This window comes from Primulina tabacum, chromosome 6 (genome assembly GCF_025594145.1).
Source record: "Primulina tabacum isolate GXHZ01 chromosome 6, ASM2559414v2, whole genome shotgun sequence".
Lineage (NCBI taxonomy): Eukaryota > Viridiplantae > Streptophyta > Magnoliopsida > Lamiales > Gesneriaceae > Primulina > Primulina tabacum.
The window spans coordinates 43,124,574-43,194,755 of NC_134555.1; the positions used below are offsets into that span (position 1 = coordinate 43,124,574).

Below are 70,182 nucleotides of genomic sequence, written 5' to 3' on the forward strand. Positions count from 1 at the left end.
GTGAGACAGATATCTTATTTGGATCAACCATGAAAAAATATTATTCTTTATGTTAAGAGTATTATTTTTTATTGTGAATATCGGTAGGATTGACCCGTCTCACATATAAAGATTCATGAGACCGTCTCACAAAAGACATACTCAAAATTGAGAGATTTTAAATTTTGACTTCATTCCTGTAGCACAAGCTGTATATTTTAGTGATTTTTTTTTAACATTTTCAATTATAGAAGTATTTTTCCAAACCCCTTTTCTTACTTTTTATAACTATGGCAAAGAATTTCAATAAATAAGATGTTTATAAAATTGATGGGCCATTTTAACGTATTTTGAAATCTTAATTACGCGTATATGAATACTTGTATATTTTGTTTCCTATTGATATTTCCTTGGATAGCGTGGTTTCCTTAAGACACCTCGAATGAAACATCCACATAAACTGGAAATAGCCAAACGAAGAAGTTTGAAGATATAGAAAGATTTTTGAGGATCAAGAAATGGGAAAACCACATGTAATTGCCATACCATATCCAGCACAAGGCCGTGTCATTCCCCTGATGGAGGTTGCCCAATGTTAAGCTGAAAATGGTGTCAAAGTCACCTTTGTAAACACTGAGTTCAATCACGAGAGAGCCGTGAAGGCTTTGCCCGAGCCCGAGGCAGGAAACATACATGAACTGATGAATTTGGTTCCAATCCCAGATGGCTTAGAACCTTTTGATGACAGAAGTGATCTTGGGAAGTTGGCGGGCACAATGTCCAAAACAATGCCTGGAAACTTGGAGATTCTGGCAAAAAAAAAAAAAATCATGCACGAAATACAAAGTGATGAAATAACTTGTGTTCTTGCAGATTATCACATGGGATGGGCACTGAGAGTTGCGGAAAAACTGGGATTCAAGAAAGCTTTGTTCTTGCTGGCATCGGTTGCCACGATGGCCTTAACATCATAGATAGTGATGTTGAGTCTCATTTCGTTTAAATTGCGAATTTAAGTGATATTTGATAGCATATTAACATGTGAAATCATTTGCTAAAAGGAAGACATTTTATAGAACAAATGATTCGGCTGCCACCAAGCATGCCAGAACAGAGCACCATGAATCTGCCATGGGCAATGGTTCTTGATTTAGCCACACAGAAAATCATTTTTCAAGCAATATTGGAAAACAACGAATCTACGAAACTCGATGAGTGGCTAATTTGTAACACGTTTAATGAGTGAGAGCCAGTGGCTCTCTCCTTCATTCCAAGATGTTGCCCTATAGGTCCTCTAATTTCGAGCAACCGTCTTGGAAAACAGGCAGGTTACTTTTGGCCTGAAGATTCATCCTGCCTCCAGTGGCTAGATCAACAACCGCCCCATTCTGTAGTTTTCGTTGCATTTGGTAGTTTTACAGTTTTTGATCAAACCCAATTCAAAAAACTGGCCCCAGCACTTGAACTCAGTAACAGGTCATTTCTATGGCTTGTAAGGCAAGACATAACTCAAGATATTTGTACAGCATACCCGGATGGGTTTGAAGAAAAGAGTAAAGAATCTTGGAAAAATGGTGAGTTGGGCACCTCAACAGAAGGTCTCATCGCACCCTTCTGTTGCATGTTTCCTCGGTAATTGTGGAAGGAATTCGACCATTGAAGGTCTAAGCAATGGAATCCCTTTCTTGTGCTAGCCCTACTTTGCAGACCAGTTCCTTAATGAGAGCTACATTTGTGATATTTGGAAAGTTGGACTAGGCTTCAATAAAGATGAAAATGGAATAATTAAACAGGATGAAATTAAGCATAAGGTGGAACAACTCCTGACTGATGAAGGATACAAAGCAAGGGGATTGGAACTTCATGCAAAGGTGATAGCTAGTGTCGCCAAAGGAGGGTACTCCCAAAAGAATTTCAACAAGTTTGTTGAATGGATCTAGGAAAAATAAGATTATCCTTTACGAAATCAGAGCATAGATTGAAGCATTGATGTTAATTAATTGATACTAGTGCGAAATCTTTACCTGTCATTTTGTAGTTTTTGTATCTGCAACAGTAATTTTGAGTATCCCAACTGTTTCTATGTGCATATTTATGCCAAGATCTGAATATATGAACTCGACTAACATACGAGGTAAATAAAATCGAGATAATGGGGATGACAATAAATAATTTCATATCTTAACATATTTTGTTATGTTGTATGTTTAAGCCAGAGATCGAAAAACATATGCTTGAAATTGATATCCAGGATCAACGAATGTAAGTTAGTCGAATAACAGACAATAAACACCGTATCAAATCTCGAGCTCATGAAAAGCAACACAATTGATATTTTATATTTTGACAATATGTATCCATTACAATTAGTTTGAGCTCAATAAAACCATAATTATTCAGAAGATGGTAATTGCTGAAATACCCTACAAATGTTTATAAAAATCAATTACTGAAGCGAGCACTTGTGACATGTGTACGAACTCGACTTGATTTGCTACTCGAGTTGGATATTTTCTACAAAGATTCAAAGGAAGACCAAGTCTTATTCAAACATTACGTACTATGAATAGGAAATAAGGGACAAAAACATTCACCAATAACTGCAAAACTCTGTCCCTGCCACGCCACAACATGGCATGTGGACGCCATTACAAGGTGGGGGCAGGGGCTGTCTGTTTCATTCAGATATCATGTGAAAAATTACTACTGTCTAAATTCACGGAGCAGTTTATTTTTTTGGAAAAATTCTTAATTTGATCGGCGCATGCTCTCTACAGGGAGCTGCTGCTGCTGTCAAATTGTCGTGCAGGCTGGGAAAGTGATGGTTTTGTCATGAATTATGGGACTGAATTTTCGAGAAATTCATGCGCCGAGTTGACTCGTCTTGTTTCAATAACAAGAAAGCTGAACCTACAAATTTTGTTTACGATAGAATTCATAAATTAGCCATGAAAAATGGCACTCTCTTTTATGCAGTCGAAAGTTAACATGGAGTTCTAGCAATGTACAGATTGTTTTCCAAAAAGAAAACGCAAAGATATAGATAAAGAAAGTTCGTTTGTTAAACAATGAAGTGAACTGAAACTAAATTTAGTCCTAAAAAAGAGGGAAAGCCGGCAAATTCTAACAAAATCGCAAAGAAACCCGTTCCAGCCAAGAAACTAAAATGGTTGTTAAGATTTCAGAATGCCAAATTCTAACCAAGAAATGGCTCCGGGTTTAGAACACCAAATACCATCCAGAAAACTATAATGCTTTTATGGGGACTAATCACATTCTGGAATCATGCACACAAAGACGGGCAAAATCAGATTACCCATCCAAGGAAACACACAAGTCAACCACCAAAATTTGAGCTTTTAATGATAAAAGGCGGAAAAGATGCTAAATTTACCCTTTTTAATGTATGATTAGCGCGAATGCAAACTAATCACATATAAATAAGTGGTACTAGACAAGAAAAGCGAAAACAAAATCAAAATTACAGACTTCTTCTTTTTCTCTTTTCTTTTGGATATTGATGATGATGGCGGAACGCCACGTACTATAGAGCATTTCGATTTTCTTCAGACTGAGATGACCCGTAACAATCGATCAAATTCTGCAGAACAAAAATCCGAGCTTTGAGAAGTACAATGTAGTCGGCTGTTTCTTGGAAAAGCTGGTCGGGCTTAATATCTGAGTTTTTGGAAGGGATCAGATTTTTAAGGGCCTCCAGTTTGTCGGAAACCGAAGCGCCGTCGCCAATGTTGGCGGTCCTACGGCGGCCTGCTTGAGGTTTACTCGGCGTTCTGTTCGAGTTTAATGATCTTCTCATCCTTCGCAAGGCGGACGGAGATGGGATTCTTGCCCTCGAACCCATTAATAAGGTGAAAATCGGAGGCGGCGGAGGCTGCGGGGATTGTAGGGAGAATGTAATACGGCGATTTCACGGCCTCGCGAGATAAGGAGGGGAATGGCGTTATGGTGGGGGGGTATAAGTAAAGAGTATGTACACTGATGCCACTATTATGAGCATAAATTACGAAAATGCCATTTAGACTAAAAATAATTTTTTATTCCGAGTCAATTTTTTTATATAAATTTATATGCCGTGAATTTCAATTGCAATAAAGAAGGGAAAGAACATATTTTGAGTAAAAACTTTTAAATATTAAATTTTATTTTTCAATTAATATTTTTTAAAAAAAATTGAAAGCGTCTATAAATAAAAGAAATCAAATATGTCCAAATCATGCCACGGTGATGATAATTTTTCTATAAATTCATTGTCTTTAAATATGGAAATTCAATGGTTTTCATTATTGCTATTTTTTTATTATGAAATATAATATGAATAATTTTCTTGTGAGACGGTTTCACGAATCTTTATCTGTGAGACGGATCAACCCTACTGATATTCACCATAAAAAGTAATACGTTTAGCATAAAAAATAATCTTTTTTTATGGATAACACAAATAAGATATATGTCTCACAAAATACGACCCTGTGAGCCCGTCTTACACAAATTTTTGTGCATTAAATATTATGTGACAAAAACTTCAATCTATTTTGAAAATAACCACGTGCCACATCATTTAATTTTTCATTCGTTACTTTTTCCAAAAAAAATAATAATAATAATAATTAACTGACATCTTCAATTTGTACACGCATTAGAGATATTTTCATGCATGGAAGGGTGTTTTCGTAAATTCAAATCATCTCAGTTGAAAATAAAGGTCGATAGCGGGAAAATGGTACAGCTTGCGAGCAATACGAAATCTACGCATAGAAAGCCTGCAATGGCACATGTGAACCCGGGGACCCTTCGAGCTTTTTGACTTAAATACCCCTCAACAATAATAATATATTATCAAATCTCATTCAACAATTGATTCTTGACATCTAAATTGTTCCTATTTTCTCTCACAGTACTATTAATTTAAAAGCTTTTGTACTTCGATTGTGCTGAATAACAAGGGGTGTTTTAGTCATTTCACACGGGATCGATATCGTTTCGTGGTATGCGCGGGTTGTATGTATGTGTGTACATGCATGTACGTACGGCGTACGTATGTATGTATATGTGTGTGTAGTATGTATTAAGGATGCATGTGAATGTTGGTTATGGGGCCAAAATGGAAGGGAGAATGAGTAATGTGTAACATGGGGAGTGCACATGGCGGAGGATTGATTGCATGTGAAGAAAGAAAAGGCGAGACCGACAGTGAAGCAGAATCGATTGTAGTCCATGTTCACCACATTCCATGCATCACCCCCCCCCCCCCCCCCCCCCCCCTCTTTTGCCCCACCTCCACCTTATTTTCCTACACCTACCCACATATACATACATACGAGGTATCACTTATATTTGATAATCTAAACACTGTCGTAGGCATTTTTACAACAGTTGTAAATGGCAGTATTGTTGAAAGTATGTTCTACGACAACGGTTTTTAACTTTTGTACTAGAAAAAATACGGAGAGGATCAACATATCATAATAGCAATTTAGTGTGTGTGGAGAATTATTTTAATACACTATATAAAAAAATAATGTGGGATAAAAGAATTATATGTAATAAAGTCGACAAAATTTGTTGGCATGCCGAGACAAACCAACAAAAGTAACTTCACAATCATGTTTAATTTGTTAGAAAATTATTTTATTTTATTTATTTTATTTTTAAAAAAAAGTATATTAAATGAGTCAAAAACTAGGTGGAGGGTAATAATAGGGTAAACAAACAATGAGATGGCATGGAGTATTAGTAGAGCATGATTCCGTCGATATGTTTTGAGTCACAACACCGTATTAATCGATACATCGGAGTTACATACATAGAGTAAGGGTTCATCATCGCCACCGGAACTCGACTCGTTCGACATGAAAACATTGGGCTGAGTGACTATGAAACTTTAGGGTCCCTCGAAGCTAACATGATTGTAAATATGTTTATACATATATAGGATGATTTCAAGTATAGGGTAGACATGTTAGAATATTGCATGTGTCCTTTGGATGATGTGTGTTTCTTGAATATATTTATTATCTAAACAAATGTATTAATGTACAAATACCATATTAAATTTTTCATTAAAAAAATAAAATAATAAACTAAATTTTTATTATTAAAAAAAAATAAACTGATTGGCTGGCGACGTGCATGCGTGGAAAATAACGATGTGAAATGACAATCTTTTTTTGGGGGTCACATACAAAAGAACGCTATCGTTTTGAACTGCATAAGCATCAAACCATGTGCTTTGAATTTTGCTTTATTCCTTTTGTTTTTCATATGGCCCCCACAACCTTGCTGTATTTGCATTTTTCCCTCTCAAAAATTTCCCTTTGAGTCCTTGATTTTACTATTCGATGAAGTGCTTCTTCATTCTTTTGCGCAATTTCTTCCATTGTTATTTCAAGGGCAAGAAATTCACATATATATTGATGTATGTAATAATCATTCTTAAGATGAATTTTTTTTATTACTAAGGGAAATATTTAGGATTGTAAGGTAAGTTAATTTTCGACGAATTTCCTTTGTGATTTTATGGATGTCTGATTTATATGCACGTATAAAATTGAAGTCGTAAAAATTTATACTGACCTAAATTAATCCTCTAAAACAAGTTAGATAATTATATAAATGAAGGATAATTTAGCGTTATTTGATATTATAATATCATTCTATTATCCTTGTAACAAAATGGACATGATAATATGAAAGAATAGGTCTCTTGTGAGACGATCTCACGAATCTTTATCTGTGAGACGGGTCAATCCTACCGATATTCACAATAAAAAGTAATACTCTTAGCATAAAAAGTAATATTTTTTCATGGATAACCCAAATAAGAGATATGACTCACAAAATACGACCTGTGAGACCATCTCACACAAGTTTTTGCCAATATGAAAACGTTGGGTTATGTCATTAAATTTTCAGTTGATATATTTGAGATATAATGAAATCTGTGAGGATATTCTGGTATTTTAAAAATAAAAAAATTAATTAAGATGATAAACATCTTATTTTGACGTCTCATAAGTTTTTAATTTATTTACAAATTTAGTCAAACGCCTTCTAAATTAAATACATATCTACTATGAAGGATCGTGCGTGTGTGATTTAGAAAACTTGTTTTGACAATAATCGGCTGGGATAAGCACGTGCAACATTTTACGAGGCATGAAATAATTTACCAAATTTAGTTGAACAAGATTATCGGGTGACCATAAAATACCTTAATTTGTTTTAACATATAATTTATCTGTATGCCTGTCAGGGTGAGACTCTTTTCTGTGTAAGCTATATTAAAACTTATTACAATTGCAGGTTTAGTGATAACATTTTGTGTCATAAAAAAAATATACGCATTTATCCAAATCTTTTATATTATACTTCATTTCATGTTGTGCTTATAAAAAATAGTAAATTTCTTGTGAGACGGTCTTACGAATCTTTATCTATGAGACCGATCAACCCCACTCATATTCACAATAAAAAGTAATATTTTTAGCATGAAAAAGTAATATTTATCATAGATGACTCAAATAAGATATCCATCTCACAAAATACAACCCGTAAGATGTACCATGCAAGTTTTTGTCTATAAGTAAATAGCTAGAGTCTTTAAAATAGAAACAGATAATAATAGATGACACATCACTTTCAAAGAACACGTAAATGGCCATTTTGGTCATGAAACTTAGGCTACTTTTGGTTTTGATCTAACAAGTAGTCAGAAAACTGAAGTAATAATCTAACTTTTTCTTTCTGACTATTTTGGTACTATTGTCATTGAACTTGCCAATAATTAGTAATAATTATGCATTTATATTAATTTTACAATAAATTACTACATAAGTAAATCAAATAAAATATTATTATGCTATTTTTTATTTTTATTTTTTAAAAATGTTATGCAATAAATAGCTTCTTGTGCACTCTTCAATAGTAATATTTTTATTTTGGCTTCAGTCACTTCCTCATAAGAACTAATTCCACACAAATATTCAAATACATTTTAAATAAAAAAGAATAATAGAATGTGTTTCTGTCACTTGTACTCGTTTGGAGAGAGTAGCCTGATCCTATTGTGGTACAACAGAAACCGAACAAAGAAAGGGAAAAAAGTAAGAGCATTGTTTGAAAGAGAAAATGTTCAGAGTATAGCACGTTGAATGGTTGTTTATTCAACGCTAATGTTGTATCAAAATAACAATGATCCGTTACATGCGGAGGCAATCATTTAGTAACATTAGAACTGGAGAGTTCAACTCCCAGGAATAATTGGTTCCCCGGTGAAAGGATCGAATTTGTAAGGCTCACCAGTAAAAGGATCGAATCTTACTCGAGGGCGAGATGCTTGCCAGTCAGCACCCGGTGTAATGTCCGAACTCAAAATTAACCCATGTCTTCTTGCATTTGCTGTAGATGAACTGGGTGCTGCCTGAAATGAAGAAGGGAGTCTTTCATCTATTCTTGATCCAATTTGTCCATACGGCATAGATATGCTCGGGGGAACCTCATAGTGAGGACGATGACTTCTGTCTTCCATAGTTAATATTCTTGGAATCTGGAGGCTTTGAGATCCAGATGGGAGGGATCGGCTTGGTAAAGGAAAATCCAAGCCTTTCTCCTCCAATCGTCCTGCTGCTGCTCTGGTTGGTAAGGGAAAATCTAGGGTTTTCTCCTCCAATCGTCCTGTGCTTGGTGAGGGATAATCATACAATGATGATGTGTAACGTGGAGCATAAATATCAGACCTGTAAGAAATTAGCCACGACATTTTAGGCTTCTTGCACATATTGTTCATCTGCTCTCTGGAAAGACCTCAAAGAAATTATGCCAATGCCAAATTGAAGTTAAGAGACTAACCTGGACATTGTTGAATGCAATGGAAAAGAGCCAAGAGCTGGCGGAGACAGTCGGTGGGAGAAGCTTAAGAGGCCCAATTCTTTTGCAGAAGTTGCGCCGACTTTTGGCAAACTTGCCAAGCTCGGAGTCAATCCCACTATGTCAATTAGGTGCTAAATCGGGGAAAGAAATGATCAGTGCAGAGTAATGAAGAATGAACGTTCCATAAAAAGTATAATGAACCATATCTATTCAACAATGTCAGTTACATACTCTAGAAATCAGCGCGGCGAGATATGCACCCTTATGTTGGGTAGTCGGTCCTGTTAACATGAACTGTAAAGCAGCAATAACGAAAAATTAAAATTATGATACTCATAACCAAGGTGTGCATGTCACAAAAGCGTAAATAAAAGATTATGCCAGAACACTAAAGAGAATTTTTCAAGCCATCACCTGGTCAAGGATGGAAATAGCAGTAGACTCCGGTAATTTCTTGAGACTGTATAAAGTTTGTACATCAATCTGTCACGAACATCATCAATTACTAACTTGGAAAAATTGCTTCACGTGATAAACATGGGTGGACAAAAAGCATTTCACTGGACATGATTCATTTTCATTCTAGCAAGAAACGAGTTAGAATTCAATTGCCTTGAGTCCTTGACTAAAGCATAAAAAAACAAGCTTTTGTAAATTAACCAAAGGAACCAAAAACGAGCAACCAATATCAAATTAAATTTAAGCAAATTTCAATAGTTTTAAAATTTACGACGTCCTCCTCTTAAAACTCATTGGTCGCCCAAAAATGAGGGTATTTAAAAGGGAGGTGGCACTAGGCCCATTACATGCATAGAATGCACCTATAAATCCAAATAATTGCTTCTCTCAAATGAACTGGAAGAGGGGTTTATGCTAGACTTGATTAAGGAAGACAAGCTTTCAATCCAGTCGTAAGATGACCAAATTCTTCCCATGTAGATCAGCCAAAGAAAGGACAACTACGTCATTGCATCTAAAACTTAATTTCATTATCAATTTACACGTTTTGTTAGCAACTTCAAAACTCACATCAAATCGAGTCGCAAGCCCAAGCCGAAGGATTCGAAGTAAGCGCTCTTTAACAGCTAATGGCAATGCTATTACGGCATCCTCGTAAGGGTCAGGAGATAACAATTCCTGCTGAAAAAGGAAATTGTAATCAGGTAGTGAGCGCGATATAAAAATAAGGAGGCCTAAAATAACAAGTACTTGAAACTTCATTTCTATTTCCTTTTCAGATATCAGTTTGCTTAACATACTTAGCATGCACAGAGCATCAAGTAAAACATTTTGAACTAAAAAAGAAAAGATGGGAAGTGATTCTGCAACCTATAGATTCATTATTTTTCGTTAAGTCAACCACAAAACATGCGTCGAGTTTTACAGGCCAGGACCTCCTACTTTTTCACCTCCAGCTGTCCCTATGACGATATTTAGCCTCTGCTCATGAGTAATTATTGAAATTTTGGGACAGACGTTCAATGTTGGTCCCAGCATTTATCCAAACATATGTATCAATCTAAAAACGAGAGGAAAATCAGTAAAAAAAAAAGGTAACATCAATTGATGACTTTACATTTTGGACATGGGATTTAGGATTAATCAATGAAGCAACAGTAGCTTCCTCCTTGAAAACTTTGGAATGACCCTGGACAGGATTACTTTCTAAATCCTCATGCGCTCGTTTCTTGTTCTTGTCCATTGGTCTTGCAACTTCAACCTATTTGCAGAAAACAACTATCAGACATTAACAATGGTAAAGACTCCTTGATCTTATGATGACGCAAGTTCTCCAATTATGCTCTGTACTAGTCAATTATCAGGATTCAAACTTATTAATGCTTCAGTGGCAATTCCGAATACCTGAAGTCTGTGTATTGGACCTCCACCAGGTCCTTGAATTGCTTTCTCATTCAATTCTTTTATGGCTCTGTCAAGATCCTGCACCACAAAAGAGTGCTGATGGATTGGGAGCAACTACTAACAAGTCAGTGACGCTCACGAGCTAAACAAATTTGGTCAATAAATCTAAACCGTACAGCTGTATAGCAAGAAAAATAATTATACAAGGTGAATCCAAAATTAAAAATGTAGAATCAGAAAATAAGAAATCCTTCAGTCTCCCCATTTCAATTACCCAAGCACAAAGGATTTCTAGATATCTAGGTTTTTTTAAAACCTTAAGTAGCGGTTGTCAGTTCTCACCACAGGATACGAAATTCAGTGGTCACAAGGATCAAAATATTAGCGAATCAAAGAAACAGTGTCTGGCTTGGACAATTAATACTTTAAATTTGTGCATTTACTGGAATTTGGATATTAGCTCCGTTTGTCACCACACTTCATGAAATGAAATGACTGCATAGCTCCATGATGATGGATTTTTAGAGAGCTGAGAACATAAAATTATATTTTCGCAAAAATTTCTGAATCAAAAATAAAACGACTGCATAATTGCATACGGATAAACAAGTCAGTATTTGTTACCTGATCGAATAAACGGAGTCTGGCCTAGACATTTCATTTTCATTTATAAAGAAATCCATATATCTACTGGAATTTGGATATTTGATCATCTTTTAAAATGCCGTGCAATCATGATTTCTCTTAAAAAGGTGTTTGATCGAGCTTGTAAATTAGCCCTTTAAAACAATTTATAAGTTGATTAAGATCTCATTGTCTCTAAAATAATAGAGAAATATGGTGGAGACTAGGCCAAAACTTCCCAAAATAAGTCATAACAGAGGTTAGAATCTAAAGGGGAAGAAACCGAAAGGCCCAATCCAACTACAGAAGAAGTCCGGAGAAAGTGAAAACCAAACCCATCCATTTTGCAAAGTCCACGAAGGTTATAGTGGGATCACACATAGTGAGCCATTGCAGAAACAACAGAAGTCCAATTTCCACTACTTATCTTTTTCTCTGAATTGCATGTTCTTATGTAAGTTCTATAATGTTGCACGACTTTAAAAAGTTAAATTGTGAGATTCAATAACTATTTTTCTGATAGCTAGCAAATACAGCTACTTTTAAAAAAATATGATGTAAACTGAAGAGCGAGACTTCAGAAATTGAATAGCTCTTCAAGGAAAGCTAATAGCTAGTTAAAATTTCTTCGATCCATTAAATCACCCATTTTCTTTTTCAAACACAGGAGGGGGATTCACAAGAATGAATACAAAAGATTGGGTTAAAGACAGCTCAGGTAGTTGAATATCTATTCAATGGCTAACATCATGAAAAATAAGCCCTGCAGCCAATTTTTTTATTGCATACGTGCTATAATGCGCCTAAGCATGAAATTATCCAGAAAGTAGACTTCTCTGAACCGAAATTTTTATTTGAATACATGACAAAAATAACTATATTTCTTTTTTTCGTCTTACATCATCCAGAGTTTTAAGTCTTTTCATAACGGGATTGTGCCCAAACAAAGGAAGAAAAAATAAAAAGGTATTGAAAACAATATTTTTAACAAAGAGGACTTTAATTTCTAGATAGTTTCAATTTTCCAGTCAATAAAAGAAGCAATTTCACACAACCTAGCCAAAGTCGGAAAAAAGAAACCAATTTGATTTCACAAATACAGCACGTGATGGAAACGAATTAGCAGGGCTACCACATAAAGTACGATAACAATAAAAAACTGTATAAACCAACTCACCGATCTCTCAAAAAAATGAACAAACCCAACCGGAATGCTACCCTTTTTTGATACCACAACTTTCTCAACCTGAGAATGCGTCATCACAATAAAGAGGTAAAATGGAAATATAATTTCTTCAAAAAAAATGAAAATATAATCAAGGAACAGCTGCATGAGACACAAAATATGTGAAACCTTGCCAAAAGGCTCAAATGTTTGCTTCAAGAAATTCTCGTCCGCATTGATGGGAAGGTTTCTGACAAAAGCTATTCTTATCTGAAAATAAAAAGAAAAAACAAAAGATAAAGTGAGATAGTTCAAAGATTAAATACCAAAATACAGAAGACACTGATCATGAACCTTAGCAAGCTCTTTCGGATCAATTTCAGGATCTTCCTCAGCCCACTGAACTGCTGGGTGCAAATTACCCAGACGAAAATCTGGTTGGGAACCTACTCGTTGAGCACGTGCTGCAGCCTGTGATTGAGAATTTTCGAGGCGAGTTTAATTTGGATCTTATCAGCCTCCAATGACTATTTTCGAAGTAATTATTATTAAAGAACTGGTGCAGGATTACATATTGAAGGGAGGACAGTAGATTGAAACAAATGAAGTCAATGTGTGATGCTTGTGAGTAAATTTTAACATTGTTCAATTGAGATTAAGGGAGTTCTATACAAGAATAAATTTCATGAAGTTTAGAAGCCAAATTTCAGAGATGGTAGACTGATATGGTTAGGACTTAGGATCAGACAGGAATCAATAAGATAAGTTCAGATGGATTAAGTTACTATAGAACCAAGCTTCTTTTGGCGTTATAGAAACGTGGAAGTAGAAAATATGCTTTTAAACTTACAGTTATCCCTTCTTCTTTTCGTTTTCTGACAATGTATTGAAGATTGAAGTACTTGACAGTGCAAATTTAAGCTCGTTATTTTCTACAACTAAATGAAATATCATAATGCACTTATGAAGGAAAAACCTCTGTTTTTTTTATTTTTCATTGCCATGGTTCTGATTAGTACTTGCAGTAGACAAAGGCTTGCAACAAATCTCGACAATAAGATCATTATTCAGGTATCAGTAGTCACTAGAGCAGGAAAAGCCTCAAGAGAGGAATAATGAGAAAATTATTGATGTCGTCGAAGAGACTTACAAGATCAACAAAATTAATTTGGAATCCTAAGAAGAAGAAAACAACAGTGTCGACAATAACTCTATGAAACCGATCAACAGTTGACTTAAAAAAAATAGAATATATGAATCAAAATGCCAGTAGACAAATTTCAAGTGAGCAAGCACATTAGAAAAACATATGCTGTGCTTAACTCAAATTTCACGAGATAATGAGAACAAAACAAAAGATAATCCAATTACATAAAAAAATTAACATCAAACCAACTGAGGCCGTTAAAAACACCAAAGACGGAAAACTCAGCTGATCTCAAAAGGAAAATCAGAGAATAACGAATGAGAACAATAGTAGTTCTATCACCCTGTTAATCATAATGTAGTTTGGAGTAGCATTTAAACTTCTTTATCCACCCCAACTGATGAGGAAAAATGTTGTGCTTAACCAACATCACTTGTAAAAATAATGGTAAATTATGAAAATTTGAAAAATCAGGATTCTTCCCTAAGTTTGAAGGATGACAGCTGTAGCTGTTTGTTTATATGCAAAATTAACATTTTTTGAGAGCGTTAATATGATATAATTAGCCCGTTTAGAGTCAAAAGCCCAACATTCAAGATTGTTAATCATGTTATGTATTGCTCAATTGATCAGTTGTAACTCAATGATTGAACAATTCTCCAGATAAGAAGCCTGAGTTTTGAGCTCAGGGAGCACTGATCTGGGAGAGCTCTTTATCCCACATCTAGAGTTGTTTGATTAATTGAAGAATTATTTATATTGAAAGGAACCAGGCTTTCAGTTATAGATCATGGGAAGTCCTTGGGATGTGAGTGGAAGTTGGGGAGGAAGTGTATCATGAACGATGCTGAAAATAGCGGAGCACCATCTTTAGGAACCACACAAAAACCATAGGAAAATGTGTGGGCAGAGAACAGATTCAACCATAAACATGCAGCATATAAAAAAGCAAGCTACTTTAGTGTTATAGTTAAGTTCTCAATTTTTAACTCATCTTCCAAGCCTTGATCCAGTAAATTTCTTTTTCGGTTGTTCCTAACAACTAGTTGTCTAATTTTATGCATTCAAGCTCCATTTCTCTTCGACATTAAAGAAAACCAGGGAGAATATAACTCACAATCAAACCAGGGATTCAAGACAGCCAGTCCCTTAAACTTTCCATAACCGTTCAATTTAAAAGGTTGGGCAGATTTCAAATGATTCGTGCACCATCGACACGGGGTATGCCAACAAATCCAATTTAAGTGCCAGACACTATAACAATACAAGAAAACTCTTGCAAAATTTGACAAGAAATGGAGATGATCATTGAATTCAAATTATCGGCCAAGGAAAGGAGGAGAAACCAGGGGGATAAATCGAAATTATACAGTTTAGATGTAAGATCGATATAAAAGAGATGCAACAAAAAAAGATAAAATTTCAGATGTGCGTGAGTTTTTTGCAGTTAACACGCTATTTTTGTCCACTTGTAAGGAATTCAAACTTGTAACATATGTTTCCAGTTCCTTAATGAACTAGCTGTTTGTTCAAAATTTTAATTTAGTCATCAAATTGTTTGGGCCTCATTCTTCTTATCCGTTGTGGCAAGTAACTTTTGGATTTCTAATGACGAGATCAATAGTTGAATCTGGAACTGAGAACCAAAACCACGAGCCTCAGCTTTTATCCAACATTATTTCAGATTCAACAGGTCAGTCAAAATCATGGCAGTTGCTAACAAATAATTTGTCTGGGACTATATTTTAGGGAATCCAGGTTTGCAATCAATGTTCCCAGATACATAAGCAAAAAGAGTATTTTAATTTAGTTTAAGGCATCACTATTTTTGGGAATTCCTTTTCCAACAATGGAGGCACTATTTATTATGTATTTGGATTTACGATAGTGGAAGAAAATAATTTTTATTTAATTAAGGTATCAAATTTTGAGGAACATATTTTGCACCTATTGTGGAAAAGTATTTTATGTTTTTTATTCTTAGGATTTCCAGTAACAAATGGATCACTAGTTGATGCTGGAACTGAGAATCAAAACCACCAACCTGAGCTTTTATCCTGTATGATTTCAATACAACAGGAGAGTCAACTTAAATTCACACAATCTTTGGATAGTATGATCCCCCAAAATTCATCAACTACAAGAACAGATGTGAGAGTGAAAAACTTACAGCATGAGATGAGAATCTCACAAAGGCAAAACCACGATTTCGTGGCTTTTGACCTGGTTGAATGTCTTTAATGATAGGAAGGTCAACGGATACGACATCAGGGAAAACCTCCAGAATGAAAAATAATTACAGTTGGAGAAGGCAGTAAAGGATTGCAGCCATAAATCAAACCAAGTATTGAACCAAACAAGAAAATACCTGGAGCACAAGTTTTTCAAACTCATCAGCACTCCATGCTGTGAGAGGTAAAGAAATCTGAGTCAGGATTGGGAACCAACAACTATCATGCATGTTACAAGGGATGGAAACAAGTGAAATCTGAAGATCAGAAACTACAAGAAAGAGTGATTACAGGAAAACAATACCCAAAAAAAAGGGTTTCTAATGCTAAGATCTAAAAGTCAATTGGTGGACAAGAAATGCGGACAAGCAGAAATTCACAAACAGAAAGGAAAACAACAGCAATCAAACGGTTAAGTGACAAAATTTCTAGGAGACCCAATACTGTAGACACTATGCTAGGATTCAAAACATTAAACTTTCATAAAAAAACAAGTAACACTCATTTCATTAGTTTTGAGCGATGAAACAACTTTTCAAAAAGCTCAAAGTATCGTCACAAGGTAAAATAATAAACATAAGCCCCACAGTTATTATACAAATTCCCAATTTAGATTGTCTTTGACAGCACAAAAAAACTAGAGACAGGCTAACATTAAAGAAACGGTTACTGTGAATCCATACAATTCTTATCTGAAATTGTGAGTGACAAACCTTTATTGAGGTTTCCAAAGTATAAAGCATTGTGCTCAATTGATGGGAGCACACCAATGCTCTTTCCTTCAAGCTGAAAAATAAAAAATAAATAAATAAACAGAGAGAACCCCAAAGCAAACTGCATGTTTTATATTAATACATGTAAAGAAAGTATTTGAATTTGATTCCTTGCGTAGAAAAGATAATATTTCAAAAAGAGGCTCAATAGACCCGAATCAGTTGATGTTCAATAGGAGTCCAAGAGAAAAATTCAAGGATTTAGGAAACATTCACATTGTATCACATACAATCTTGTATCAGCTTCTACACATTCAAATGCCACATGGATGCGTTAATAGTAAAATTAGAGGCATTCTAGCTAATTGACCATCAATAAATGAGGGATTATTTCCCAGCCCCACCCCCTTCCCATAACCACCCCAATTAAACCTCACAGAAACTAAGTGCAAGAAGATACAGATCAAAGAGTCTGAGCTAGGGAAAAATATTGGGAGCTGATGAACTAGGGCCACACAAGTCATCCTTAATCATTTTCAAGCAACTTCAAGTATCTTAACACCATTCACAGGCGTGCCTTAAATAATCTCCCCAAGAGGAAACGTACATTAATTCAAATGCAAGAATCAGTGTCATTAACAAAGCAATAATTAATAATCTTGATGAGAAAACAAACTTTAATTTCAAGCTATATAAGTTCCCACTCATAATTCTCACCAAAGTTCCAGATTTTTCTCTCACAGCTCTACCTGCAGCTTCTTTTGTTGAAAAGCGCACAAAGCAAAATCCCTGCAAAATCCGAAGATAGCGACATACAGTGAAATAACTTCTTGGTCTTATTTCAGTACCTTTTCTTAGTTGGGTTGAAGAAAATGGCATGCAGCACTAAAATAAACATCTTCAGGGAAGCAAATAAATGTATAGCTGAGAGTGACCTTCAAATTGCCATTCTGATCCTTTATCAACCGAATTTCCACAATTTCACCGCAGACAGAAAATTCCTGTGAAATCAGAAGTTGGTCCAGAGAGAGTTCAGATAATGCAACTCGAACCTTATAGAGTTGTTTTTATCAGTTACAGAACATACAAGGAAGAAGATAACTAGATGGTTCTAAACTAAAAGTGGATATTATAGTTTCGATATTTAATAAAAAGAACCCTGTCCCTAGTTAACATGCATCAGCACAGACAGATTCTCTGCTAAGAAATTATGCATAATTTGAATGAAAATTCACATGCTGATGCAAATTTATCCTAGCTCTTGTTCAATATAAAATAGCCTCTTTCAATAATGTGAGTCATGGAAAAGCTGCAAGTTCTACTAGAACTAGACACTCACACCATGTTGTCAACTTGGTTTCATAAAAATAGGGACTTTTATGATGTCAAACATTAAATGATTTTGTCGACTTAGCAGGTTTGAAAGGCCAACTTTAACGCAATGAATTTCCTTTCTACATGTGACTCAGATATTTAAACCAAAGACAAAATCACAATTCTTAATTACTTTAGCAAATCTAAATGATCTGTTAGATAATTTTGGGTCAACAAATCATTGCCAATTACAGACCTGTTCCCCCTCCACGGTAAGCCATCACCTATCGCTTAAATTTAGATAAAAGGGAAGCAGCTAAGATAGACAATCGAGTACCGAAAAGATTGTCCGCCAATATAAATTCAACATTTTCCCTGACTTTATTACTCTACCTAACATCCATATTTTGTGCTTTTACATCTTTTAGGTTACATAAGAATACAAACTAGCAATCTTCTGTATCTAATTGTTCAAGATGAAGTAGAAATCAGACCTGGCGGATTTTGTCTTCAGAAATGGTACGGGGCAAACCACCAACGAAAACTTCAGTTCCTTTTATTGCATGCTCTTCTCACATGAAAACGTTGTATGTTACCAGGTGAACGTTGTATGTTACCAGGCGAAAACAAAATATGTGCAATATATCTAACAAGCTATTTCTAGAAAATTTATAAATAATGGTGGATCTAGAGAGAATAATCATCAATCATACGACCAATTTTCAACAACTCATACAACTATAATATACTTAATTGCTTCAAAATAGAATGTTGTATGTTACCATACTAAAAGATTTTGATGGGGAGGAAACTTACTATGATCAATCTCGGATGGCTGTGTCATCTGCAGTTGAGTTGAGAGAAAAGAGATAGCTAGTTAATTATGATAAACCAATAACTGGAATCTTCAAACAAACAATCATATCAGATTCTCCCGACTTGGCCACGATATAGGATTAGGAATTTGAGCCACATCATCTTCCTTAACCCAAAAAAATTGAAATGCTTGAAAAATGCCGCTTTCTACCGCCCATTAACAATGGCAAAAGCCATTTAAATTAAAAAAAAACGAAATTATTAAACTAACCTCTAGGAAAAAAAACCGTTTCGCTGCACATATACGAGGGAAACTAACTACGAGAGGAGGAAGAAGCCTCCAGTGGTGCATTTGAAAGTTTGATATTAAGTTCAAAAATAATTTGAGTAGCGCAGTCAATCTTTCGAGTTAAAGCGTTGTTATCTCAGTCTCGAGTAACAATCTTGATCTCAAACTTGACAGTTTTATTTATTTTCTAATTTTTAAAAATATATTTTTTATAAATTTCAAGTGCTTTTTTAAATTAATATTAATATTTAGTAATCAGACTCAAGCTTAAGCAACATTTTTCGTTTGTCAGTCTAGTTCAAGTAACGCCTTGAGTAGGGTGTTACTCTAGCTCAACTACACCCATTTCCTAGAGTTTTTTTATCTCGTAGGATTCTTTGTTCGGGAAAGCCATAACTATACTAGATGTCTAGATCTGGATGAACTAATCAATGAACTGGAAGTCCTTTACCATCAACTTTTTTTTTCCAGAAATGTCTAAAGTGATTCACCCATCGATCTGTATCTTCAGCTCAGGACTTGAATTTTGATTTCATTTTTCTTATTGGCAAACGGTCTGTGGAGTGCCTGACACGCGTCAAGTGCTTTGCCAATGGAGAAATTGTCAGCAAATTCCCCCTCCAGCCAAATATTCTCTCCTTTTCCGTCTTCCAAATAGAACAGTTAAAAATCCCCCATCTTAAAATGTTCAATTTAAACAGTTTAATTCTTCACATTCTTTTTATGGTCAAATGAAAAATTGGCTCAACTCCTGTTGAACTACGACATCAAATAATTATATTTATGTGAAACCAATATATACCGAGAGGGAAACTGAATTCACTCAAGCAAATCGAATCAAGTACAAGTAGAAACCCTCAAAGTAAAAGCAATCTCTATCCTTGTGGAAAATTCTAATAGTTCCAAACTTCATGAGATTAGCGTATATATTTAAACAAATACAACATTGCTACAACAGATCAGGAATTCTAATAGTTCCAAACTTCTTGAGATTAGCGTATATATTTAAACAAATACAACATTCGCTACAACAGATCAGGAATTTGAGTAGTCAAATGAATTTATTGCCAAGTCACATGAATTTACGTATAAACGAGAAAATACCTGTGCTGTCGAGGAATTAAAATTCGCTGGACGCAGGCAATGGTACCAATTGGAAACCCTAGATGCAAATTGTGAATTATGTTGATTTTGGCATTTTTATGATTTTTTCTTATTTATTTCTGATTGGATTATTTTAAATAATTAATGTTATAAAAGGCGCGATTAGGTGCGGGTTGTCACTCACCATTCCTCTCGTCTAGAGACGGCTTAGTTGACGTTTAAGCGGCTCAAAATATTTTCATAAAAAATAATGAATATATTTTATTATAATTTGTTCAATATAAAGATGTTAAAACGGATCAATCTGATTCATTCCAACCCGTTACAACTCATATCAAACTGTTCATAAATTGATATGTTAGATAAGATTAGGTTTCTTGTTAGACGGTCTCACGAATTTTTATCTGTGAGACATGTCAACCCTATCGATATTCACAAAAAAAATTAATACTCTTAGCATAAAAATTAATATTTTTACATGGATGACTCAAGTAAGAGATCTGTCTCATAAAATACGATTCGTGAGACCGTCTCACACAAATTTTTGTCGATTTTTATCGTTAGTAGATAAACATCAGTTCAACCCTAGCTACTCTGGGCTAAGGTTAAGCTGGTATCCACGAAAATTTTAAAAATAAAAACAAAAAAAAATCGTAATTTTGAATTTTGAATTTTGATAATGCATATATCATCCATTATATAATATATTTAACTAAATAGTACAACGAGAAATCTAAAATGCATAAAGTTTCGAAGTACATAAAATTTTACAAAATCTAAAAAGTAAATGATATAAATATAAAATTCTTCAAAATCTATCAACCGTCATTTTTTCATCTTTTCTTATTTCTTATGTTATTTTTCTTCGTCAACGATCTCCATGAAATTTGATCGTTCACAAGAAAAAGTTGGTTTAGTACTTATATCGTCTTTTATATCTTCATTTAAAATACACAAATATAAAGATAGTTAAAAATTAAAATTGCATTGGTTCAGTGGATTTAAAATTTATGTTAGATATACTTTGATATAGATAATGAATAAATTTTTATTTTTTTAATATAACGACGGACCAACCAAAGTCAATACGTCTCTAACATGTAACTCAAACGATTTAACCTATTTTGACTCATTTCCAAATTGGTTGTTAAAAGCTCAATCCAACCCACATTTTTTATTACGATGAATTAGATCGGTCCGACGAACATAACTCGTTTTGACATATCTAGTTAAAAAAAAATCGATTAGTTACAATACGCAAAAAAAATTATAAAGAAATCGAATGGACCATGGAGTATAACTTTCTAAAAACTTGCTTTAAATATATGGAATAAAATTAACTGTGAATTTTTAACTTTTACAAGGATACAAGGTATCAAATCTAACCCGTATCATTTTCTAAAAACAAATAAAATGAGTGGTTCTTATTATATTCTTAACCTGATGTACGTGCATTTTGCTAAAAGTAAGAGAACTTAATCAAGATTTCTTGAAATGTATTAATCTAAACTTATTTCCATTTTTGGTGGGCTATTTTACGATGAAACGAACCTTTGTAGTTCGTCAGAATGTGCCTAAAACTGTAATTTGGATTCCAAAACTCAATGGATGATATAATTTTTATCAGATACATAAATCCTGCCATTATTTCATTAAGTGTTGTTTTTTTATATTTATTTAATTTAATATATACACGAACACGAGGCATCTTGAAAGAAAGAAATGGAAAAATAACATAAATTCTAAAAACACGATTCGAAACATTCAAATTTTTCGTTACACACGGAGTAAATAATTTTCCTGATCAGCTGATTAAATATTTGGCCTCAAATGACTTCATGAATCTGAAACCTTTGTTTGGTTTCTATATATTCTTTATCATGTTTTCCTTGATGATCCTTCTCATTATCTTCCCCGAAGGCGATTTCGGGATAGAGTCCACAAACTGAAGCACCCTCACTCGTTTGTAGCCGGCCACATTGGATGAAACGTAGTTCATTATATCCTCTTCACTTTCTTTTGCTTTCGAGTTTAATACGACAGATGCAGCTGGTATCTCTCCGGATTCTTCGTCAGGTAACCTGAATCAGAATCATTTTGTAATGGTCAATGTATCCGTTTCTAGACAGTAATTTAAAGATTCTGATGATATTACCCCACTACAGCAGCATCTTCAACTGAAGGGTGTGTTAGAAGGATGGCCTCTAATTCAGCTGGAGCAACCTGCCAAGTCATTTGCAAAAAAGCGTTGGTCAGAAGATTTTCATGTTTTTCAATGCTGCCAGCCTAGCCTGCCTTTGAAATTTTTTGTTGAGAAGTGTGGTATATTTTCGCCGAGCTCATAATTGGCACAATGATCCGAACATGACGTTTGACTGACACTATTTAAAATATTACAGTTATACCTGGAAACCTTTGTATTTGACCAATTCTTTGATTCGATCCACAAGGAAAACGTCCCCATCGTCGTCGATGTAGCCTATATCTCCAGTATGAAGCCACCCGTCTTTGTCAATGGTGAGAGTGGTTTCATATTCATTCTTGTAGTATCCTGAAATTATTTTTCCATATATTGTCAAGTTACAGTACAAGAAACTATAAAAGTTATGTATTATCGGTCCTTTTGATTGGTTAGTTCACCTTTCATTACGCACTGGCTTCGCACACAGATTTCTCCAGGTGTGTTCTTGGGAAGTGAGTGACCTGTTTCGGGATCGATGAATTTCACTTCCAAATTTGGAAGAATGAATCCTACTGAATTCCTCTTTGCAATTCCATGTCCCTTGTTTGGATCCCCATGAGTCAGTGTAATGCAGCTATGCTCCGTCATTCCATATGCCTAAAATCATATATAACAGACAAATAATTAAGATTTCTGGGATTTTGATGACAGATTTTGGGATTGTACTTTACCTCTTGGACTTCAACACCAGGAAACTTCTTTTCAAATTCTTTAAGAATTTCTGGAGCGAGAGGAGCTGCAGCAGTCATGATGGACCTAAGCCTGAGTTTACTAAGATCAAATTCATCCACGATAGGGTTCTTGACCAATCCCAGAATAATGGGTGGGACAATAGGTGCAAACGTGACCTCTTGTGTGATCAGTGCATTAAGAAATGTCCGGAGCTCGTACCGACGCATCAATACAACTTTCCCTTTGTTCCTTATGGTGGCACAGCAAATTCCAGTTAGGCCATATATGTGAAAAAATGGTATTAGGCCTAGTATGGTGATCTGACCAATTAGTTCAGGGCCAACGCTGAATAGGGATGAGCAGAGGTTAGCCACCAGGTTTCGGTGTGTTAACATCACACCCTTTGACAATCCAGTGGTGCCTGATAATAAGAACAGAAACAGGATCATTTTTATATGATGGAAAGATCTCAATTTTGGTTTGAACTATGTTTGACCAGTGATCAACCCAAGTTTAAGGCTCTTGAGAAACTTATTACCTGATGAGAATGGAAGGGCACATAGATCAGTCTGTTCCACTTTTTCATTAATAGCATCAGTATTAGCCTTGTCTGCTGCCTCAAGCAGTTCATCCCAGTATATAGTTCCATCCACACGGTCTTCGCCTTGTATTATAATGGGCAATCCCAAATCCTTTACCTTTGTGTACAAAAATTCAGATGGCAAATTGATCAGTATACATATGATGATCCAACATAAAATCAATTTTAATGGTGTCAGACCTTGTGATAGGTTAATCCATCTGTTACAATAAGCTTTGCATCAGCAGCCTCGACTTGCTTCTGTATTTCTGATGCGTGAGCACTGGGGTTCGCACCAGAAAAAACTCCCCCTGCAGCCATGATTCCAAGTGCAATGATAGCATACTCTGCCACATTGGGGAGGAGCACCACCACGACTCTGCCTTTCCTCAGCCCGAGTGACCTAACAGCCTTGGAGAATCTCTTGATATCTCTGCTCACTTCCCTGTAAGTGTAGCCTTTCCCAGTAACTGCATCCACAACTGCCATCTTGTCCAGATATAAGTCCATATTCGAAAGCACAAACTCGGGCAGCGTAATGTCATCCGGAACAGAAACTGGTTGGCATTTGCTTCGGAAAATAATTTCATCTTCTGCCAAGTTCTTAGCATCAGTTCCCATGGTTGGTTTATTTTCTTAAGTCTGCAAGGAATTGGTTTTTTTTGAATTTATAGGAGATGGATTGTATATGAATATATCAGTTCTTTGTCACATTTGAGACATGAACTGGAGTAGTGTGAATTTAGGTAGAGGCAGATAAAGGCAAAACCATGGCGGGGTTTGACAGGTGAGAGTTTGTTGGATCATGTTCGAGGCAAATGGCTTACATTATTTTCAGAAAACTAGCCTTTTCTCATCTCCCACACAATATGATTCGAATCCCAATCCCCAACACTTCGGTTTCAGCAAGTTGAGCAGAGACTAGCTTGGAATTTGGGTAATGAAATTTTTTAAAAACACTACGTTTATTGAGTGAAATGCAACTAGTTAAATTTAATAGACTTGAGCATCGAAATTCCATTTTGCCAACAAGAATCAAAATCTCGACAATCTTTTAGATTGTTTGCAATATCTAAAAAAAAGTTATTTTTGCTTTTGATTTAAACAATCAGCATTGTTTCATAAACTCGGGTTCAGAGTTAAAATTTGCTTTAATTTAATTGAAATCCAAAAACATTTAAAATACTAATTTTATTTCTACAAAATTTATTTTGGTAAAACAAAAAAATAATATAATTAGAGTTATCAAATGGACCGACCAGCAATCAAACGGGGCGGGCCGGTCGGAAAACCCCGCCCCGCCATGGGTTAGACCGGCTAACCCACCAAAAATTTAAAAATATATATTTGAAAACAACACTAATAATTTATATTTCAAACAAACGAAATAACAATTTCACACAATAACAAATAATAAATGTGAATCAAATAAATCATAAAAAAGTATAAAAATCACAATATGAATAATATATAAAAATTTAATTATAAAAAATAATAATGTAAAATATTATATACCAATTTTAAATTTCCTAAAAAAACATATAAATACATTGATGTAACAATTCACAAAAAATTAATGAAAAATTATAAATTTTATTTTTTAAAAAAATTTGCCAACTCCGACCCGCCTCAATTTGTGGCCCGTTTGGACTGGCTCATTTAAGTTCTCCTTTACACAAGCCACTACAATCACAACACAACCCGTCGATTTTTAAGATGAGACAAGTCAACAGAACCTAACAATGTTTTGATGACTCTAATTAAAATCACATATTTATCCAACATTATTCACTTCTGATTTTCAAATTTTATTTTTGTTTTCAAACACTAACTATTTTTAAATTTTTCCTCGATTCTTCATAACTTCTAAATTTAATCACTCCATTAAAAAAATATTTGAAAAACTCTCATATTCATTAATACACTCTCAATCTAAGAGTCGAGTTCCATTTTCTATTATGGCGATAATTGAATACTTATTGTGGGTCTTAAAAGCAAAACCAAATACTCCGATGGAGTGTGAAAAACAATCAAGCCTCGAAACAAGACATACAATATAGACAAAAGACAAAATAAATACTCATCAAGAGAAAACATTGAAAATGGTACATCTCAAAGCAACTGTTGAAAATTTATTTGTGCGAAGTACAAGTACCTATTTTCTTCTTCAATCAAAAGCCAATAAACTAAAAAAAAAATTGGAAGGCATGAGAAGAAAAATGGCTGCACGCTATCTTTATTCCGTCCATGGGAATCCTTCATTTAATGTTGAATTCTGTTTTGTCAATATGATAAAAGTACCGATGGTCACAGCTAAATTTATTCCATTAGCCGGAAATGATACAAAGGCGAGAAAATGTAGTTGTCCAAAATCAAGATAATTAAAGCGACCATCACGGGTGCGTGGTTCTTGCCTGTCAAATGCCAGAAAACTGGGTGGGTTTGTTTTGCAAAGATAAGGAACCTAATATCGGAGCCAGTAGGTCCTGCGTCTGAACCAATTGTAGTCAGGTAAGCTCTGGATGGGACCCATCGCAGTTATCGCGACATCCTGCATAGATGTAGAAATAATTTAGATGATCCAGATTACAAATATCACGAGTCGAGGTGTTGCAGCACTTCAGAATTTTAGAACCCATCTTACTCTATCAAATATAAACCGGTTTGCAACACGTTTGACAGTGCTGGCATCTACAGAATCTATCCTGGCAAACAATTCGGCATAGGGAATCCTCCTACCATATGTAAGCAGCTGCAACCATGATGAAAAAAAGGTCAAAAGCCACATGATAACTTCTTCAAAAGAATAATGCCAAGTTAGTAATTTACAGCAAGTATACAAAAATTGTCGGATTATTGTTAAATATGATTCTGAATAAAATAATTCACTCAAATTTCACGGAAAAAAGGATAATTTGAGGTACAAGTATAAACTGAAGCTTACCGCTTAAGGCTATCGGTACATTTTAGCATAACACTCATTACCAACTAAGGATACAACTATTTCAATCATGTGCATGAAGAATATCCTATACCCCAGGTTTGCACAACATACTGGCAAAGATGAATAATAAACTAGTATATCTGAGTATTTGTCTGGAAATTCCAGCAAGTTCAGAAGAAGCTTAATGGAAGTTGTATAATTAAAGGAAACAAAATGTATACTTGCAATAATTGGCTACACATGCTTTATTCCAGTAAAATATCAGATTCTTAAAAGCCAACTATATACCTGACGTCCAATATCTTCAGCAACTGGACTGGTTCCATCAATGTGAAGCAACAGAGAAGATTTCAACTGCACAACACAAACATCGATGATTAACAATAAGCATGGATAAAACAAACATATAACAAAGACAAGAACTTGAGGTTAACAGAACCCCAATATGCTTATACCAAAATAGAATTGACGTAAATCCAACTGGGTAGTTAGTTTCTCCTAACAAAATCCCTGGAAAATGTAAACTTGATATATTTACTTTAAACTACCTGGTTACGAGCGCGAATAACATCAGCTTCTGATACTCGATAACATAGCTTGGTGACCTCATACATAATTGCATAGGCCAAATCATCCAAACAATCAGGCTGCAAACAGAACGCAGAAGTAAAAAATAGCAAGTAGACTAAGTACAGTTCTTGAACAGACAAACCAACCACCCAAGATGAAAAAATAAAATAAAAATGTATTTTTTTGCCGAAACATGCAAGGAAATGAAATTCCAAGGTGTAGAGGTATAGGCAATGGACAGAATGAAAGGAGGCTAACTTTAACAGAGAAACAGCAAACAACTATACTACTATAGTAAGAAAAACTGATGAAGCAAGACTTAATGCTCTAGTATCTGATAATTCAATTAAAAAAATTATCCTGCCCCACAACTGGGGTGCCCACCTTAGCAATAGCATAAACACCAAATAAACCAGTGTCTTTGTAATTGGTATTGAAAGCCATCATGCTCTCTGCTATTTCATTGATACCAACCCTCTGTGCAAGCTCAGAACTACAATCAAAGTTGAACACATTACATGAATGCTGATGGTGAATTTAAAAAACGATATACAATGAAATTAGATAGTTTTAGATATTATGTAGCAAACACTGACCCCATATGCTTCCCACCTCCAGCATTTTTGTTCCAAGAACCCAACATTGATTGCATGACCATTAAAGCAACGGAATCTGGATCGGTCCAAGAAGCCCCTTCAAAAGCAACTGCAAATTGGGCAAGAGGCATGTCATCATCCAGCATCCTGATCTACACATTCCCAATGTCAGACACCAAAATGAAGTTATTGGCCATGGAAAAGTATCAAGCACAATTACATAACATGATTCAAGCATTCAAACACGGTAACCATACCTCTGACCCGGTGAATATTGCAGGTTCCCTCGCAACTAACTCAGAAGATGTTGTTGGATCTGTTGACAACTTAGTAAATAATTTCTTCACTTGCTCAACTATATCTTCATGCTTAACAGCACCAGCAGCCGAAACTATCTATAATGGATGCAAATAAGAGAGTAACAAAAATTTAGTACGGAGAAAAATACCATTCCAGAAAATTGGGACAAGTGCGATGGAGAAAAGGAAATTTGATCATATAAGTACCAATCTGGGAGCAGTGTAGTGAGTCAATATGTAGTTTTTAAGATGTTCCTTGCCAATAGTTTTGATATTTTCAGCAGGCCCAAGTATTGTTCTGCTCAAAGGTGTGTACTGGAAAGCAGTGGCGTGCAGATGATCAAATATAACTTCTTCTGTTTGTCCTTCAACCTGTAATCGGTTGATAATGTACACCAGTCAGTTTAGTGAATCTAATTACATACAGTTCATAAAAGAAAGGGAAGAACTACAATGAAGACAAATGCAACAGAAATTGATAGTCCAACAAACAGCATTTTAAACCATCTGACAGAAGTATAAAGTAAGCCATAATAATCAAATGCGTTTAACACCAACAACATATTGCCATCACCGCAACCCCAAAGACATAGCAGTTGAGCATAACAAATCAAAATAAATTATCAGCACTGTTATTGACGTGCAAAAAGTCCGAGTCAGATGAAACTTCTGAATATTCAAAAATTGGAACTCGAAGGAAAATTTAAACTTGAAGGAAATGTAAAACATAAAAAATTGATGCACTTGATAGATATCAAATATCTTTCATTATGGCAAATGAGTATCCATCAAGAATGTTATTGATACAAATCTTGTCACGCCCTGCAAATATATTATCGTGATCTCGATCAAAACCAAAGAAAGGCCATTACAAGTCTTGCATTCCTAATAGTTAGCCAGCCCTTCTTCTTCGTACTACCGGAATTAAAACCTAAGAAGAGTCACCATATATCTGGCATGCATAAGGGTTCAGATTACGTTGAGAAAGGTTGTAGGTTCTCGTAGATCACTTAAGCTTTTCGCTGAGAGGACTGATCTTTGCTTGAAATTAACCAGAAAGGCTGGTTTAAGTAAAGAAACCATTCACGGATTGGAGTTACTAAAAAACTATGCAACTATTTATAGCTAAGATTAATGGAATGCATATAAAGAGCAAGAAGAAGATAAGAAAGAAAGATTCAGTCATCATAAAACCACCATCTTTGTTTTCCAAGAGCAAAAAGCAACCAAAAGGATGCAACCAAGAAATCGACTCGATACAAACAAACACAACACAATTCGGTACCTCCTCCATCTCGCGGAGGATGACATCGCGCTCCCGAATAATCCTCTTTTCATCGAACCTCGAATTCTGCAGAATATCAGCTAAAATATCCAGCGCTCGCGGCACATCTTTATCCATAACTTTCGCGTAATAAGTAGTCTGCTCTCTCGAAGTGTAAGCATTCAAATGGCCACCCATATTCTCGATCTCCTCCTCCAATTCCCTCGCATTCCTCCTCTCTGTCCCCTTAAATATCATATGCTCCAAAAAATGAGCGGTCCCATTAGACTCATCGCTCTCGAATCTCGATCCGGCATCGATGAAAACCCCAACAGTCGCCGTTTTCGAGGAGAGCGACGACTCGGTCGCAATTCTCAGGCCGTTGGGGAGTGTCGTGACCCGGGTGAGTGGAGCGGAGAGAATTTCGGTATGAGAATCTACGGTTGGGTGAGGTGAGTTGTATTGAAGGAAGCGGTGATCGGGCTCTTCAACTTTCTTGAGCTTTTCTTTGACGGATTCAGCTAATCGGTCATAATTCATGGCGGTTGGAGGCGGAGGGGATGGGAGGGATGGGGCAGAGTCTACGGCAGCGACGGCGGCCGTGGAGTGAGGACGGAGGGAGGCGAATGCATGGCTAGGCTTCCGCACGCGGCGAGTGAGGTTTAACAGGTGGCGGATCGTCATGGCCTCCGCAGTTCCTAGGGTTTGATAGGACGTGAACGAGAAATGTAATGGGGACAACACGGGGAAACCGGAAATGAGGGAAAAGAGCGTTTCAAGTGTTTATTCAATAAAATGGAGTGAGGAGTAATTTAATTTTGTACCTTTTATTTAAAATTTAATTTTCTTATTAGTGTATTTTAATTTTAATTTTATATATAATAAAATTTAAATTTTATTAAATTTAAAAAGTTCAAATTCTCATGGCTCACTTTTCATCGTATTTGCATGAACGGTAGTTTTGGAACGGGAACGAGACCCATCTTGACGAAGTTCTGAGGTGTGAATGTTGATGTTTTGGATCGTCGTTACGTAGATAAAAAAACATCGTGTTATCGATGCAACGACGCGAAACAAAACGTTAAAATCTTAAAAAATTGGGTTGAGTCCTTGACCTACCTCGGGATCGAGATGGGTCGAGCTTTTTTTTTTTTTTTGAGCTCTTGGGCCGAGCTCTTCACAAAATGTGAAGAGCTCGACTCAATAGTTCTTCACAATTCACACCTGGGTCGAGCTCGACCCAAGTCTAAAGAGTAGACATTGCTGTAAAGTTTAATTGATTTCAATTTGGGTTAACATATGTACCTCCAATTAAATTTTTCTCCGAAAATTTAATTGATTATAACCAAAAACTTTCTTAATAGTATATTTCAATTTTGAGATGGTTGTGAAAATTTCGATATATAAAAAAATTTTATATATAACATCTTGGGGTTTTGAGTCGAGCCACTCCACTCGACCCACTCGACCCTGTATAGTTCCAGTATTTGGGATAAAAACAATTATTTGGTATTTTATATTGATTTTGAGTTAAATTTATGTGATCAATTTAAGCAGTTTTGATTAGAATTTTGTAGTTTCAGTACACCGCAATGAAAACAATTCATTGGGTTGAGAATAGCTGTCTTGGGTCGAGCTCGAACCAGCTTGGGGTTTTGGGTCGAGCTCGTCCCAAAGTGGAGTTTTTGGAGGTGGCTCGACCCACGTTCGGTACATGAATAACATGGAAGCTCGACTCATTGAGATAAATTAAACATTTATTCGAGTAAACATGTTGGAGTGTAATTTGTTATGAATTTTTTAGGTTCCACTATTGTTATGAAATTTGTTTTGAATTTTAGATACATTAAACATTCAATCGATATTCAACTCACATGGCTCGACTAAATGATATATTTTTAACATAAAGTTCCACTATTGTTATGAATTTTTTTAACAACTTACTTAAATTATAATATATAACTCGTATTAAAATGTTTATATAATTATAAATTTTTTATATACTTCATATACATTCTAATTATATTTAATTAGATAATCATAAATATCAATTATATATTATATCAAAAGTTCAAAATCCACCAACTCTATCCACTCAACCCAAACCCTAAACCTTAATGTTGAGGATCGAAGTTGAGTTTAGAAGGGGGGGGTGAATAAACTCTACTTGTTTTCCTTTCTTTTGATGAGGTACTAAAATCCTGTTAGAGATAGTAGTTTATCTTGTTGCGTATACCTTCACCTAGATTACAATTATAGATGCGGAAACAATCTGATGAAGTAAGTGAAAGACAATAATAACAGTAGACAGTAGTTGTTTATGGAAGTTCGAAGATGAAATCTTCTACGTCTCCCCTTCTCCTGTTTCCAGAAGGTATAACTAAAAGACTTTGGATATTACAGTACAACTCTTGTACACACCCACTTCAGAAGGACTTACACATTTGCCTACTGAAACTCTTAGTTACTCGACTCAAAAAGTACGTGATGCAAAAGGTTCTGAAAAGACTCTTTTCAGATTACAAGCTCTTCCTGATAAAGTATAAGTGTTGTAAAAGATTGTGAAGAGTGTAAGAATCAGTAGCACAGGATGATCTTTAAAAGATCAGATATTTGCTATGAAGCGTGTGCTACTTTTCTTTGTGTTGAGCTCAAAGTTATCAAGGAATTTCGAGGTTGTCTCGTTGAGTGAAATAGCGTTGATCCTTGAAAAGATATTATGCGTAGAGTTCTCTCTTTTGTAAGGGTTTGTTCCATGTATATATAAGCGACTGAGTTCAACGTTTATGATCAGAAGATGTCTTCAGATTTCTGATAGAGTCAGCTTTATTACCAAAAAAAGGTTCCTGCAGAAAAGCTATAAAACAATCCAGTCATGTTTTATACTAAACTCGGTAAAGTGAATTAAATGACCTTGTATAGTATTTAATGCTGCAATTAATACATAGTACTTGGTAACTTTAACGGTAACATTTAAAGTAGTCACGTTAGGCAACATCTTCTACTGATTCTGTTTTTCTATCCTTTTTACTGCTTTTGTTTTACTAGACCAGTAGCTTCTGATTTTCTTTTTGTCTATTGTTTTCTTAAAGAGTGCTGCTGGTCTGCTGGTTTTTATTTTCATCGCCACAATTAATTCATGTCTATCACTTAAACTAAATCCTAAACCAAACCCCAAAACTCCACTCACTCGACCCAACCTTCTCAACTGGACCCACTCTTATGTTATTCTACCAATTTGTTAAAAGTTCATATGATATTTATCATTTATGAAATCTATACAAATTAATAAGAGTGAGTCGAGCTATACAAATTATGAAATTTATACAAATTATGTATCATTTATGAAATCATTTACTAACAATAAGAAAATTAAAAAAAAAAGAAAAAAATAAATAATAAAAAAAATTAGAAGAATGCTCAACCCACTCTTTTTTTTTTTTTAAAAAAAAAAGCTCGACTCACTCTTTTTTTTTTTATTTATTAATTTTTCATATTATGAAATTTATATAAATTATATGTATTATTTATAAAAGTATTTATCCACGATAAGAAGAGTAAAAAAAAAACTAAAAAATATTTAGAAAATGAAAGAGCTCCACCCACTTTTTTTTTCAAAGCTCGACCCACTCCTCTTATTTTTTTTATTTTTATTTTTATTAATTTATTTATTTTTAGTATTTGAAATTTATACAAATTATATCACAATAAGAAGAGAAAAAAAAAGGAAAAAAATTAAAAAAATTAGAAGAGTGAATCGAGCTCACTCGACCAGCTCTTTTTTTCTTTCTTTCTTTTTTTTAAAATAAAAATAAAAATAAAAATAAAAATAAAAAAAATTTACTAGACCCACTCTTCTCATTTTTATTTATTTATTTATTTTTCATTATTCTTTTGAAAAGTTCGACTAGCACCTCGACCCACTCGAGTCGAGTTCTTCACACTTGGGTCGAGAGTGAAAAGTGGATCTCACTAACTAATTAATGATCTCACTTAACTAACAGATTCAACTCATTTTTCTCGATTTAAAAAGTTAAAATTCCTTTTATTTAATTAAATTTTAAATGGATCATATATTTTTTTTGATCCACACAACACATCTTTATATATATAATAAATTATTGTGTGAAATATTATAAAGTTAAAGTAATATTAAATTTAAAAATAAATAAAAAATTTGGTATGTCATAAAAGAGCAGTGCTATTGTTTTATGAGTAGATCTTTTGTGAGACGGTCTCACGAATCTTTATTTGTGAGACAGATCAATCCTACCGATATTCACAATAAAAAGTAATACTTTTTCATGGATGACTGAAGTAAAAGATATGTATCACAAAATCAGACTTATGAGACCGTCTCACACAAATTTTTATCTTTACATAAGTACGGTATAGATACCCATTTGAATGTGTATAAACTTTGTCTAAACTCTAATGTTTCAAAAAAAAAAAACATTTGTCTGAGAATCGAACCAAAATTAATCAAGGTAGAAAACAAATGGGCCATATGAACGATGTTGGGCCAGTTTGCAAACATGCATGAGCTCACTAATAAGCCGGGCCCTTTAATAAATCTCACACAAACCCTAATTCTGCGAACATCTTTCACGAGGGACTGCAGCTACGCGAATCGTCATTTTTCGCAGAGGTGAGATCGTGGTCTGCGTGGGATTTGAGATCTTCAGCTATGTCGACTGCGAAGACTGTCAAAGATGTCTCTTCTCACGAGTTCGTCAAGGCGTACGCCGCTCATCTCAAGCGCTCCGGAAAGGTACGAGTCTTATTATTCAGATTTTTATCACGATTGGAGATTATATAAGTGTCGTGTTTTGTGAAAGTTTTGTACTTTTTAAGCGAATTGCCATTTCTCTCCGAGTTGGTGATTTTGATTCTGAATCATGCTTGAGCCCTCTCTGCGTTGTTTTATCTTCCTCTTCTCCTGCTTTGACTTTTTGCTCCTGGCTGCGTGTATTGGTTTTAGGTTGAATGTATCCCTTGCCCATTGTTTCCTGTGTTGAAAAACGATGGTACATATACTAGGACTTCTGTTTTATGAGATTCATCGTTATGGGGTCATAAAGTTGAAGATAATTTAATAACACAGAAAAAACGAAAACTCCATGTTTATTTTCCTTTTTATTTTTGTAAAAATAGATGGAGCTTCCTGAGTGGACTGATATTGTGAAAACCGGTGTGCTGAAAGAGCTTGCTCCATATGATCCTGACTGGTACTACATCAGGGCTGGTAAACTGCTCTTTCTTTTCTTCTTCTATTTCTGTATTGTGTGTGCTGTTCTGGTTAGGGAATTTTTGACACTCATTCGAGAACTTTTTTAACATCATCTGTTTTTGGTTTCTTGTTTGTGAAAAAGCACTCATTGATTTGGATGTTATTGAAGTTTTGCTTGTTTGTACCAGTTATCTGCTTCAGATTGTTGTGTTTGAAATATAATTTAATTTAATGGATTATACAGCTTCCATGGCTAGGAAGATTTATTTGAGGGGAGGTATTGGCGTCGGTGCTTTCCGGAGAATTTATGGTGGGAGCAAGAGGAATGGGAGTCGTCCCCCTCATTTTTGCAAAAGCAGTGGGTCCGTTGCTCGTAACATACTTCAACAGTTGCAAGTATTGGGCATTGTCGAGATGGAACCAAGGGGGTAAGTTTTTTAATTTATTTGTTATGGTATCTTATATTTTGACACATGCACTGCTATGTCACAAATGTTTTATGGAACAATCTTTTGGATCAGCACTCGGTTGCATGCAACTTTGTTTTGAACTTTCAACATTGTTTTGAACTTTCTAATGTTATTTTCTTGTTTGGTGTCCTTGTGTAACAGCGGACGAAGAATCACTTCTAATGGACAAAGGGATCTTGATCAAGTAGCTGGAAGGATAGTTGTCGTTGCAACATAAGTTATTCTAGTGTGAAAGCACATGTCTTGTCCGTTTTATCTGAAGTTTTCGAACATTTTTTTGTTGCAAATTTCTCCATGTGGTTATCTTCTTATTTTTAAGATGCACTCTAGAAATTGGTTTTACATTTTCATATGATAGTTAGTTACTTCTGGATATGTGTGCCTGTTATGCTTTTTTTTTTCCCCTTAATGAATTGGTTCTAAATTTTTTTTTACGTGGGAAGGCCTTAACTACTGTAAATTTAGTTTGGTTGATTTATGCTAACTTAAAAAAATTCTATTATATGATGGGGAATCACAAAACAAAATATATACATTTTGAAAGTGAGCTTCTCATCGATTTCAGCGTGTGTAAAAGTTATAAATTTTTTATCGGTGTAACGAAATTAGAAAAATTGTGTGTCCACATTGAAAGGGTTGAGCCTTGTCGCAAATTTTTTACTGTCATGGTGTCTCCACGCTGCCTAAGCTGGATTAACTCAGTTGCCCGACCCTATTCACGAAATGAAAGAATATGAAATAGAGGATGGATGATTATATTTGTTCCAGCAATTCATGTAATCTGTTTGATGGATGATTATAGTTCCAGCAATCATGTAATCTGTTTGCTAAATTGAGTGTTTGAGACCTTTTATTGCCGCAGATACAAATTCCAACTTTCCAAGAAAACAAATGAGATATACACAAACGTAAAGAATTAATTTCAATGATTACTTCGCGCCATGAGATATACACAAATGTAAAGAATAACTTTACATTTCTGCTTGGATCAAACCTGACAGTCGACCATTCACCCTTCGTATTCGCTGCGATTGTCGTCCCAGGACACGCAGCACTTGATCTTCTTCTGTTGGGGTACATGGAACTTTGGTTCCCTGGGAATGGTAGGCTGCTTCGTAGACCTGCATAAACATTTGGCATTGCTCATCCTAATTCTATCAAGAGCGATTAATATGTCATTTTTTTAGCTTAGAAGAAAATAAGTTACTGAATAACGTCTTTTAGTAAGATATTAATCACGTCGCTCATACGCTGTTTAGATATTTGATACGTAGCTCACACTGATTCGGACATTCATGTTGTATTTTAGTTTAGCAACAAACAAATCAAGTTGAATCCAATGTGACAAAGCGTAGTATATGAGGCTACCTTCTGGGGATGAATGGTCTATCAAAATATGGCATAGGTTGAGCCTTTGGAACAATCTCTTTTCTCAGTCTTCTGATTTCCTCCTCTTCGGCAAGCTGCAAAAGAGAAGTTGTCAAATTAAGGATAACCTCTGTTACTGCAGTCCTTTGACTCGAACATTTTTTTCAGGAATTCTTTACCTTCTGCTGTCTCTCCCTTTCCATCCTGTATTCTTCAATTACACTCATTTTCTTGGCAACCTTCACGGATAAATGTAAACACGGTGAGCAACAATCTGTAACAACTTGATTAGAAACAAAATGAACTTCTATAAGACAACCAGAAGAAGATTTTGGACAAACTATGGAATTTAATCACAGTTAGACCTGAATAGTCATCTGCGATCGTTATGTTTCTAATAAAAGTGTCAACGGGTCTGTCGAAAAGTGAAGAACCTGAAGGTTGAGGCTATGTTTTTACCTGATGATCAAATTCAGCCCGCTCCTCTGCCCTTATATCACTATGCAAGACCAGATTCACAGGCCTAGTATTTTCTTTAGCTGGAGGCTTCACCAAACACTGACACGAAAGAAATTAATGCTATCAACTCTTCACTGAAATAGACACATTAACAACAATGGAACACATAAATTATAAAATATATTCAGTGGTGTAAACTGACATATTATAAAATATACAATGTGGTAAACTGGCATGCCAGCTTGCACCCAAAAATTAAATTCACACGAGCTATAAACCGGTGATCACGAAAATTTGAAAGCCTTGGTACAACGAAAAAAAAGACTAGTCAAAATTATGAAATAAAATAAAGGTGGCATAAAGTTTAATACAAGAGAAAACCTAAATTCCTATGAAAAAATGCTTCACTCAGGGAGCAAAAGTTACCTCTGGTTCATCTGTGGTCCAAGGAAGACCTTGAGCAATAGGTATTCGCAATTTTTTCTCTTCTTCCATCATTTGTTGCAACTTCTTCGTGAATTCTTCTTCCTTGCATTTTCCTCTTTGCTAAAGTATAAACAAATGCTAGAATTAGCGTTATTTGTAAAGATGCAGATAGGATGACGCACCAAAAAAAACCCATGTATGCATTTGTATAGTAGTTTTAACTAACTGAACTATGGCACCAAATTAACAAATCACTTTCAGGCCCAGATAAAAGTGGAATTAAGAGGAAGATTGTGGCCACAATCCACACGTCAAGTGACTTGGTTTGATTAAAGGGAAATATGCTTCGGCCGAAAACTGTCAGGTCAAGCATCTGTCGTTTTCTAATCGTAAAACCGAGTACTTAATCTTTACAAGAAACTGTAGTTACTGATAATTGTGTAACTTATTTCCTTCAATTCTCATATTTTTTTATTTGGCTAGCAAAAAATTTGAGTTACTCAACATGGTGCCAATATGTGCTGAAGCAAATATCTACTTCCTGCCGTCACTATGAACTCACCCAAGAACAAGTCGGTTCACTTATCTATAAGTTTGACAGTGGAAAAGCAGAACCACCACCCACCTGCCCTCGATCACTTCATTTTCGTAAAAGAAAAACTATAGGAGGATAATAAGCTTTTTAAGGATATCCACATAATAGTCAAATTGTTGTGTTTCATTTTATGATTATTTTGCAATTTTAACAAATCAATCCAGTAAATACCTGCATAAGCATGACAAAAAATTCTATATTCCCTGCCAAATATCTGTCATTGACGAAGAACCAGTGTTTCTAGGGAGATCCACCTTATGATGGATTTCAATAATCTCTCCACGAAGAACACTCATTGTTAATATACTTAACTGTGAATGGCCAGGCCAGAGCACGGTGTTGAGAATGATTTCTTTTATAGAAGGACGATATCAGTTTATTATCATTCTAAAATGTACAGCTTGATCGGTGTATGTCAACTTTCCCAACACCAAAGCTATGTTGAGCTGAGAAATTGTTTGACTTAAACTCAGCTACGAGAATCACGCATACAATAAAAAAGTTGCCCCTATGCGAACTTAACAATCAGAACTGTAACATGGGAAGGACAAGATTTGTTACAAACCTCAGTTCTGAGCATGAAGGGCTTTTGAGAGGTTGGTTTGAGCTGTTTTCTCTTACAATGTCTTCTAGAAAAGGTTACTGATGATTCGGCACTCTGAAGAAGTAAAATGTTTGTAAGATCCCCTATATTGCCTAAATGAATCATCTCTAAAAATAGACATATGAATAAAAGTTCTCACTCGCCGCCTGCTTGTTCTACCATCCGCCGAAGTCCTGAGTGAAATGCTAATGCTTCAGAAGGACACGAAACAAAATTCAGAACCAAAACAAGAATAGCAAAATATCAAAATATTTAGTTGTGCAAATTTTTATAACGGTAGCTTGACTACTGACCTTCCTTGGCTGCTATCTAGCGAATAAGATCGATTGGAATCTAAACCTAAGCTCTCTGATGTAAGGAGAAGGTCTGATGGACTGAACAGAGAGAATGGAATCTCCGTTTTAGAAAACTTAGGAGGTTGTTGAAGTCCATTCAACTCCCATTGTAGCCCCTTATTTTCGTCCTTCACTTCTTCCCCTTCTTTTTCCTTCAAATCATTTGAATTTGGAATCAATTTGAATTTTTCAAATGCCTTCACCAAATGCATCACCCTTCCAGATCCTGGCTTTGGCACACTCGCCATTCTTGCTTCTTCCAACAACCTATCACTGCTCCTCTTCAACCCGGATTCGCCCTCTTCCCCACCATTTTCAGATGAAGCATCATTTCCCTGTATTTTCCCTTCATTGATGATATCGGAGTCTTGACCAATGGGGTTTACTTGTATCTGCGCCTTCACAGTTTCATCATCATACACTTTTAGCTTCTCAAACTCAACATCATTATCTATTTCCCCCCGATTCCTAAAAAACTCCTCCTGAGAAGCCCTCAAACTCTGGTGGGCCACACACAGGCACTTGATGGTCTTCTCACACTTCTGACAAACCACAGCGGAGGTCGAAGAGTTTGATTCCTCATTTCGAGATTTCTTCTTTGCTATCACGAACTTCCTACCACGAATCTTGCTCTTCAGCAGAGGGGAAGCCATTTGGTTAGGGTTGGGGCTTCTGGTAAAATCCTTTCTGGCACTCTTTTCCGAGTTAATAACTGATGAAGAATTGGAGGGCTTCAAATTAGGGCTCGACAAATTTGGATTGAAATTCTCCGAACATTTTTTGGAACCGTCAGTTTTGGGCAGATTTGAGCGGCTGGATTTCTCTTTCCCAGGAGTAACCATTGCAGCAGCGGTCTTCGAACTCGAATCCATGGCCAAATTCCTGGAGAAAAAAAAGGAAGCAGAGCGATTCAGTGTGAAAAATCTCGCGAATTTAGGTTTTTGCTATATGAATTTGTTGAGTTTTATTGATTGATTGAAACAGGGAACCGAGGGGAGGAAAAAGAGAACGTTGAGCTTTGGACGCTCGAAATGTAACGGCTAGTTTCCATGTGCTGGGTTCTACTCCGTTGGATTTATTCACAGGACTTTAGACCGTCAGATTCGGGAATCATGGAATGCAGATGAATCGATATTAATGAAAATAGCAGAAAAGACCCGCACACACATTTCGCAGTTCAATTTTTGTGCAAACATTTTTATATAAAATAAATATGAGTTGTATATAGAAAATAATTCCATAACATAAATTATAATTCCAAAAATACACCTACCATTTCAATATCAAAATGAATAACTTTTATTTAAAAAAAACATAATATATTTTCTAATTTTTTTCAAATCACACACATCTCATACCATTGCGTCGCTAGTTATCACTAGTTATGTCGATGCTTAATATATGTTGGGGGATGGCATAACAATTTGTTGTCATAAATGTGTTTTTTTTTTTTAAATTTAAGTGATAAATAAAGTTTTAAAAGTGTAAGAAGTGTAGTTAAGAATGGTTTTAATGACTTGTATCCCACAATTTGGTAAAACGCCTAAACCATGATATTATTGGGATATTTTGTTTTTTAACATCGGTCAACTGTTTAATTAAGAAAATGATCTCCTCATGTGTATTTCAAATACACACGAGGAGGTCATTTTCTTAAATAAATAGTTGACCGAAGTTATTTTGCGAATTCTTATATTTAAAATACGCCACAGTTTTTTCGATCAAATATGATTATCCAAATCAAAACCATAAAATTAAACTCGGTCTAAATAACTTCGATAAAACATTTTGAGTGGGTCTCTTGTGAGACGGTCTCACGAATATTTACCTGTGAGACAGGTCAATCCTATCGATATTTACAATAAAAAATAATAATCTTAACACAAAAAGTAATATTTTTTCATGGATGACCCAAATAAGAGATTCGTCTCACAAAATACGATCCGTGAGACCGTCTCACACACATTTTTGTTAAACATTTTCCGAGTATCTTCATTGAATGTCTAGGCCCTTATTTATTTGACTTGGTAGCATTGCATGAAAATCCATCTTGTTGAAAATCAAGCTGATAATATTAAATTTAGATGGCCTCAAATATCTTCTTAATCATAATAATCAACCTTCAATCAATTTCTGAATTGCGTGTGTTTGGTAAAAAATCCCTTTCTCAATCATCTAATCAATATTAAAAATATTGAATTCTTATTTTTTGAATAATTTATTTTCATAGTATGTAATTCTTTTTTTAACAGGCATTGCAATAAATTTTTGCCCAACCCATGTTGTCCAAAGTTAATTATATTAGCAATTTGGCATTTTTATTTATATTTTGTTCTATTTTTCTTTTTTAATGGCAAATTTAGTAATAGTAATAATAATAATAATAATAATAATAATAATAATAATAATAATAATAATAATAATAAAAGGTAATAAAATTGGAATAGTCATAGATAGGGGCGATCAGCCAATCAAATTTAAGAGTTTACAACATATACAACATATTTTCTCTCCATTTATGTTTCCGATTTCCGATCCAAAGAATTCAGAAGGAAATCAAGTCCCTGCAATTAATTAAGAGGCGAAATTTTGGGGCAGAATTTATTGTTTGATTTGATTTGTGTAACTTAAATCGTTTGCATTCATTCATGCGTGTTTATTGGCAGAAAAGTTGTTATTTTGTGCATGTAGATTGAGGAATCGAATCGTATCGAATCGAGTTGTGGAGAGACAATCTTAGGGCTTGGGATTTATACGATCATTGAAGATTCCAATGCGGTGGATGCACCGCGGTAGGGGAATCAGGATCGTTGAATAGCTGCTGTGGCAGATCTGATGGTGAGGAGTTCATTATCGTTTTCGCAGAATTGTTTGGACCTGTGTTTTTGTTTTAGGGAGGTGATTATTAGCTGCAATAGTGGTGGCGGCGGTGGTGAAAGAGATTATTTGTTGAAGTATAGGAGGGCAAAAGGGGAAAAGAGGAGGAGGAGAGTGGCGGCGGAGGAAGATGCAGCTGCACTTCTCACCTAGCATGAGAAGTATAACGATATCATCTAGCGGCAGCGGAGGAAATGTTAATGGAGGAGTCGGAGATTTGATGAAGATCAAGGTCGCAGCTCGCCACATTCCGTACCGCACTCTGTTCCATACAATTTTGATTCTTGCTTTTTTGTTGCCTTTTGTCTTCATTCTCACCGCGGTCGTCACCCTTGAAGGTGTCAACAAGTGCTCCTCAATCGGTACTTTCATGCATCTTGCCTACAAACCCCGATGCAAAACTTTGTTTTCATGATAATTTATGCCATGATGTTTGTTAGATCTTTAGACATTTTTTTCCATAAACTGCTGATTGGATTTGAGGATTTCTTTGGGGCGACTGATTTTTGGATTTTGGTTCCTTCCAATTTTGTAACTTGTACACGATTATGTGTGTTTACTATGTGGTATCTTCTGCCCCTTTATTTATTGATATCAAATAGCAATAAGAAAATAAACTACTGGTGAAAATTTTCAAATTCAACCTTAACAGCATCAGACATGCTTTTCTCTCTGAAGATTCTGATTTTATTTTGGCACTATAAGTTGTGCCAATGGCTTGTGATATCCTGATTTATGTAGATCTTTTTTCCCTTGCTCTGTGCACTGGCGTCTCTATTACTTTTTTCTGTGCTAGGATAAGATTGGCCATATATTATTGAAGATTAGGTAAAAAGTGTAAGTTTCGGAATTGGCTTTTAGCTAAATATTGCAAACGACCACTAAATTATCAAAAAGTGAGTTTTGACAAGTAGATATTGTTGCACTCGTGCCTGTAGTAAATCTATCGTGGTCTATATCACTTTCTTAATGCATAAAAGTATACATAGTTGATCACAACCTATGTGGAGTAGATGAAATGAATCTACTGAATTGGTAATTCTCTGATCATTCGGTATAAATCATGTAAACAAAATTTCTTATGTAGAACTCACCAGGAAGATCTTTTACCTCAAAGCTTCTTTATGTTCTTCCTATTTTTCCACTTGGAGCCATAATTTATTAATTCCGTGGTCATTATTTTCTCCAACGGGTCATCACACCTCATCACCTCCGGAATTATTTTTGTGCTTATCAACTTGCTCTCACAAGTGACTGAAAGAAACTGGTGCCATGTTCCCTCTCCTCAACATGTCTCGATGTGTCACTTTACTGACAATTTTGTATGCTTTGATAGAAAGAAGTGGTAATTTAAGTTCCATGCTATGAAGATTTGCTGCCATGTTGGATCTTTACTTTATCTTTTGGATTCCCTTTCAGTGAAACCCCTTACATTATTGTTAGTTTTGTTTCCACTTTGGGCCCTGAGTACTGATCGAGCGTTGTGGTGTAGTTTTCTACTATAATGTTGATTATTAAATTGGTGGCTGTAAGGAAGATGAAAAAAAACAGTGACTGACAGAATTGTGGTGTAGTTTTCTACTATAATGTTGATTATTAAATTGGTGATTGTAAGAAAGATGAAAGAAAATAGTGACTGACTGGTATAAATCTGGTTGTGAGTATCATCATTTTATCATTAGCACGTGTCAATCCTTAATCTTGCCTTTTTCATCTTCTTTCTTTATAACTGGGCTTTTTTAAGATGCAAAAGTTTTAATATTTGTTCATATTTAATTATATATATATGAAGTAGAATCATCTATGAATGCTATGGCTTCAAATTTTGTTTTATACCGTTTCACTTTTTCAGATTGTTTAGGACGGCGTTTGGGCCCAAAGCTTCTGGGTAGAAACGATGATTCTGGGGTAAACGTCTTTTTGTTCTTTCTTTGAATTCTTATGCATATTATTTTTATTTTGATATATGATGGTTTAACTACAGTACGTTATGCTGGTGATTCTCTTTTTATAGCAATGCTGAAAATTTGTTATTGTTGTTGTTATGACAGAGGATGGTCAAGGACTTTGTTAAGATCCTGAATCAAGCGAACTCTGAAAAAGTCCCTGATGGTCTGAAGCTTCCAGAATCTTTTAGTCAACTTGTTTCTGAAATGAAATACAACAAGCACAGTTCAAAAGAGTTTGCTTTGATTTTGAAAGGAATGGTAAGTGTTTCTGACCGCTGTCTGTCTTAATTTACCAAATTTTATATTGCTGTGTTTATTTTCATCACACTCATGTCCTTCATTATTATGGAACGTGATGTTTTTTGCTAGCACGATACCAGATTACAAATTCCTATTCATGTTACCTTAGAATGCCCTTCTTTATGTGTTTCTATCTCCATACACAAAGTACCATTCACCCATACTTTGTGTTAATCTCCTTCAAGGTTTTGTTTCACATAAAAAAATATTATTTAATGGTGCTCCACTATATTGTTTAAATAGAAGTTTGTATTCACTATACTGGCTGTTAAGATGTGGTTCACTTTTATTCATTCTTCTTGTTTAATCAGCCCCATAGAGGGATAGTTTTTTTTTTCAAATATATTTTGAGTTATCATTGTATGTAGTACAAATAAAACTTTGACGATTATCTGACAATCTGAGATGATTACAATCTTCACATGTGCTTTTTAAGTGCACATGTTATGGATTTCCTATGCGAGGCTAATCTTGTAATGTGGAATTTGTGTTATCCACTAACAGATGGAGAGATATGAAAGGGAGATAAGAGAGTCCAAGTTCACAGAGCTAATGCATAAACACTTTGCAGCCAGTGCAATTCCTAAGGGCATTCACTGCCTTTCGTTGAGGCTGACAGATGAATATTCTTCCAATGCTCATGCACGAAAACAGTTACCTTCTCCAGAGTTACTTCCTTTGCTTTCCGACAACTCCTATCATCACTTTGTGTTATCCACAGACAACATTCTTGCCGCTGCGGTTGTCGTCACATCTGCTGTCCAGTCATCTGTGAACCCAGAAAGGATTGTTTTTCACGTCATAACTGACAAAAAAACATATGCTGGCATGCATTCATGGTTTGCCCTAAATCCTGCGTCTCCAGCTATAGTTGAAGTAAAAGGTGTTCATCAATTTGATTGGTTAACGAGAGAGAATGTCCCAGTTCTTGAAGCTGTGGAGAACCACAATGGGATTCGGAATTACTACCATGGGAATCACATTACTGGGGCCAATCTTAGTGATACCACCCCGCGATCATTTGCCTCTAAATTGCAAGCTAGAAGTCCAAAGTATATTTCATTGCTCAACCATCTTCGCATATACCTTCCAGAGGTGATAATTTTGCTATTGAATATGTACAAGTGCTCTTACTCATTTTAAAACTAGGAAAAAATCTTGTGATATTGAGAGGGAAGTATACCATGCCACCATCTGTCGTGGCTAGCATTTTTAGGGGTTCCTTCAAAAAAATTACTATCTGCCTCCGTGTGTTGAAAGTGACATTTAATCTGGTCATTATGTGGGTGCGGAAATCAAAGCTTTACTGGATGCAAAAGTTTTGTGAATTAATCATATATAAGCAGATAGAGTCAATTAATTTAGTCACCAAATTTCCCTTGAAGCTGACCTGCCTCTCCATGGAGCCTGGCCTTTTTTTTTAATCTTTTCGTGGGTTTCTGTCACTTAAATACCTAACCAATTTTAGCAGTTCTCTCGTACTTGTTACAGCATGAACTGGAACTTGGTTTATCATTGATTGTCTGGCATTACCTTTCACCTTGCATTTGGCTTTTTCTGTTTCAAGGCTGAGATAATGTTGCCCTATATCTTGCAGCTATTCCCAAACCTTGACAAGGTGGTGTTCTTAGATGATGATGTTGTGATTCAATTTGATTTATCTCCTCTCTGGGACATCAACCTCAGTGGAAAAGTTAATGGAGCTGTTGAAACCTGTAAAGGTGAAGATGAGTGGGTCATGTCTAAGCATTTAAGGAACTATTTCAACTTCTCTCATCCACTAATTGCTAGGAATTTGAATCCTGATGAATGTGCATGGGGGTATGGAATGAATATATTTGACTTGCGTGCGTGGCGGAAGACAAATATCAGAGATATTTATCATACCTGGCTCAAGGAGGTCACTAAAATTTCCCTTTCATATATTTGTTGGGGCATTTGCCTTATTATGTTTTGTAGGGCTGTGTACTGAATTTTTTGTTTATTTATACACACGGAAGGCCCATCATCACTATGGCCAAGAATTTTAGATTTTGTATGCATATGCTAACTTTAGTGTCATTACTCCATAACTAACTACCAATTGATATGTATGTTCTACTATTGAGTCAGGCCTTGTTTTTTGCCATGTTTCATATTGCTCGTGATAAGCTTTGATGTGGTTTCATATGTTTTTATTTTGTGCCATTTCACCTCCATTGTACATGAAGGCTCTCATTATGTTTCATTAATGTACTATGCTTAATGTAGGAATCATATGACAGATTTTGATATGATGCTTGTATTTTCTTTCACTGGGTTCGCTGTTATTGCAGAATCTGAAGTCAAACCTAACATTATGGAAACTTGGAACTCTTCCCCCTGCTTTAATTGCGTTTAGGGGTCATGTTCACCCAATTGATCCTTCCTGGCACATGCTTGGGTTGGGTTATCAAAACAAAACCGACGTTGAAAAGGTGAAAAAGGCGGCAGTTATTCACTACAATGGCCAGTCAAAACCATGGTTGGAGATTGGTTTTGAGCATCTTCGCCCATTTTGGACCAAGTACGTTAACTACTCAAACGAATTTGTCAGAAATTGCCACATTTTGGAGTAGTTATCAACCAACGAAGTGTGCACCAGTGAAAACGGTTTGATAATATATATGGATCATTGTTGGCGTTTGTGAGGTATATAAATTTGTTGCTATTCGGTTGAGTAAGAATGAAAAACTTGTCTGTTCATAGCTGAGAACAAAATCTTGATTTGCATTTTTGCTCAAAGGCCGATGAAGGGAAACTGTTTGCGATATTGGGATTCTACTTCCTTCTAGTTTTTATTAGACAAGTACATTATTTCGACCTCCATGATGGCGAAACCCCTATGCCTGCTCAGAAGGGTACAACAGCATATCTTCTTGATGATGCATGGAAGGATAGAGCTAATGTGCAGATCCAAGTGAGGTTTCCACCCTGGCCCATTGGCCGTGGAGACGATTCTTTTTCTTTTAATTTTGTATTTGTTTTCTTTTATATTCAGATTTTGTTCCCAGTTCCCAATTTTTACTACATTCATCATTGTGGTGATTATAGTCGGTCATCATCAGGTTGTCAAGAGTCAGGGAATATCATAGGCTATTTGTTGCTATTTGTTATGTATCATTCGTGCTGAACAAAATAGATATGCAGATGATTCTTTAATCAAATTATATGATATGATATTCACTGTGGCTTTTGTTCTGGCCTTGTGGGCTGGTTACGTAATTAGATTAGTGATTTACAAACTCGTTAGATAATACACAACATTCATCTACGTAAGCAGGACATGAAATCATGCCCCGAATCATTCTCCAAATCTGATACATGTTTTAAGATCACGCAATGGTACAAAAAGGTAAATGTATGTGGAAACTTGAACACCACTGAGAGGAAGAAAAAGATTCCAAGGCAGTATAGTTGATGGTGTTCGGAACTTGATCAACACAGTTAAGTCGTGATGAATAGCCTCCAAAATCTGGATCACACATCTCTTCATAGCATTGGCCAATTTTCAGGAGTACATATGAATCAACATGTTCCTAGCAAATAAAATACATCACATCAAGCTAATAGGAGGAATAGAGTAAAACAAATTCATTTGAGCGGATCAAACAATGGTACTATAGTACCTGGTTTATGGTAGCATTCACTCCTCTGACGGTTCATCTGTATCCGATAAGGGCAAGAGGGTACAAATCCCAAGAACATGCCCGTTAAGGCACACATAATACTCGATGCTTTCTTCATAAGCACCCAATCGACAAGTAGCACTCGGTGGTATCATATTAGCAGCCAGCATGTTCCACAGCTTAGCCTTACAATAGGGACATACCTCCGTTGGATGAAGAGGAGCAACCCTCTGAATCAGCATCTTCCTAACCTTCGATGCCGCGAAGGATTTAAATATCCCACGAAAAAAACCAATGTCCCCTTCGTCCCCTTGGTCTAGATGTTCGCAAGGATCAGAGACATATAAAACATCTGTCCGACATTGTGGTAATAGGAAGCTCTTTCCCGATGTCCTTGAGAATCGTGTTCTGTAAACAAAGTGGCCAGGGATTTGGATATTATTGAACAAACCATCTTCTTTACATCCGAAACAGTACACAAGTAGCTTGCCAAGTGCCCTCCAGTTACCATCCACACTATGGCTTCCACTAGACTGCAAATCAAGCATCATTTTAGGGGCTCGTGTCTTACAGAACTCTTTCCAAAGAACACGTTTAGCTAGATCATCAAACCATTTGCAAGCACAAGAAAGTGCAGCAATCAATTTTGGGTTCCAATTCAAATGATTGAAAACTAGGAATATGACTTCTTCGCTGAGATGCCCTTTCGTGCAAACACAACTTGATGAATGTAAGCATCGCAATTGCTTTGTGAGATTCATAGTCCTCTCCTGGTAATAGACAGAAACAATGAAGAGATCTCAGCATAGAAAATTGGAACTCAAAAACAAGTGATAAAACATACAAACTTCCATTGGTAGGATCACCTTATTCCACAAGTATAAACACCAAGAGAACATGATTAATAAAGCCTCATACAGCAGAAGATACATCTTAAATGCAAAAGAATGAGTTGGAGGATATCATAGGTGATGGGGAAACCACAACGAAAATTGAAATGCTGTGTTTATTTTTCTAAAAATTTCCTCCCCAAGAAATCCTGAGTTTTCCCTTGAACTTATGTGCGACTAATAAATAAACATCTGGGATTGGTAAAAAGCCTTCCTTGAAACACTGCAAGTAAATCATGAAGCAAGATCCAACACGATGAAAGTCCCACCTCTTCAGAATTTATCGCCAATGAATGTGACACGCACAACTTTTAGAGTAAGTTAGTCCCAAACATTATCCACTCAGACGAAAAGGTGCACACATGGCAGCAAACACCCTCAAAGAACAAAAGTGGACATAACAATCTTTCTATTGATTAATGCCAGATGCGTGCATATAGCAGTAAAAATATAAGAATTGGAAATGTCCCTCAAGAGTCCCAATGCTTAATACATAACCAACCATAAACCAGAATATAACATCCAATCACACTCCATAACGTGCAACCAGCAGTTAAAGAAAATGTTGGTAACAAAATAAGCGTCAACAAAATGGTGAGAAATTTAACATACGGAAATTTGTAATTTGTAAAAGGCATCAACGAAAGATCTAACACAAAATTACCCACAAGTGAATTTGTAATAGTTGAGAAATAACGCATTCACCTAATTAAAGAGAGATTTAAGAGAACCTCCATATATTGCAGGTATGATTCAGCACCCAATCACACACCTAAGCCATATAAAAACCGAAACCCACTTCGAGTTTCGGAGAATCACGATGAAAATCACTAAAAAGCCATCCCAAAAAGTATAGAAATCGCAAAACACGCAATGCTCACAAACTTCTTTGTCTAAAAACAAGACCTTGATTTAAAGAAAATTTATTCAATTAATAAACTGGATGATACAATCACGACCACAAATCCAAACCTCAGCTGGAAATCAAACTAGTTTCAGCAACTGTCCCCAAATCTCAGCTGCATGGACAAGAAACCAAGATTTTAGGGATTTGCATGTAATGGAATCTGAGACATCACCAATCCACACGCACGATTCACGAAGCGATCCAAATTTTGACCTTTTCAAGACACGATTTCAGCCAAGAATGGAATAAAAATACATCAAATTTGTGGTCCAAAAGTAGCGTAGAATTTAACAAGTCGAGTGTTGAGTCAAAGAAAGGGGCTTTGTAGTAACTAACTATCTGGAACACAAGAAAATATAAAAAAATTCCTGAATTTTGTGGATGATATTAGTGGTAAATGATAACCTTGGCACGTTGTCACTTGGAGTAAAAAACAACAGGCGAATGATTTTAAATTTGTTCATGGAAATTGGTGTTCTTCCTCGATTTGTCTTTCGCTGCAAGTCTAATGATCCAAGGGACCACATGTTTTCATCGCTGTATATCTGAGGATCCAATTATACATGTTTTTTTTAATACGATGAAACGCGTGACTTCACCAGAACAAAAACGCGTGAGTGTTGATTCGAATGAATCAGTCTTTCTCCTCTTACATGACTGGAATTTCAGTGGCTGTGTAGTGGGTCGGTCACCTTCAATGTGTGAGCTCAAGAAAATATTGAAGATATGGTTGCATCGAATGAACCGACATGTTAGGGATATATTTAAATTTCTATAAACACTAATGCATCGACGCACGGTGAGAATTGAACATATAACGTAAACATTAAAAACAATAATTCAATTCGATGAACTACATATAACTTTCACTAAAATTTTAATATTTTATTAATATATATAATTATTAAAATAGACTATGATACTAAAGTTAGTTACTTTAGATATGTCAAACATAATAAAATAGAACAGAAGTATAGATGACACTTTTAATTTCTTTTCAATCCATAAATTTTTTACTCCAATGTTGTTTTAGCTATCGAGATTCAAGACTTGGGCCACGTTTTTGTGTAAGTAACCCAGATTTTTTTTTATGGAATTTCGAGAAAATTTCATCCCATATAATGTGGTTATATATTTTATGTGAAGGCCTAAATGATGGATGTAAGTTGAAAACGAGAATTATATTTAGAAAATTATAAGCTTCAAATTATATTCAATTTCGATGCGAATTTCGAAATGTTTAAAAAAAATTGCTCAAATTAGAGCTCGAGTTGGACATGAATGTGCACTTTTTTTTAATAATGAATTGATATATTGGAATGTTATATTAATTTAATTTTGATCGAGTTTTGTGTCTAAATGATCAAGTATTCACCATATTCATTTGCTAATATCTTTTTGCCGTATTTCAATATTCTTTAATCTTTAACCTTCCAGCCTTTTACTTTTTATTTTTCTCATTTAATGTTTTCTTTTCAAGTATGATATCGTACAAGTATTAAAGTTTCTTTTCCTCACTTCTTGACTTGGGTTTTGGTATTGATTTTATGTGCAAAATTGCACTATTGATTTAGAAGTAGCTAAAGTTTCCTCACAGTATGTTCTATACGCAAGAAGCAATGAGGCTTCTCCAAGTTTCCTAATTCTAACCTGGCTTCGACAAATATAGTCGTGTGTATTTGCAGTGCTATTGCAAATGCAGTTCCTCTAGTCTCTCGCTAGTATTAATCTCCCAAAACTAGTCTCTACAGTCAGAAACACAATGAAAGTTATTTGTTATTCGTCACTTTTAACTCACAGGGTGTAAAGGTGTCTTTTCTTGAAGAGAGATAGCAGTTTCAGAAGCTCCCACCAAGGCCTCAACCTTGCTTTTCCTGCTTTTAACAAGTTTACTCGCGGTATCTTCGATAACATTATTGAACAATCGTTGATCATCTTTCTTGCCCTGCACATCTTGGTGCTTTAAGAGAACCTTCTCAGAGGACAGCTTTGCATCAGTTGCACCATCATCTCCAGTCCTTATATAATTTTTTGAGCTCACATCAGCCGTGCTGTTGGCTGCCCCCACAACTTTCCGTTTTCGAAATTTAACACTCCTAGGATTGTTGTTGTCTGACATAAGGTCCACCACCTTTCCACTTCGGAACTTTAGCTTCACTGGAGAGCGATTTTTATCATCTGAAAGTATCATCCTACTCTTTATCAATGTCTTCTTGCCATTTTCTGTCACAGGTTCCACCTTTTCATCCTTCAGAGATACATTGTCAGATGAGACAAGTTCAGCTGCATCACCACCTTTGTTATCAATCTCATCGTCATGTTTCTCATGAGACAACAAAGATGGAGACTTTCCACGAGATTTGTCATCTGAGATGGAATCCAAGGAATCACTCCTGTTTCAATGACATGCAAGGTTTTCTCAGGCACATTCTCATCGTCGGATGTCTTTGTCTCAACCCTGACTAATCTATTTTGATCCTTCACAAGAGACACCAACTTTGAGCTTCTGGTTTTTCTAGTTATAATTGACACTTTCTTAGTACGAGTAACTTTAGGGGGCAAAGGAGCAGCAGAAGATTTTAAAGCCTTTTCAGCTGAAGTTTTCGAATCTGTCATCTTTCTGCCTGTTTTGACATCACCATTCCTTCTCCCCTTTCCGTCCAAATTCTCAAAAGAAGATAATGATACCTCAACCTTGACTAGTTTTGACCTCAGAGAAAGGGACAGATTATCAGATTGAGAATCTGTCCTCTTCTTAGTCCTTGATAGTTTCGTATCAGTCAAAAAACCTTCTTGCACTGGAACTTCAACTTGTTCGATGGAGGTAATATTTCCCGCTTGATAACTTCAGGTAGGTCAAGTGAAAAGGATTTTCTAACAGATGAAGATTTAAATTCCAGCAACTTCTTATTATCACCAGATGAAGTATTTCGCCTTGGGGAATGACTTTTAGCAACCAAGGATATCTTGGGTTTTGGAGATAAGGATTTGATACCAGGAGAAAGCTTCAGGTTAAGTGAATGCTTGTTAGTACCTACAGACAGCTTGTGTTTCGAAAGCTTTTCCTTCTTTGGCTCGCCAGAAACGAAGATCTCTACAGGAGCAAGCTCACTATGTGAAAGGTTTTCCGTTCTTTATCGTGAAGATTTCCATGGCCAGATAAATCCCAACTTAAGGTGCACCACTTCTATTCCACTCCAAAAGCAAGAATCCCCACGCTTACTAACATCCAAGTAATTTGAGTTATGGATCAATATTTTATCAGAAAATGGTAGCACATATTTTACAAGTCTAGGACAAATCCCAGATACTAAAAAAAAAATCGTTATCAAGATAACAACACAAAGCAATACAGAGATTTACACTAAGTTTAACCTCATATCTTAGAGTACTGCGGTTAAGAAAAGGACCGAGGGGAATGGAAACCCGGTGAGTTGAAATAAAACCTTCCTCCGCCACTAGCATCACCACCCCTGGCGGCGGCGGCAACCACCGAACTCAGTCGAATCCTCCTCCTTTTGGGTTTCAGTTGATAGCAGATACCCTTCAACGGGGACCGACCCACTTAGGCCATATGAATCCGGCTTTCGAGAAACTGATGGGTTCTGAAAATTTGAAGATTTTTGGTGAAGGAACGACAATGGCCGCTGCCATCTTACCGAGCAAAGACCACCCGACAGAGGAGTTGAACTGAAACGTATACTCTCCATAGTCAAGGCGGTGTATGTCTTGACACGTCGACTGTCGTAGTTGAATTTTGTGAGTTTTCTTTTTCTTTTTCTTTTCTTTTTCTTTTTTTAATGGGGATCCACATGAATTTTTGTGGGCAATCTAAAGTGCTTCATTAAATTGGTTCAAAAGATTGGTTCCCTAATTAAATTATTAGATGAAATTGAAATTGAAATTGAAAAAAACTAAACATATGGGCGGGATAAAATATGTTTTTGAAAAGAGCAATTATATAATAAATTTATTTGAATATTGAAAAATAAAAGTATTTCCGACAAAAAACATTGTTCTAAGTTTAGAAACATATGTGTGTTCATTCTCTGGCTTCTAATGTTTTGTTTATTAATTTGATCGAAGCGGAATATCATACAAAACAAAATAGACCCGATGTCGATGCTAGAACCGGATATGGATTTTGAATCGGTGAAATATAAACCAGGCAGTTTGAATGCAATTTTAAGTTCGGTTCAAAGCTAAATCAAGATGGGTGGTTACCTTCCTTGCAGAAATTTCTAAATTTTCACAAATCTTTTATGTTCTTCCCCTTGAATAATCTTAAAAATAGATAATTGAAAATTTTGACCCCTCTTACCTAAATGGCAAGAAATTTGCAGAATTCCATTAAAATACACATCACATATAAGAGGCAAAATATAAAGTTACGTTCTTGATTACTAAACCACAACTCCACCACGACTACTAACGTTCGCCCTCAGCCAACAGCTTTTTGGTACAGACATTACGATGTACAGAAAACAACAATCATTGGTAGAGCATCGGAACTAAAGTAACAACGAAGTGATTCCAACCAGTAAAACAATCCGGAGACGATACTAACCCAACACGAATTCTTGACTTGCATATTAAATTCGACGACTTCTTGTAGCCGTTAAATAGTTGAAACGTGCAGGCCATATCATGGAAGGTACACATTTTGGTACCATAAATGCGGAGAGGTAGAAAGTCATGTGATGATCTCCCTCACTAACCAATCCAAACTGGGATATGCAAAGTACAGAACGAGGAAAGATGGGAGTGCAAAGATAACTGTGATGAGTATGTACAGGGCCAAGATGGCTGCGCTGGCAGGTATTGCATAGAAACTGATGAGAAGAAAAATGATGACAAGTGGAAACTTGGAGGTCAAATGAACAAAGAAGACGAGGGACTTTCTAAGAGTGGAACGCAGTCTCTCAATGGCAAGGTAATTGTTGACTTGATGATCGTCATGATTTGATTCTGATAGTTCAGAATGATGAATGACTGGGACCCTCCTAAGGTTATTAACCGTCTGGCTTCTACTGGGTTTGGTGTTTAATGGCCAAACTACTTGATGATCCCCACAGATGGTGGAATGAGATTTCACTCTGTCGCCATTCATGCTTTCCAGCATCCATAGAAGAAAGAAGTTTTTACGAGGAAATTTCAGGTTCCCCTGATAAACCAGACGCAGTGATAAAAGATTGCACCAGGGGCAAGATATAAAGAGTGGCAGCTGAAGAGGTAAAGTTGGACATTTCACCACAGCCCATTGTAATCCTAGGATGCAGTTCTTACACAGTGTATGTCCACACCACAAAACATAGGGAATGTTTTCGACAAGGTTAAAGAATTCCCAGCATATTGGGCATTCTAGTCCCTCCTCCCTGCTGGTGATTGAAGTAACTTCATCATCTGAGCAATCTGTTGAGTCTTGCCCGGGATTTGGTGAATCGTTCAACCCTACACTTCCAGCCACACAACTGGATGTGAAATTCCACATCATGTAAACCAGAACCACTACAAGATGAACATTTCCTGTCCACACAGAAGACACTCCAGTTGGTAAGAGTATAAAATTAAAAAATACTAATAATAAAATAAGAGAGACTTTTAGACATAGACTCCAAGTGCAACCAACAAACAATAAGCTTCTCCAATCATATATTATTTCTTGACAAAAGAAAGAGAAAACTTAACTTAAAAAAATAAAAATTGTGAAAGTGTGAAACCCAAGTATTTTCCATTGACTTCAACGATATTCAAGTGCATCTCAACATTCTCTAATACAAAATGTTCGATTTCAACTTCAAATACGTTAAGTCATAATAGACCTCACATGAAGGTAACAGTAGAATTTACGGAGAAAGTATCCCATTTACAAGAACTCTTAAGCATACTACTTGTGCATCTTTCACCAGCAACAACACTTTTGAATTATCCAACCTAATACACTATGTTGAAACAGAGTAAATATTGATTTTTCACAACCTTTTTCTAAATATTCATCCCTATTTCATCGCAAATGCAACATTAAATCTGATTTAGCTGCATCCATCTTCATCCTTCATCCATTCGCTGGTTTAAACAAAAATATAATTTCGATAACTGATAACACTCAAGCTTACATATTCAGGAGACAAGCAATAATACGTCACTAACAAAGATACATAAAACATCAAAAACACAAATTCATACAGCAGTGATCACAAGTAACATCAAACCAATCACTGAACTTCAGCCCCGTAACAAACCAAACCTCACGAAACACTGAATAAACAAAAGAACGAGAACAAATCTCACACACAAACATACATATATCTGATTTTATAACCTCGATCATGAATCCAAAGGACTAAACATCAGATCGATTTACCAATCACTTGGGGGCGAGATCGAAAAGTAGAATAATTACAATTATTTCTCTCCGGTGAGCGGTCGCCGGTAGGAGGCTGAGATGGAACCAAAGGTCACCTGCCTTTTGACCTTCGCTCACTCCCGTATTATTGGATCGGATATCGAAAGATCGGCTTCTCACTAAAATTCCTGTTTTACCCTTGTCTCTTCCCCAGTTAGCTATTTCACCCCTAGGTTTGTTCGAGTATAACTCAAAGGCGGGATGTAAAAACAAGATTTTATTGGGCCAGAAGCAATTGTTACAATGGGCTTTTTTTATTGGGCTAAAAACACTACAATTTTATGCTTACCGGCCCGGGCTTAAAAGTGGTTTAAGTCCAGTTCAGGCGGTTTTCTCATTCGTGACTCTACAAATTGTATTGACCCCACTCAATTCTCATTTCATGATCTATTATAAGAATTAGTGCATCGATGCACGCGTTGTGTTCTTGTATAATATTTTTTATAATTTATTTAATTTATATTTATATGATGATCAAAATATAATTATAATAAATAGTGAGAGACTACACTGTAATTTTGATATGTAAATTAAAAAAAATAAATTGAAAAATAAAATAATAAAAAAATGACCTAAGTGAGAATTGAACATATAACCTAAACCTCAAAAAACAATAACTCTATCTGCCGAACTACATATAACTTGCATTAAAATTTGAACATTGTATTAATATATATAATTATTAAAATAGACCATGACACCAAAGTTAGTTACTCTAAGTGTCTCAAACTTAATAAGATAGTATAGAAGTACAGATTTGCTGTGGATTTTTTGAATTATTTAGTAAAATAAAGGAAATGTCATTACTTTTGTAGAGAGGGGCAACATGGTAATTAAACTTAGAAGCACCATTACACCAATAGTCAATTTGAATTATTGCACACTATGGGGGTAATATAGTCATTAAAGTATTTTAACCATGACACTAAAATTTGGAGCCTTCGCCTGCATGTATAATATTTTTTGTGTGAAAATATTTTAAATCGTATATCATCTCAAAAGAAACGAGTTTCGAACACCGTCAAATAATTTAAAATTATTGGATCTGCTATCAAAAAATATACAAAATATTTTGTTATATTTTTAGAAAAAAACAAACATTAGGCGTGTTTATCCCGTGTGTGTTGTTCGTTAGCACATTTCACCCCAAAGGCCAAAACGATAAGCACGGCAGCCTTACAAGTTGTGCTTAGCCTAAATCCAAAAAAATTCGTCATACCCAAATGAGACTTCTATCTATCTATTTAATAATTGTCATGCTTTTCCAAACAATAATTAAATCCGACAAAATTGGACATTGCATCGTGAAAGTTGCAATAATAAACAAACAAACAAAAAAATTGAGCTAATTTCAAATTATTTCAAAATTATATAAAATTTAATATATATATATATATAAAAAATTGGACCACCTGAATTAAAGTCCGGGTAGCCCTATATAAATATGTGGTTCCGCCGGTGGCTTAGACCGAAACAAATTTATGTTTTTTTATATTTTATTTATTGGGGTGAATAACGTTAGTTTTCATTGAAATCTAGGATAGCAATGTTGTCGGAAAATATTCGTGATAGAAAACAAAAAAGGTGTACGGAACCCAGAGAAGGACCACAATATTTTATGTACGTCTGGGACCACACAAGCCCATTTGTTCCATTTTTTTTATATTAAAAATTATACATTTTCATTATTTAGATATCTTAAACAACGAAAATTCAAATAAATCGTATATTTATTTATACTTGTAATCGTATTTATTTTACAAATATTTTATAGATTTAAATTTTATTATGGTTAATAAAATTATAGTGTAATAATTTTGATGACTCCATATTTCGATGGTCTAATAATTTAAAATTTGTAACATACATCAAATCATAAAATTATTTATGATACCCCAGGGATGAACCTTTCAAGATCCGGCCCAAACTCCCGGCCCATCTCTGAGGCCCACAGGTGACTGGCCCATGACAAGCCCGGGTATTCTCCTATAAATACCAGGTTTGAGATTAGCTGCTCCCCCCATATATCCTCAGTCTCTGACTTGAGCGTCGGAGGGGCTACGCCGGGACACCCTCCTGGCCCCCTCCTAACGGTCTTATTTGTGATTTCAGGCCCAGGGTAATTTTGAAGTCCGTGTCTGGATTAGTGACGCTTGCGTGGATCGGACCCTAAATTTCCCGTGATTATCACTTGACGCCGTCTGTGGGAACATTTGAGTTGAGACGTAGATATGGTAGGGAGGAGAGGGAGTAGAAGAGTTAACTCAGCGTCATCGCGTCCTCAGAGGGGACCCGAACAGTCTCATGCTGAGGCGAGGCTGGAACAACCCCATCAGGAGACAGGAACTGAACAACCTCGTCAAGAGACCAGGGTCGAGCAACCCCGTCCTAATGAAAATGTGGGGAACTTGACCCTGGAGCAGTTGGGTCAATTTATCACTCGGACAGTAGATGAGGCTATGAAGAGGAACCAAGAATCTGTGTTCATTGAAGAGCAGGCCACTCGCCAGGAGCGAGGGGAAAATGTTGAGGGCCAGCAGAGCAGAATCGAAGAGACCCAGCCCCTCCCAAGCGAATGGAATGCAGATATTGGAGAGATGTGGAAGGAAATACAGATGTTGAGACAACAGGTGGGAAGTAGAGCGCCGGCCCCCAAGAAAAGAAGTCCTTTTTCGCTTGCCATTCTGAAAGAAGGACTTTCCCCGAGTTTCCGACAACCGAATGTTGGAGAATATGATGGACATACCGACCCCGAAGAGCATTTGGAGAGATTTGAGAATGCGGCTCTTTTGCACCAATATTCAGATGGAGTCAGGTGTAGGGTTTTTCTGGGCACGTTGGTGAGGTCAGTCCACCAGTGGTTTAACACTTTGCAGCCCAACTCTATACGTTCTTTTGAGGACTTCTCAGCTGCCTTCTTGCACCGATTTGCTAGCAGCAAGAGGCACCAGAAAAATTATTTGAGCCTGTTCGTGATGAAACAACAAGAGAATGAAATTTTAAGAGAATTTGTCCAGCGTTTCAACAGTGCAGCGCTGGAAATACCAGCGGCTACTCCTGACATCATGATAAGTGCCTTCACACAAGGATTGAGGGGAGGGGAGTTTTTCAAGTCGCTGGTCAAGAAGCCCCCGTCAAGCTATGATGAACTGTTGGGTCGAGCTGAGAAATATATAAACTTGGAAGATGTCCAACGGTACAGAAGGATGGAGAACCGGCACGGAGGAAGTAGAGTTGAGGGAGTGGAGAAAGGAGGAAGGAAGAGGGGTGCGTGGGAAAGAGATGAAGACAGAACTAGAAGTAGAGGACAATTCTCATCACATGTTCCCCTGGATAGGAGTCGTGACGAGGTGAGGGAGCCCGCAAGGAGGTGGGAGAAGTCACGAAGGGTTGGGTGCAGTGCTAGATTGCCTTCACGGGATAGACGAGAAGGATCCTCATTCAGGAGTCGACAAAGGTCTCGCTCGCCCCCTAGGCGTGGTCAAGGCCCTCCATGGATAAATCAGAGGATCGGGGAGCAGAGAGGGGAAGGTCGATGTCAAGATGTCCCTCAGGAGCTCGTCGAACCGAGGAGGGGAATGAATGAGGATAACCACCCTACGAGAGGAATGATTCATATGATCTCGGGGGGTGCTACTGATGGAGACTCTGGGCGAGCTCGGAAGGCACATGGGAGAAGGTTGGAGAACTTTGAGATATCTAGGGTTGCAGACTTACCACAAGACCCCGTCATTAGCTTTGGGCTGGAAGACTTCCGAGGCGTTGTGACTCCACATAAAGATGCCTTGGTGGTAACGACCACCATTGCCAATTATGATGTTGCGAGAATATTTATTGATAATGGAAGCTCCATGAACGTCTTGTTCAAGAGCACGTTGGATCAAATGAAGATGGGAGGATTTGAGTTTGAGCCGATATCCACCCCGCTGTATGGGTTTGCAGAACACGTCATCTTGCCTTTGGGTCAGATTGTTCTTCCCCTATCCTTGGGGACTGATTCTCGGCAGGTAACAAAGATGATAGCCTTCACTGTAGTAGATACCCCGTCAGCGTATAATGGAATTCTAGGAGGACCAGCCCTGAAGGATTTTAGAGCAGTAGCTTCCAGTTATCATCAGAAGCTTAAGTTTCCTGTGGGAAAAGGAGTTGGAGTCCTGTGCGGGGACCAAAAAGTCGCACGTCGTTGTTATGAAAGAATCGTGAAGGAAGAAGAAAAGAGAGGTCACGAGCATTCGCATGGAAGCTTGAGCTAAGTCTTGCAGTTGTAGAGTCATTCGAAGAAGCTTCTAAGTGGGTAACTTTGTCCTGTGGAGGTACAAGAGGAGCAGAGAGGAAAGTTGGAGAATGCGCTGGGTAAGGCTCTAAAGAGGCATGGGAACGCTTACCACCTTAGAGAATATCTTTACTTCATTTTTGATGTATTTCGTTCCTGAATTTGTCTTACGTTATCAATTGATATTTAATAAAGCCAAGTTCTTATATTAAGTTCGTGGTTGTTCTTGTATTATGAGGATTATATGTATTAAATTTTACCTACTTAGGCTGCGCCTAGTAGAAGAGAAGAGTGGGGGGGAAAAAGTTAAATTTTTCTTGATAAGGCATCGCCTAGCAGAGGAGCAGAGTGGAGGAGGAGAAATAAATTTTCCTGCTAAGGCATCGCCTAGCTGAGGAGCAGAGTTGGGGAGAAGAAAAATTTTATTTTCCTGCTAAGGTGTCGCCTAGCAGAGGAGTTTGAGGGTGATGGTGGAGAATATTTATTTTCCTGCTAAGGTGTCGTCTAGCAGAGGAGTTTGAGGGTGAGGGTGGAGAATATTTATTTTCCTGCAAAGGCGTCGCCTGGCAGAGGAGTTAGAGGATGACGAGGTGGAATCTTTATTTTCCTGCTAAGGTGTCGCCTAGCAGAGGAGTTTGAGGGTGAGGGTGGAGAATATTTATTTTCCTGCTAAGGCGTCGCCTGGCAGAGGAGTTAGAGGATGACGAGGTGAAATCTTTATTTTCCTGCTAAGGCATCGCCTAGCAGAGGAGCAGAGTTAGGGTGGAGGTGTTGAATTTTATTTTCCTGCTAAGGCCCGGCTTAGCAGAGGAGTTAGAGGATGGAGGTGGTGAATTTTTATTTTCCTGCTAAGGCCCGGCTTAGCAGAGGAGTTAGAGGGTGGAGGTGTTGATTTTATTTTCCTGCTAAGGCCCGGCAAGGCCTGGCTTAGCAGAGGAGTTAGAGGGTGGAGGTGTTGATTTTATTTTCCTGCTAAGGCATCGCCTAACAGAGGAGCAGATGGTGAGGAGGTTGAAGTTTGATTTTTCCTGCTAAGGCATCGCCTAGCAGAGGAGCAGAGATGGGTAGGAGAAAAATTTTATTTTCCTACTAAGGCATCGCCTAGCAGAGGAGCAGAGGGTGAGGAGGCTGAAATTTGATTTTTCCTGCTAAGGCATCGCCTAGTAGAGGAGCAGAGGACAGGGGAAAATTTTATTTTCCTACTAAGGCATCGCCTAGTAGAGGAGCAGAGGGTGGAGGGGTTGATTTTTATTTTCCTGCCAAGGTATGGCCTAGCAGAGGAGTTAGAGGGTGATGATGTTTATTTTCCTGCTAAGATGTCACCTAGCAGAGGAGTTAGAGGGAGGATGTGGTGAATTTCTATTTTCCTGCTAAGGTATGACCTAGCAGAGAAGTTAGAGGGTGATGGTATTGATTTGTATTTTCCTACTAAGGCATCGCCTAGTAGATGAGCAGAGGGTGGAGGTGATAAATTTTTATTTTCCTGCTAAGGTGTCCCCTAGTAGAGGAGTTAGAGGGTGTAGATGTTGAATTTTTATTTTCTGCTAAGGCCCGGCTTAGCGGAGGAGTCAGAGGGTGGAGGTGTTGAATTTTTAATTTCCTGCTAAGGTATCACCTAGCAGAGGAGTTAGGGGGTGGATGTGTTGAATTTTATTTTCCTGCTAAGGCATCGCCTAGCAAGGAGTTAGAGGGTTAGAGTGAAGAATTTTTATTTTTCCTTCTAAGGACTATTTTAGCAGATGATTCAAGGGCGCGGGGAAGTATAAATTATTTTCCTTCAAAAGTTTAGTGGAGGACCTTGAAGATGGGGGCGACGAGGGCATACTGTGTTAGAAAAATTTATTTCGTTTGTCGTTAACGAACAATGTTGCCGCTGCGAAAATTACGGGGATCGACCTGCCCGGTCAGGTCGTGGGGGTGTGGGGGCAACGCCCCCATAATTTTTTCAGAAACAATCATTCACAAGTGAATATCTCTATTGTAACCTCTTCGAAATAAAAATCTCAACATGCTTGGGCGGGGCTTACGAGAGGCGAGTGTGGCGGTGGTGGCTGGGCGAGCACGAGGGCAGTGCTAGGGTGAGAGGCTGCGCGCTGGGGAGTTATGGGCGAGGCTGCATGAGGGCAAGGGGCGAGGCGGCGGGCTGACGTCCGCTGAGCAGGCACGAGCGCACGGTGGGCGAGCTGCTGTGGGCGAGCGTGGCAGACGGGGCGAGCGCACGGTGGGCGAGCTGTTGTGGGCGAGCGTGGCAGACAGGGCAGGCGCACGGTGGGCGAGCTGGGGGTGAGGGCGAGCTGCCGTGGGCGAGCGTGGCAGACAAGGCAGGCGCATGGTGGGCGAGCTGGGGGTGAGGGCGAGCTGTTGTGGGCAAGCGTGGCAGACGGGGCAGGCGCACGGTGGGCGAGCTGCTGGGGGCGAGCGTGGCAGGCGCGCGGTGGGCGAGCTGCTGTGGGCGAGCGAGGCGCGCTCGGCAGGGGCGCCCGGCAAGAGTGCTCGGCGAGGACGAGCGTGTGCGCGGCTGCGCGTGCATGGCAGGAGGGTGAGAGGCGCTTGGCGAGGGTGTAGCAGCGTGCTGGCGAGGCTAGCGGTTGAGGCGAGGGCAGCGTCGCGGCAGTGCGACTCGGCGAGGGGCGAGCGTGCGGCAGTGACGAACGGCTGGAAGAAAATGCACAACTCGCACCCGGTAGACCGAGAACAACGCAATTAATCGAACTTTGAACCTACGATTCAGTTCGACTTGGGAGGGAGAGACTGGTGATACCCCAGGGATGAACCTTTCAAGATCCGGCCCAAACTCCCGGCCCATCTCTGAGGCCCACAGGTGACTGGCCCATGACAAGCCCAGGTATTCTCCTATAAATACCAGGTTTGAACGTATGATAATTCATTCACTATATTGTTTTCAGCAGCGCCCTTAGCTGCTCCCCCCATATATCCTCAGTCTCTGACTTTAGTGTCGGAGAGGCTACGCCGGGACACCCTCCTGGCCCCCTCCTAACTGAATTATTTGTGATTTCAGGCCCAGGGTAATTTTGAAGCCCGTGTCTGGATTAGTGACGCTTGCGTGGATCGGACCCTAAATTTCCCGTGATTATCACTTGGTTCCCACAGACGGCGCCAAGTGATAATCACGGGAAATTTAGGGTCCGATCCACGCAAGCGTCACTAATCCAGACACGGGCTTCAAAATTACCCTGGGCCTGAAATCACAAATAAGACCGTTAGAAGGGGGACAGGAGGGTGTCCCGGCGTAGCCCCTCCGACGCTCAAGTCAGAGACTGAGAATGAATTATCATACGCTCAAACCTGGTATTCATAGGAGAATAACTTTAACGGCCCAGATTCGACGACTGTCCTCACTGTATCAAGACGTGTCTTTCCAGCGTGCTTATGTCCTCACTCACACGCACCCTAGGAAACTTCCCAGGAGGTCACCCATCCCAAAATTTCCCCAAGTCAAGCATACTTAACTTTGAAGTTTTTATGTGATGAGCTACCGAAAAGAAGATGCACCTTCGTGATATGAGTAATACAAATCAAATCTTTTAAATCCTCTTCAACTGTACAGTCCATTATATTGAACAGTCTCGGAATTCCTCTCATTCCCGTGTAGGTCGGTTCATTAATGTTCCCTCCATCTAGAAGCCTGCCAGGAGCCGCTCATTGTCCGTGCAACTGATGGACACCGGCGATCACCCCCCGCCCTCTTCGACCCCGGACCTCACATGCCCCGAACGCTCGAATAGTGCCTGATTTTCATCCCTAATTCGATGCTATTTCTTACGCTACTAATTAATATACAAATAGACAGTTAATAGAATAAAGAATTATCCAAATAAACTGAAATAATCACCATATGTTTTTTTACTAAAATATGACATGCATGTACTAAATTAAATTAAATAAATCATATTAAAATAAAATTTACCTAAATTGAATAAATTATATATGTAAGTTAAATTTATTGATATATTAATACATTTTTTAAAATATATTTTTGGTGGAATAAATTATATGTTGAAATGAAATACCAAGAAACATTTAGGAATGTGTATTCAATATAGAATATTTATTGACTTTTGGTGACGTTTTTAGATTTTAAAAGTCTAGAAGTATTCAATCAAGACTTTTTCATACTCTATAGAAGTCTAGTGATATGCAATATTGACATTTATAGACTTTTAAGAAGCCAAGTGATATTCACCATTGACTTTTAAAATCTATATAAAATTATAGAAGTATTCAGATTTTCAATAGACTTTTAATAACTTCATGGAATTCGTTAACATACAAACATTAAGCCTGAAGTACAACTATAAATTGTCAAATATTATATTTGGTTTAACCCAAAAAGTTAGATGGATTTTTAAAACTTCTAACTTATATACAAGCTGTTTATTTCTCTCTCTATCGATTCACATTACTCTTCTTCTTATCTTCTCTCATCTCATCTATCTCTATCACTTTCTCATATTTTTGAAATATACCTATATATATATTTTCATCATCCTTTTCAAACTTTTCATTTTTTGGCTGATTTTTCATCGAATATTTTTAATATCATAATAAATTTTGAATTATAGATTTGATTTTTTGATTTTTACTTTATGATTTATACAAATTAATGTAATATTTAATAATAAAAAAATATGATAAAAAAATACCGCTTAATTCTTAATAATTGAATAGTTACACAACAACCATGATTTTTAAAAATTATTTTTAGCATTTTCACTTGATATGTAAGTTATGATATTTTTATACAAAATTATATTTACATAATGATAAATAATACTATTTTCACGTATATATTATCAATTAAAAAACAAAGTTACAGATTAATCAATTTACGTATTTTAAAAAATTTACAAACATGCATACAAACTCACATACATACACATGTAAAGATTAAATGATTTAACTTTTAAATAAGTAAATTTATTTATTAATATAAATATTGAAATAATATTTCAAACTGAATATGTTATGTAAGGCCCGAGAATTTGATTACCGTAATCGAAAATGATTTGGGTATATTTACCGTAATCTGAGATTAATCTGGGATGATTTCTTGATTAATTGAGGTGATTAAAGACGGAACAGATCAGACCGGGACAGACGAGAAAAGACACGAATTAGGTGCGAGGGAGGTGCCACTCGCGCACATGCGCGACGTAATGCGCGAGCTGTGCGCGAGTTGGGCAGAAGATCCCGCGCATATGCGCAGAGTGATTGCGCGCATATGCGCGAGCTGTAGTATGCTTTGTCCAGAGAACCTCGCGCATATGCGCCGAGGTGAGGCACGCATATGCGCGAGAGATGCCGAGACACACGCGCCGAGAAATGGTGTCTCGCGCATATGCGCCGAGTGATGTCGCGCATATGCGCGAGCAGTCCAGAAGCCAACGTTTTGGAACAGAAGCTTTGGCGCATATGCGCCGGATTGAGGCGCGCATATGCGCCAGTAGTTGCGAAGCCGAGCATGGAGACCAGTAGGTCTCGCGCATATGCGCCATTCGGAGTCGCGCATATGCGCGAGTCATGCAGAACAAGAACATGCCACGTTTCTATCATGCACGAGTTATGTATATATATATATACATACAAACGTAAATCATGAAAGGAAATCGAGGGAGAAGCTCGAGGAAAGGGAAAAAGGGTTCCAAATCGTAGAATTTCGATTTTTACGAGATCCGTCCGTCTGATTTTGAATCCGACTTCAGTATTAAGTTCCTATCAACGCAGACTACAACTGGACGTAAGTTTTGTTACGTTTTGACATGTTCTGAAATTATGATGTTGTTTGAATTGAATACACGTCATATATGATGTTCTTGACATGTTAGACATCATATAATCGAAGTCAGATTAAAGAACGGACTGATTATGTAATTTTTATGATTTTTGGAATTGATTAATTGAGATTCGATATCAGATTTGTATTGTTATTGAAATTATGAGTTGCACCGATATTGATTATGAGTTCTGGTATTATATCTGTGGTGTTGGAATTGACGGGGTTATCGAGACTGTATTGTTATGCCGTCGAAACATCAGTTGATTGATATTGATCAGATTCGGTATTGATTGAGATGGTATCGTGGTATCATATGTCGATTGGCATTGATCAGATTATGTTTTGATTTGAGTATTAATCAGAATAGGTTTTGAACTGAGTTATATACTGATATTGTATCTATTTGATTGTCATTATCAGATTGGGTATGGACAGAATTGACTTCAATACTTCGTCTTCGTCGGACCGAGAAGATAAAGGTATAAATTAATGTTGAGTTGGGATTGCACAACTCGAGTGAGGTTTGGCTCGAGTTTTCCTAAATCACATACTTTACCTGATTGTATTGATTTGATTGATGTACTTGTTCTCTTGATTGATAGACAACATGTATTAGAGGAGTAATCTTGTGACAGAAGTACCTGATAGTGGTGGGATCGCCACGGGCACATTGCACGATGTCACAAGATAGTGTATTGGCGATTGTGCCAAAGTCTGTCACCGGATGTTTGGCTATCGATGTGGATAGCATTATAACTTCTTCTATTACTGATGATCGATATTATATCGATGTGGATAGAATCGGAGCTTCTTCTATTACTGGTGATCGGTACCGTATCGATGTGGATAGAATCATAACTTCTTCTATTACTGGTGATCGATATTATATCGATGTGGATAGAATCGGAGTTCTTTCTATTACTGGTGATCGATATTATACCGATGTGGATAGAATACGAGCTTCTTCTATTACTGGTGATCGATACCATATCGATGTGGATAGAATTGGTATTTCTTCTATTACTGGTGATCGATACCCTATCGACGTGGATAGTACTGGAGTCTTTTCTACTACTGTTGGTCGATATGGGAATGCTAACTTCTGGAAACCGAGATCCCTAGACTAGGATTGAGTCTAGTCTTAAATGTGAAGTTATTAGTCTAATTGACTGTTATATTGATTCATGTTGATTATGTTCCTGAATATGGTACATATTGATTTATGTTCCTGATGATGGTACATGTTTAGAATAGGATTTATTCTTGATATGGATTTATATTCTGATCTGAATACATGTTAGACATATCTGTTATATGCTTTTATATTGTTTTTATGATTGCATGTATACATGATTTATACTGAGAATGTAATTCTCACTGGAGTTATCCAGCTGTTGTCTTGTTTGTATGTGTGCATGGCAACAGGTGGGATAGGATCAGGGTCAAGAAGAGAACGAGGCTGGACTAGATAGCGTGGAGATCCGGGCTTCGAAGCAACTTAGGATTCAGCACTGATATATAGTTGAACCTAGTTGAATTCTTGTAGATAATACAAGATTTGTATGTTTATGTTTAATATGTAATTTGAATTGAATTACATTATGTTTCCGCTGTGTATTTTTTAAAAAAAATTAGACCCTGTTTATTATAATTATCTGAATTATTCCTAAAGACGATTAAGGAATGAATTAGCGTCCGGGTCCCCACATGTTATATCTGTAAATTAATTATTAGTTTATAATATGTTATAATTAAGTACAAAATTTAAAAAATTCTTTGAAAAAAATTTCACAAAAGTCTATAAAAAATTTGCAAAAAAGTCTACATGAATCCATATAAATCTGTGAAATTCTGTAAAAGTCAATAAAAATTTATCAAATTGATAAAAGTTTATCATTTGAAAAAAGTCATTAAAAGTCTGAATTGAATACACCTCACTTAGTCTCACGATATATTTTTGATTGAAACATTAAATCACATAGGTTGAAGAAGAATTTTGTACTTGGTGTATAAGTTACATTATTTTGGATGAAGAATAATTTTGAACTTAGTGCAATTTTGTAAGATATATATCTGAATTGATCTGATTAGATCCATGAGAAACAATTACATTTATGGCAAAAAAAATTTTTTATTCCAGACAACTCGTCTCATTGATATGGATATGCGAGACTTTATTACATGAAACCTATTATAGAGTACAAGGAGTACTAGTTTATAAACTAAACCATTTCTTTTACATGACAAAAATTTGTGTGAGACAGATCTCTTATTTAAGTTATCCATGAAAAAATATTATTTTTTATGCTAAGAGTATTACTTTTTATTGTAAATATCGGTAGGATTGACTTGTCTCACAGATAAATATTCATGAGACCGTCTCACAAGAAACCTACTCCTTTTACATACTCTTCGTATATTTAAAATATGTTTTATTTACAAAGATATTTTAATTTCATAATATAACGAATTATGATTTTATCAATATATTTGAATCACGTAGTTATTTTTGTGTATATCTTCGAGAATATTCAAATATACAAGTAGTTAATGAGCTGGATGAGCCACATGCGTATATCACAATCAGTAGGGTACAAATAGTGATCAAAATATTGTGATCACTAATACATCACACGAATCTTGATTGGGTATAAAATTTTGAGGGATCAACATGAATAATATTGTACGGCTCTTCGATTTTACGTAAAATTAATAATAATAATATTAGAAGTATATGAAATTTAATAAAGAGATGTTCGAGTCTGAGACGATCTCATAAATTTATATTCTTGAGACAATTCAACTCGATATGTCTCACAAAATTGAGAAGTGATAGGATTTCACTATACTTTTTATCTTTAATTTAATATTTAAAAATATAATAAAGCTATCAGAGGACGAAAAAATTATCAGATTATCAGTTTTCATTCCGTGTTTATATATGGTTTTATGTTAATTAATATGAATTTCAAGCTCGTCCAATATCAATAACATTTGAAATTCATTATATTTCGTGTAATATAATTAATGTGTAAATAAGTAAATTATATATTTAAGATTTTATCATTATTAAAAAAAATAAAAATATAATTAAAATTCATTAATTTCAAATCCATAGATCGAAATAAATTAAGTTCGGACAACCCAAAGAACTCAATTGGGTTGCGAGAGGTGCATTGAATTTTCACCAACAAAATACAGGCCAACGGAATTGAGGCAATGTTGAATGAACTGTCGGGACAAGGACGCCAATGAGATGGCGAAAATCACACTCAATGCCGAAGAAGACGCACATGTGCTTTGTAATTTGGTGTTTTCAGAGAGCAATAAGTGTTTATAGGTCTAAACGTATTCTAAGTCAACAAAAGACATCGTTGGTGACGAGGCAATTAAAACATTCCAAAATTTTTTTATAAAAATCTATCCACTTATGCTTGGATCTCTTTTCCATCATCTACTGATTTTCAACTTGTCATCACCGATTTTTACCCCAACTTGTAACTTATGGTAATCTAGTATGTGATAATTGACGTTGATATGAATTTTTGGTGAGACCGTTTTACAAGGGACCTACTTCAATTTTAAATCATGTTTCTATCCGAAGAGCTCTCCTGATTAGGATAATAATTATTGTTCAATTTTATATAGACATAAAAAGGTTATAGTACATCAATGGTCCTCAGTTTGGATTCATTCTCATTTCCGTCAATAAATTTATTGATGTGTCGATTTAGTCCGTAAAGTTTTGAAAACAAGCCTGAAATAATATGCGACAATAATCAATAATTAACAGTTTGAACACGTAAATTTCACATAATTTATTAGGCAAAAACTTATGTGAGACAGTCTCACCGATCGTATTTTATGAGACAAATATTTTATTTAGGTCATCCATGAAAACGTATTACTTTTTATTGTGAATATCGGTAGGATTGACTCGTCTGACATATAAAGATTCGTGAGCGATCTCACAAGAGCCTTACTCATTTTATTATGCCCTAAAATTAAAGCCCTATGGACTTTTACTTTCAAATTTTATAATTTGATTTTGTCGATATCCCTCCATTCGAAGAATTAAGGCAAAATCGATTTTAAAATTTTATTTTAGTTACTAATAAATCAGCATATAAATATATGAGAACGACAGTTCGTTCAATTCACATATTCAATTTTATTATTTATATGGGATGACGATTTCTACTCATATATTCAATTTTTAACACTGGCAGCAACGACTACGGTGGTGCAATCTGTATCCTGCCATTTCCATGTGATTTAACACGGTCACTCAGGTGGTAAAAGAGCCAAAATACGGGGCGGAGAGCCAGGGCAAGACGGCGAGGCTGTC

At 36.4% G+C, this 70,182-nt stretch overlaps 8 protein-coding genes, 1 long non-coding RNA gene and 1 pseudogene across 16 annotated transcripts in view; 4 read left to right on the forward strand and 6 right to left on the reverse strand.

Moving 5' to 3' along the window:
• Window positions 1-497: 497 nt before the first annotated feature.
• Window positions 498-1,928, forward strand: LOC142548282 (UDP-glycosyltransferase 83A1-like; annotated as a pseudogene).
• A 6,080-nt stretch (window positions 1,929-8,008) lies between these two features.
• Window positions 8,009-20,287, reverse strand: LOC142549767 (uncharacterized). Of its 3 annotated transcripts, none has more exons than XM_075658888.1 (18): window positions 20,135-20,287; window positions 18,742-18,769; window positions 18,420-18,493; window positions 17,547-17,612; window positions 17,329-17,400; window positions 16,612-16,684; window positions 16,036-16,073; window positions 15,838-15,945; window positions 12,875-12,991; window positions 12,710-12,790; window positions 12,533-12,601; window positions 10,732-10,809; window positions 10,445-10,588; window positions 9,898-10,005; window positions 9,283-9,351; window positions 9,100-9,162; window positions 8,848-8,999; window positions 8,009-8,735 (listed from the first exon to the last, which is right to left on the reverse strand). In XM_075658888.1, exons 2-18 carry the CDS (start codon window positions 18,767-18,769, stop codon window positions 8,243-8,245), a joined length of 1,833 nt encoding a protein of 610 aa, XP_075515003.1. In that variant the 5' UTR covers window positions 20,135-20,287; the 3' UTR covers window positions 8,009-8,242. The 3 variants fall into 3 exon arrangements, with proteins under 3 accessions (XP_075515003.1, XP_075515001.1, XP_075515002.1); XM_075658886.1 differs by having other exon boundaries at window positions 9,898-10,008; XM_075658887.1 differs by having other exon boundaries at window positions 9,898-10,008; window positions 18,742-18,798; window positions 20,135-20,219.
• Window positions 20,288-21,947: 1,660 nt separating this feature from the next.
• On the reverse strand, window positions 21,948-24,519 carry LOC142548283 (4-coumarate--CoA ligase-like 1). Its single transcript, XM_075656597.1, has 7 exons — window positions 23,830-24,519; window positions 23,587-23,746; window positions 23,048-23,469; window positions 22,775-22,973; window positions 22,540-22,685; window positions 22,290-22,357; window positions 21,948-22,215 (listed from the first exon to the last, which is right to left on the reverse strand). Exons 1-7 carry the CDS (start codon window positions 24,247-24,249, stop codon window positions 21,999-22,001), a joined length of 1,632 nt encoding a protein of 543 aa, XP_075512712.1. The 5' UTR covers window positions 24,250-24,519; the 3' UTR covers window positions 21,948-21,998.
• Window positions 24,520-25,690: 1,171 nt separating this feature from the next.
• LOC142549768 (putative mitochondrial-processing peptidase subunit beta, mitochondrial) lies at window positions 25,691-30,058 on the reverse strand. Its single transcript, XM_075658889.1, has 9 exons — window positions 29,323-30,058; window positions 28,245-28,409; window positions 27,996-28,133; window positions 27,739-27,890; window positions 27,527-27,635; window positions 27,121-27,219; window positions 26,861-26,926; window positions 26,273-26,380; window positions 25,691-26,179 (listed from the first exon to the last, which is right to left on the reverse strand). The coding sequence occupies exons 1-9, from the start codon at window positions 29,983-29,985 to the stop codon at window positions 26,093-26,095; spliced, it is 1,587 nt and encodes a 528-aa protein (XP_075515004.1). The 5' UTR covers window positions 29,986-30,058; the 3' UTR covers window positions 25,691-26,092.
• Window positions 30,059-33,875: 3,817 nt separating this feature from the next.
• On the forward strand, window positions 33,876-35,431 carry LOC142548284 (small ribosomal subunit protein eS19z). Its single transcript, XM_075656598.1, has 4 exons — window positions 33,876-34,072; window positions 34,456-34,546; window positions 34,776-34,959; window positions 35,143-35,431. The coding sequence occupies exons 1-4, from the start codon at window positions 33,989-33,991 to the stop codon at window positions 35,216-35,218; spliced, it is 435 nt and encodes a 144-aa protein (XP_075512713.1). The 5' UTR covers window positions 33,876-33,988; the 3' UTR covers window positions 35,219-35,431.
• A 387-nt stretch (window positions 35,432-35,818) lies between these two features.
• On the reverse strand, window positions 35,819-39,852 carry LOC142548285 (microtubule-destabilizing protein 60-like). The gene is made up of 8 exons (XM_075656599.1): window positions 38,747-39,852; window positions 38,593-38,644; window positions 38,415-38,507; window positions 37,255-37,374; window positions 36,829-36,927; window positions 36,549-36,608; window positions 36,370-36,464; window positions 35,819-36,122 (listed from the first exon to the last, which is right to left on the reverse strand). The coding sequence occupies exons 1-8, from the start codon at window positions 39,658-39,660 to the stop codon at window positions 36,011-36,013; spliced, it is 1,545 nt and encodes a 514-aa protein (XP_075512714.1). The 5' UTR covers window positions 39,661-39,852; the 3' UTR covers window positions 35,819-36,010.
• A 1,417-nt stretch (window positions 39,853-41,269) lies between these two features.
• LOC142549769 (putative galacturonosyltransferase 14) lies at window positions 41,270-47,099 on the forward strand. The gene is made up of 6 exons (XM_075658890.1): window positions 41,270-42,027; window positions 43,518-43,573; window positions 43,717-43,872; window positions 44,419-45,009; window positions 45,512-45,814; window positions 46,230-47,099. The coding sequence occupies exons 1-6, from the start codon at window positions 41,796-41,798 to the stop codon at window positions 46,509-46,511; spliced, it is 1,620 nt and encodes a 539-aa protein (XP_075515005.1). The 5' UTR covers window positions 41,270-41,795; the 3' UTR covers window positions 46,512-47,099.
• An 82-nt stretch (window positions 47,100-47,181) lies between these two features.
• LOC142549770 (EID1-like F-box protein 2) lies at window positions 47,182-49,928 on the reverse strand. 6 transcript variants are annotated; one of them, XM_075658896.1, is made up of 3 exons: window positions 49,764-49,928; window positions 47,562-48,331; window positions 47,182-47,471 (listed from the first exon to the last, which is right to left on the reverse strand). In XM_075658896.1, the coding sequence occupies exon 2, from the start codon at window positions 48,320-48,322 to the stop codon at window positions 47,579-47,581; it is 744 nt and encodes a 247-aa protein (XP_075515011.1). In that variant the 5' UTR covers window positions 48,323-48,331; window positions 49,764-49,928; the 3' UTR covers window positions 47,182-47,471; window positions 47,562-47,578. The 6 variants fall into 6 exon arrangements, with proteins under 6 accessions (XP_075515011.1, XP_075515007.1, XP_075515009.1 ...); XM_075658892.1 differs by lacking the exon at window positions 49,764-49,928 and adding an exon at window positions 49,424-49,757; XM_075658894.1 differs by lacking the exon at window positions 49,764-49,928 and adding an exon at window positions 49,402-49,757.
• A 3,756-nt stretch (window positions 49,929-53,684) lies between these two features.
• Window positions 53,685-55,942, reverse strand: LOC142549773 (uncharacterized). Its single transcript, XR_012821251.1, has 2 exons — window positions 55,723-55,942; window positions 53,685-54,884 (listed from the first exon to the last, which is right to left on the reverse strand). It is a non-coding gene; the product is annotated as an uncharacterized LOC142549773 (long non-coding RNA).
• A 14,073-nt stretch (window positions 55,943-70,015) lies between these two features.
• LOC142549774 (cyclic nucleotide-gated ion channel 2-like) overlaps window positions 70,016-70,182 on the forward strand; it is a 3,317-nt gene continuing 3,150 nt past the window's right edge. The window contains exon 1 of the mRNA XM_075658899.1: window positions 70,016-70,182. This exon is cut by the window's right edge and continues 163 nt beyond it. The gene's annotated coding sequence lies outside the window, so the exon portion shown is untranslated.

Coding starts and splice junctions, on each gene's coding strand:
- LOC142549767 (XM_075658886.1), bottom strand. CDS start 18,769: ATGACACAGCCATCCGAGATTGATCATA. Junction 17,401..17,546: donor ATCAGAATGGCAATTTGAAG/GTCACTCTCAGC, acceptor CGGATTTTGCAG/GGATTTTGCTTTGTGCGCTT. Junction 8,736..8,847: donor TTGCATTCAACAATGTCCAG/GTTAGTCTCTTA, acceptor AATTTCTTACAG/GTCTGATATTTATGCTCCAC.
- LOC142548283 (XM_075656597.1), bottom strand. CDS start 24,249: ATGGGAACTGATGCTAAGAACTTGGCAGAAGATGAAATTATTTTCCGA. Junction 22,686..22,774: donor AAGCCAGTGCGTAATGAAAG/GTGAACTAACCA, acceptor AAATAATTTCAG/GATACTACAAGAATGAATAT. Junction 22,216..22,289: donor GAAGATGCTGCTGTAGTGGG/GTAATATCATCA, acceptor ATTCTGATTCAG/GTTACCTGACGAAGAATCCG.
- LOC142549768 (XM_075658889.1), bottom strand. CDS start 29,985: ATGACGATCCGCCACCTGTTAAACCTCACTCGCCGCGTGCGGAAGCCT. Junction 28,134..28,244: donor ACTACACTGCTCCCAGATTG/GTACTTATATGA, acceptor CATCCATTATAG/ATAGTTTCGGCTGCTGGTGC. Junction 26,927..27,120: donor TTATTCGCGCTCGTAACCAG/GTAGTTTAAAGT, acceptor TGTGTTGTGCAG/TTGAAATCTTCTCTGTTGCT.
- LOC142548284 (XM_075656598.1), top strand. CDS start 33,989: ATGTCGACTGCGAAGACTGTCAAAGATGTCTCTTCTCACGAGTTCGTC. Junction 34,073..34,455: donor ATCTCAAGCGCTCCGGAAAG/GTACGAGTCTTA, acceptor TTGTAAAAATAG/ATGGAGCTTCCTGAGTGGAC. Junction 34,547..34,775: donor CTGGTACTACATCAGGGCTG/GTAAACTGCTCT, acceptor TGGATTATACAG/CTTCCATGGCTAGGAAGATT.
- LOC142548285 (XM_075656599.1), bottom strand. CDS start 39,660: ATGGATTCGAGTTCGAAGACCGCTGCTGCAATGGTTACTCCTGGGAAA. Junction 38,508..38,592: donor GTAGAACAAGCAGGCGGCGA/GTGAGAACTTTT, acceptor TTACTTCTTCAG/AGTGCCGAATCATCAGTAAC. Junction 37,375..38,414: donor CCTTCATGCTCAGAACTGAG/GTTTGTAACAAA, acceptor TTTATACTTTAG/CAAAGAGGAAAATGCAAGGA.
- LOC142549769 (XM_075658890.1), top strand. CDS start 41,796: ATGCAGCTGCACTTCTCACCTAGCATGAGAAGTATAACGATATCATCT. Junction 43,873..44,418: donor CTTTGATTTTGAAAGGAATG/GTAAGTGTTTCT, acceptor ATCCACTAACAG/ATGGAGAGATATGAAAGGGA. Junction 45,815..46,229: donor ATCATACCTGGCTCAAGGAG/GTCACTAAAATT, acceptor CTGTTATTGCAG/AATCTGAAGTCAAACCTAAC.